The sequence below is a fragment of the Siniperca chuatsi genome, linkage group LG15, assembly GCF_020085105.1.
Source record: "Siniperca chuatsi isolate FFG_IHB_CAS linkage group LG15, ASM2008510v1, whole genome shotgun sequence".
NCBI lineage: Eukaryota > Metazoa > Chordata > Actinopteri > Centrarchiformes > Sinipercidae > Siniperca > Siniperca chuatsi.
This window is the reverse complement of record NC_058056.1, coordinates 15,678,528-15,750,392: the sequence shown is the minus strand read 5'-3', so window position 1 is coordinate 15,750,392 and position 71,865 is coordinate 15,678,528. Positions and strand designations below refer to the sequence as shown.

The 71,865-nt window shown below is 41.9% G+C and overlaps 3 protein-coding genes across 5 annotated transcripts; 2 read left to right on the top strand and 1 right to left on the bottom strand.

Annotated features, from left to right (window-relative positions):
• Positions 1–21,768: 21,768 nt before the first annotated feature.
• cmpk2 (cytidine monophosphate (UMP-CMP) kinase 2, mitochondrial) lies at positions 21,769–26,066 on the bottom strand. Of its 2 annotated transcripts, XM_044166975.1 has the most exons (6): positions 25,658–26,066; positions 25,375–25,558; positions 24,982–25,096; positions 24,391–24,592; positions 23,966–24,199; positions 21,769–22,472 (listed from the first exon to the last, which is right to left on the bottom strand). In XM_044166975.1, exons 1-6 carry the CDS (start codon positions 25,963–25,965, stop codon positions 22,352–22,354), a joined length of 1,164 nt encoding a protein of 387 aa, XP_044022910.1. In that variant the 5' UTR covers positions 25,966–26,066; the 3' UTR covers positions 21,769–22,351. The 2 variants fall into 2 exon arrangements, with proteins under 2 accessions (XP_044022910.1, XP_044022909.1); XM_044166974.1 differs by having other exon boundaries at positions 25,375–26,065.
• Positions 26,067–26,908: 842 nt separating this feature from the next.
• On the top strand, positions 26,909–32,254 carry rsad2 (radical S-adenosyl methionine domain containing 2). Its single transcript, XM_044166976.1, has 7 exons — positions 26,909–27,317; positions 27,404–27,565; positions 27,827–28,056; positions 28,151–28,300; positions 29,165–29,197; positions 29,560–31,998; positions 32,228–32,254. The coding sequence occupies exons 1-6, from the start codon at positions 26,993–26,995 to the stop codon at positions 29,722–29,724; spliced, it is 1,065 nt and encodes a 354-aa protein (XP_044022911.1). The 5' UTR covers positions 26,909–26,992; the 3' UTR covers positions 29,725–31,998; positions 32,228–32,254.
• rnf144aa (ring finger protein 144aa) lies at positions 31,860–65,353 on the top strand. Of its 2 annotated transcripts, none has more exons than XM_044166977.1 (8): positions 31,860–31,998; positions 48,935–49,085; positions 53,599–53,703; positions 54,762–54,822; positions 56,345–56,561; positions 58,265–58,412; positions 58,844–58,933; positions 61,339–65,353. In XM_044166977.1, the coding sequence occupies exons 1-8, from the start codon at positions 31,934–31,936 to the stop codon at positions 61,468–61,470; spliced, it is 969 nt and encodes a 322-aa protein (XP_044022912.1). In that variant the 5' UTR covers positions 31,860–31,933; the 3' UTR covers positions 61,471–65,353. The 2 variants fall into 2 exon arrangements, with proteins under 2 accessions (XP_044022912.1, XP_044022913.1); XM_044166978.1 differs by lacking the exon at positions 31,860–31,998 and adding an exon at positions 32,323–32,464.
• The last annotated feature ends 6,512 nt before the right edge of the window (positions 65,354–71,865 follow it).

The following is a 71,865-nucleotide window of genomic DNA, read 5'->3' as shown; positions in this document are numbered from 1 at the left end:
TCACCTGTATTTGTCACATGTATTTTGTCCACATCACAACCATGCAGAAATACTGTATCAGCTGAACTAATGAGGCTTCCTTTACCAGTTGGCAGGAAACACTGGAGATTATATGCCACACTTTAGAAGATGCACCTGCAGTTTTGGACACAAATTGGAATGTTTGGAACATGCTGTTGTGTTTAAAAACTCATAAAAGTGGTTAATATCAGACCTCTTTGAAGACTGAGACATGCTATGGTAAGTAGAAATTAAAATGAATACATTAGTCTTGTGTTGCTGCCTTTGTATCTGTATTTCCGTTACTACAGTGTGAAAGTACTTGAGTACAATGTCTGAAATTTGAAATCTAAAATCCCCAAAATATTTAAAGGAACCAAATGTAGCCCATGGTTATATGTTGCATATAAAATTTGCTTTATCTAACATTGAACATAATAGTTTACAGCTTTTTCTTTCTTTCTTTTCTTTCTTTTTCTAGGGCTACAAACATTCTGACCATTAGGTTTAGATTAAAATCCAAACATTTTGCTGTTTTGTGGTGTAACTATGTCTCACATACTATGAGAAATCCCATTCCTAAGAGCTTGATTTGTTTTCCAGATGATTTGTAAAAGCTGCAGCACATTAATTTCAAGCCACTTAAACATTAAAGGCTATAAAATGCTGCACACATTTGGAACATCATTTGAAGAATTTGGAGCGGCAGATAATTTTGTAATTGGCAAGATTAATAATATTTACAGCGTTGAGATGCAAATCTCCCTTCGCTGGGGTCCCATGAATAATTGAGTACGAACAATCACTCTGAATAATTCATTTCTAAATATTCTTCAGTGTGTTTTTTATGACCAGAGGGCAAGCTGAGTTTTGTGACAGCAGCAATGTGCGGCGGTAATTACGCTGAGTGTCTGCGGCCCGTCTTAATTGCTGGGAGAAGTTCCTTCGCACCAGCGGGCTTCTTCAGAGAGGATGGAGAAAAAAGACGGTAAGACAGAGACAGAGAATAGGGAGAGAGTAAACAATCCTTCTCTCCCTCTTTCTATCTATCTTCCCACTCATATCCCCTTACTATGCTTTCCATCACAGAGATTTCATGTACCAGCTCTCCCTGCCTGTGTTTGCTGCTCATGAGTAGAATATTGATGCTAATGGAATTAATTACTTGTGGTGCATTGTATTTATTCAATATGTACATCCTAACAGCAAGGTCTGCTGGGGGGGAGAAGAGGATGAAGGTGAGCGCTGGGAGAGCAGAGCAGACTTTGACAGAGGTGGGAAATTAGAAAGGGAGCTTTAAGAAAGAGATAAGTTGATGTGTGCAGTGAGGCCTCCAGACCTCTAGGACCTACTAGGAATATCATGCTCCTGATTAAAATCACAGCTATCATTAAAGCAGCACCCAACTTGCAGTTTTTAATTGAGGGGTTTTAAACAGATGCTTTGACTTGACAACAAAACACAGAAAGCAGAGGCTGAACCCAAAGGTGCTTTCTCTGTGCTTCCAGCTGCTCGGGCCACTGGTGTTAATGATGGATCCTCCTGTTGTTCCGGCCACTGATGTTAATGACAATACACCAATTAATTTTTCAAGAAGAAAATGCATGACAAATACTCTAATACTAGTTTTGTGCACAAACATCTCCTCAAAGTTATTTTATTTACTTCATGATGCTTTTTCTGCAGGTGTTGCTCCCAGTCTGCAAATCTTCTGATTTATCATTGTATTGTTGTTGTTTTTTCTCTTACATCACACGAATGCAATCACTGCAAGACCAAAATCCCCCATAATAACTCAAGCCTGTTTTTCTTCACTCAGATCCCGAGACATTGCCAGTGAGACATATGAGATGGTCTCTTTCATTGGTCGAGGCATAAACTGAAACATAATGTCAGGAGTATTGCAGACAAGAAAGCACTTTGTAAAATGTTATTATGCCTTGATAGATGATTTGCACCTGTTCTGATTACAACCATAAAACACAGTTCCAAGCTTCATCATCTATCTCTTGAAGCGGAATATGCTTGGCGCTTAACTCAAATCCCCCATTGTGAGATAATAACACAACAAAAGATTTTGTGCTTTGGAGCTTTGGCAGGATTTAAAGTTGTTGTTTTGGGGTTGTTGTTTTTTTTTGGCGAGGTAGATTACCTGTTTTCTGCTGTCTTCTCTTGGTAATTACCTTTAACAACAGTACGGTTGTACTTTGTCAGACACCCAAAGCCATTCTAACACCCTGTGGCCTCTCTCATCATCTTGCATTGTCTTTCTTCTCCTTTACTCTCCCATACTTTTGCAGTGTAGCCAGAAACTTAACCAGAGGCCTCGCTGCCCACTATCGATCTGTGTGTCGTAATGATGGCTGAGAGATTGCCTTCACCAGGGAGTGATCTGGGAGCTAGTGCAGGATTAAGGAAGGCATGGATTGCTATCGATTTCTATCTGATACAATCATTTCATTTGGGCTCAAATCTCCTTCCTGGTGCATTGGGAGCCAATCCACAGCAGAGATCTTTTAATTCTCCCCCTCCCCTGCTCCCTTCAGAGGAGCCTAATGCTATAACATGCCTCTCTACTAACAGGGTTAACACCTCCTGTTGTTCTCGCCATTACTACAAAACTTATTAATTAAGGCCAACCCGAGGACTAAGACCTTAGGCCCCACCCCCACGAGAGACCTGAGATGGAATGAGGTCTCAGGGAAGATCTCAACTTGACCAGCCAATAGGTCCAATGGTTAATACAGCAATGCTCTGCAGTGACAGATTTGTGAATAGCAGTGTCATTTACTTTGATTGATTGTTTTGTGTTGAGAATGCCCCATTTTCCCCCTGAAAATAAGGCCAATTTATTGAACAGCAGTGTCTCATGGGTGAGTGTTTTTAATTTGTTGTCTCTGCTGATGAGATGTATCACTGTCACTTGATTTATGTCCTCAGCTCAGCATGCAAGGGGCCCTTTTAACACTCACACACATTTTACAGTGTGAAAACATAGATCATTGATGCTGCTCTGTGAAGAGGAACATACTTGATACATAGTGCCATGAAACATATCCTTTCTACTACTTAGAAAATAAAATGTGAGCTATAATTCCACAACCCAAACCAAGTGGTATTGCTGTTGATGCTGCAGTACACCCACGCTTATCACCTAAATGAGTGTGGACAGATGTTATCAGCTCAAATACAACTAATATTGTGTTATCCCTTCTACTTTTATTTCCAATCTTATGGCAGCTTATTATCTCAGCCTCTGCACTTCTGGGTTGATATTCATATACAAGTATCATGCTGACACAGACATGCTTTATAAGGGGCTTGTTTCCTAGCATGCTCTTCAATTAGTCCAATTTATGTAGCAAGGCCCAGATTCACCTTCAAAGCAGGGGAGCAAACAGCCAGGCATCTATTGATTTGGTCCTGCTTTTCCTCTTGGCCACTGATTAAATCTCCGGCATTATTTGCTATACAGGCCAGGGGGGTGGCATTATTGCTCTGCTCTGCCGTTACCTGTCAGTTTCCAGCCCTACCAGACAGAGAAATAAGGCCACCGGAGGTGGAAGAGAGAGGCATGTGATGAAAAACAAGAGGATCCCCCACCTTTCTTTTCACCTCCTCTATTTTTTTAACTACGGGAACAGATTTGTGCCTTAATGAAGGTCTCACCATGGAAACGAGAGTGGTCGAGGGGGTCACAGGGGTTCTGGGAAACGCCCTCTTATCCCGGGCCGGCTTACCCCCACAGCCATTGGAGATGACAGTGCCCCAGTCCAAGTGTTTGACCCTTCAGATTGATTTATCGTAATCAACTGTGGACCAGGAAGAATCCGGAGGATGCCTGTGTGGTGGGGAAAGGCACCTTGGGACCATACAGACAATCACTAGACCCTCCATCAATTTAAACATGACAGGAAGCAAAGACAGAGAGACAGAGAGCTGCCGCTGGTGAGGGTGAGAGAGGAGGAGGCTCGGGTGGGTGAGCAAGGTGGGGATGGATAGATGAATGTGTATATATGTGTGTGGGTGTGTATGGATGGGTGGTGATAGTGGGATATAGGACAGAGGGTCCCTAAGGCCAAGACAGTTAATTAGCTTTGTGAGAAAACAATCACACTAACAAGCCAAACAAACTTATTAGACTAGTCCCATTATCCTTCCTGCTCTCCCAGGGCCACTGCCAAAGTGGCAGTTTGAGAGACAGCTTTTCTTCAGCCACAATTGTAGATTTACACCTTTGCATGCTGATTCTGGTCAGACAGAAACATGCACAAACTCTCATATATTTAACAAACAGATGACTGCCATCGTGTGGAATAATACTCACTCATTCGAGCATTCTTTCTCTTTCACAGAACATTTTTAATCACCACTGAAATGTAGCCTCCGTATTTGTTTTGGCAGGAAATGAGAGCAGCTCAATTATGTGTGAGATACAAAGGGAAATGATTCCAAAAGCACCCCTTCTCACTTTCTTCAGGCATGACTGCACCACTAGCTTTATGTCACTTGTGTATAGTACAAGCCAGTGATAAAAACAAGCTTGGCACATAAAGCAGCATCTGCCCACGCAATCTGCACCACTCTGAATGACCAGTCCTGAGCAGCCACTGGAAGCACAAACACACTCCCCCCTCCTACTAGCGCTTCAACAGATTAAATAATGCTTGACATAAATTCTAAAGGAAGGGAGGGGATCACCAAATTTGGACTCAGCTCTTAGCAGACAGTATGATTTAAGCATTTATATGCTGACCCATAAATTGCAAAAAGGTGGCCTCTGCATGCATAAACACACTATCTCCCATGTCCATCTATTGCAAAAACACAAACATACACAAAGTCACATAAAACCCTGATGCACATAATCAGAGGTGTATTTGTTTAAGTTTATTACCAGTGAGAAGCGCCATGGTCTTGTGTTAAAGCATGTGTAGTGTGGTACCACTGGCATATGGGCACATGGGACGATATGTCATGCTGAACATAAAGGGGCCAGGGTGTAGAGTGAGAGCAGATGCAGTCCTCCAGGGGTGTGGCTGGCACCAGGCTGCTTTCCTTGGCCACTGTCCACGCTCTCCCACTGGTGCAGGACTGTAGGAGATGTCTTTAATATGGCTTTAAGTCCCATTGAACAGTGGGGAACCTAGGGATCCAATTTAATACCGGCCAGCTGCCCAACTCTCCTGCTCACAGTCTGCCATATGTAGGTCTTGTGTGAGTGAATATGAGCAAGTTGTGCGACTGCGTGCATGTGCGTTTCCATGTTTTAATGATGTATGTATGAGTGTGTATGGAGTTGATGTAAATGTGCACACAAGTGTCTGGATTTCTTCTTAGCCCATGGGTTTACAATGCAAAATTTTTACAACTGAGAAAAACAGTGTAATCTAGAGAAATGTGATCAAATGTTTGAATATCAAGCAAAAACATCTGCCAACGTGATGAGATTTTTCAAACCTAAAACTCAGTCTAGTTCAAAACACTACGAACTAAAAAACTGATTTAAGCAATGAATGTTCAGAAATTCAAGATAAAGGTTCTTAAAAATATCTCATTTATTGTTCAGTTTAGCAGTTAATAAGAGACAAGAAGTCTTCTACCAAATCAACTATTTAGACTTGTCAGCTATAGCTGAAAAATAGATTGAATATCTCACTAAGAAAAAAGATCACTTACCTTGAAAAAACGTTTGATAATTTATCTTGTATAGGAAAAAATAAAGTGTAATAATAATAAATTAAGATATTATGACTTTTGCTGAATTGCCCTTTGTGCCGTGTAAAAGACAACAAGGAGGCCAGCAATGGGTACCCGCTATGGTAAAAAGGATGAAATCACACTTAAACTATGCTCATTTAATCTAACTCAGTTAGGTTTCTCTCTGTTCTGGTGGGTGCAGTGTACACAGCGGCTAAAATATGTGGCATTCCAAGAACAGAAGGGCCCCACAGTGCTCTCACTCCTTGGGCGAAATGCCAAACCCTGCTACCCAGCTCCTCCTCCGGGAGCAGTGAGAGACTGTGAGAGCTGAGGTTTGATACTGGGCCACTGGAGACCAGCTACCCTAACCTCAACCCTGACCCCCAAACCACTGCAGGACTCCTGAGGCCACCCTCGCTCGGAACACGTGGATGACATTTATTGCGCAGTGGAATTCACAGCCCCCTCAGTGATCTCATAAGCTGTATATGTGCGCGACCAAATGGGTGTGTGTGTGTGTGTGTAGTTTCAGGTCACCGTTTTTACAGAGGGGATCTAGCTTTTGCTACATGCTTCATTACTGACAGAGAAGTCTGGCTTACAAAGGCCCTTTAGAACAGAGCTGTGCGATAGTTAAAGTTTGCTGACTTGCTCACTAGTTCCACTGTGTGCGGCTGATCCTCCCTGACTGATACAAATAAAAGAAAGAAAATGAACAATTGCAGATAAAGGGGTTTTGTGTGTGTGTGTGTGTGTGTGTGTGTGTGTGTGTGTGTGTGTGTGTGTTTGTGCATGTGCCTATGGTGTGTGCAGAGTAATGATGCGCTGTGTCTGACCAGAAAGTCACATCTTAATGATGGATGGTCGATTATAGAGACATCTTCCCGAACATCCCAGGCCCAATGTGCTCTGTTATTAGCATGCATATAAATGGATCATACCCAGCAGCCCCTTCACTCTCACTCGCTAACGCCATTAGATATGCAGCCCTGTCTCTCTATCAATAAAGCATAGTCATACTGGGAATTACAGTGTGTGTGTGTGTGTGTGTGTGTGTGTGTGTGTGTGTGCATATCTGAATGTGACAGACAACAGCTCTCAGTTCACATTAACTCTTTAAGACCTGACCAAGTGTCACTAACATCTCTCTCCCCTCTCAGGTGTCATAAGGGCTTCTTTCCCAGGGCTATGTGCATGCACGTATGTGTGGGTGTGTGTGTGAGGAATGAGTGTTTTTCCAGACTGTGATTCTAAACCCCCTTTTTCTAGTGACTTCATGGGCCCTTAAAAAACAGTGAAACCTTGTATTGTTAAAAGACTGAAAAATCATTTCACAAGAGAAGCACATGTGGTTGAGGGTGGGGTGGAGATTCTGGTTTCTTTAACATTTGTTTGTACGTGTGTTTCAGTGTGTGTTCACACATGTGTCTTGTGTGTATCAATGTATATATACAGTATATCGTTACATATTGGCAATAGTGCTGCTCAACTCTGTGACTAAACATAATGGTGTATGTGTGTGTATGGGTAGAGGGTACACACTTTGCCAAAAGGCATTTCCTAATTTACTACCTGGCAATCCTCACTATGGAGGAAGCACACCATCCAGGGATGCATAAATCTTTCTAACATGCAAGTTATTGCTCTTTTTATGTTGAAATTCTGCTTGCCTTCGAATGTTACAAACAGTGTTTGCTTTAACAACACAATCTGTTCTACACAACTGCCATTTGTTTTATGGACTATATATGTTTTAGAGTTACACTCACAAGCAAGAGTCAGACAGCGAGAGATATAGCTGAAGATAATGAACTGCCTCCCTCCCCAATAATCTACAAAGTGACATCCACACCATATTTAAGAGGAAAAAAGTGAATTATGTAAAATGTCTGGCAGTATTTCCCACCTCATATTGCTGTGGTAAATCATTAGAGAGCATCATTGAGATTGCTCCTACAAATTCATAAATCTGTGTCTGTAATTGTATGTACATATGTGCATTATGCCAGTGTGTGTGTGTGTGTGTGTGTGTGTGTGTGTGTGTGCTTGTATCATTAGACTATACTGTAGTCTCAGAAATCTTCCTTAATGATGCTGATGTGTCCTTTTGGGCCACTATCTGTCAGTCTGGGACAAGTAACACATACTTCTATTTGCAAAAGTGTTATCATTAGCTCTTTGCTGTGACCTTTTGCATGTCTCACAAGAGCAACCAGCAATTTCGCAATAACTTTTTTTTCCTACTGTATGAAAGTGTTTCCCAGAATGCTCTCTAGAAACAACTGGAGAAGAATAACACAAGGCAACAAATGCAGCACAAAGGGAAAACAAAACAGAAGCACTTGATAGCATTTGAACTTTCCTTCACCCTCAGTATTTTTTATTACTATAATATCTGCAGGCCTTGTCCCGACACTTCCTAACGTGTGAGTGAGACTTCCACAACATGTAGCTGAAACTTTGATACCATTCTCAGCCGGATGAATATTTGAAATGGGAGATATCAAGGGGTAAGTCATTGTAAGCTTTTTTTTTTACCCTTTTGGAAATATTGTTGGGACATATAGTAAGCTTGAGGCCTCTGGTTTTACAGCCACCAGCAGCAGGGAAGGACCTCTGAGTGGCAAGCATGTCAAGTTAAATATGTGCTCTGCGTCCTGACACTTCAACCCAACAGTTCACATGTTGGCTTGGCAAGGCAACCGCTGTTAGGGCAGGCTTCTCAGTGTTTGTGTGTGTTGGGGTGGTAGGACAGAAGAGAGGAGGTTGTAGAACACAGGGATAAGGGGTGGTGAGGAGGTTAAAGGGAGGGTGAGGTTAAGGGCAGTAATGGGGTCATCCTCAAAGGTGACGGCTATAATCCATCAGTAACCTTTCCTCCCACATACGGGCCATAGAGCCATGTGCATCTGTACATGTAAGTACACATAAACACACTCACACTGACATACACATTCTCATGTAACCCCAGCATCAAACCCCAGGCCAGCGTCTGTTGTTTGATGAAAACCAGAATGCCCCACCAGATCACACAAATCCCCCTAAACTTTCCAACAACTTTAGCATTATAGGCCAAACTGTGTCTGTGTTGACAATATTTAATGCCCAGGGATTATCCTTAGAGTTCAACAAAGAATTTAGACCGCTGCTGTCTCACTGTGGGTTTACACAAGCTTTTGATGGATACCCCTGAATCTATTAACCAGCTGTGTACTGTAGGTGTAGCTGTACCCTCTGGAGTGCTGCATCACTCTTTAGTGCTCTGTAGTTTCATGTTAATTGTACCAGGCTCCGTCTAGGTGCCAGCTGGAAAGGATGAAATATCCCAAGCTGTCATCAGCAGCTTGTTCTTAAGCCCCCAAAAACCCAGAGTGTTCATATTCAGTCATCTGCTCTTTATTACTAAGCTGCAAATGCTAAAATGTTTGTTTCTCTTTTCTTCAGTCACCAAATGAGATGTTAAACAAGTACAACCTACTGAGATCTGTAAAGTAGCAATGAGGATGCCAGAAACGGTGGAAAACCTCAAAAACCACAAGCTTTAAGTTTAAATTTAATTTTTAACACAGAGACTAAAGTGATCCTCTCTTTCCTTTTAACAGCGAATTAAAGAGAATAACCCAAGATTGTGTGATGCTGTTGGAATAATTCATTTTTAGTGGTTGCCACATTGCTTAATGGGTGTATAGGCATTGAAACTTGGCTGGCCTTACAAGTGAGAGGAAGAGAGCTTTAAACCTCCGGCCAGGTTCTGTCTGGAACAAGGCAATCTCCTTCGCTCACAGAGCCTGCATCTTTAATGAGAACATCTGCTCCGGTGGCCCTCTGGTAGAACCGAGGCTTGCTTAATCACACAGTCGAGCCCCTCAAGTCCCTCGCAGTGGGATCTGCTCAGTCCAGTGATCAGACAAAGCTGGCCACTTCGCACTAGAGCAGAGTACTGGCTGGTGGAGAGAAAGGAAAGGGGGGTGGAGAGGGCATAGTGGATGTATTATATTGATGCAAAAAAATGGCCTATATCTAGTGGAAGTTAGAACAAGACAGTGAAAGAATCTGACTGAAAAGAGACAAAGAGGGTAGGGGAGACACAGACAGCGGTCTATTAATGCAATATGTGCAGTCTGTTTCCTACAGGTGGGAGTGTGGCTTGGAGGCCAGACTCACACTAATAGGGGGAATTTTAGTATGGAATCTATTTGGTCAATGGCTGCATTTATATAGTGCTTTACAATTTGCCTCTCATTCACCCATTCACACACACATTCGCACACCGATGGCATGCAAGGGGCTAGTCTGACCGTTGGGAGCAATTCGGGGTTCAGCATCTTGCCCAAGGACACTTTGATATGTGGGGATTGAACCACCAACACTGTGATTTGTGGGCGACTTGCTCTACCTCCTGAACCACAGCCACATTTCTCTCATTTGGGCCTCTGTCCACACTAAACTGCTGTTTTATGCCCACCTTTTCAAAAACACTCATAAGAGTGGATCCATTTGAAAAAGTTGGTGTATTCTTATTGTGAGGACTGGGAAAATTAAGCTTTTCTAAAATGCTGTCATATGACTGTTAGCTTATTGACATTGTTACGTGGTCTTTTTCCACATACTCTAACAGCAGCAGTAAGAACCTGTTTTTATTGCTTCCCGCTCTCCCCTCATATCTTTCTGTGTCTGTTGTTATATGATTGCACAAGCTTGAAATAGTGTAGTGATCACGTGCCTTATTCTAGCCATCCAGGAATGACTGTTAGACTTGGTGGGCAAGTAAAGTAGCTTTTATGGCCCACAATCAAACCACCATTTTGAACTTGAGACTCAAGATGTCAATGAGAACATTGATACTTTGTCTTCAGTTATATTTTAATACAAAATAAGCAATTGCTGACCAAAAGGAGTATCTGTGTCACAACAAGGTATGTAATATACAATTTTGGAGGAAGAAGAGAACAAAGAGACTTAATCACTTTTATATTGTTTTGGTGTTTAGTTGCAGACAGAGAGCTTTTGAATGCAATTGTGTGAACAGAGCCATGTTCACCGTTCATCTTCCCAACAGCGTTTGGGATGCAAACAGTGTTTTAAATGTATCTCCATGGTTGAGAACTTTGACTAGAAAAGAGCATCATCATGATCTCCCTGGATTTTCCACAACTGGAAGGGAGCTGTGACAACACAAGATCTGTTATGCAAAGAAGGGCAGTATCAATATATAATCCAATCAAATCAGTCAGTGTTGTTCAAATGCAACATAATAAACATGACATATTTATAATGAACAAACAGCTATAAAACTCCCATGAGGTGATAATAAAATATTGTATTTCTCTCTATTTTAGCTGCATAATATAATTGGAAAAAGTATAAAGCTAACCTAGTCTATTATCCAATATGTTACCAGCTAACAGCAAAGTGCAGTGGAGATTTTGAACAGGCAAACTCAGTAAGTAAGTGCATTTTTACCATATCATAAATATGGGGTTAAACATAACTAACAAGCTAAAATGTGAAACACTAACATTTGCAGTATCAACATTCTATTGTTTCAATTTGCTGTGTAGGTCCTGTCGTGTTTTTGCTGAGGGTGGGACTTTTAAACTCTACAGATAAGAACACTGATTAAAGTTTGTTAACTAAGAAAGTAACACAATTAAAAAAAGATTGCCTCACTCATCTTCTTGATGAAGAAAAGCACTTTACTGGCATTAGATCACTGAAGTGCTTACAATGGAAGGAATTTGGAAGTTTGTATGTGTGGTGTGTGTGTGTGTGTGTGTGTGTGTGTGTGTGTGTGTGTGTGTGTGTTGCGGTGTCCACATGTATATCTTGGCACATGCACAGTACATCAGTAAGAATGTGAATTTGTTTGTGATTATGTGTGACTGTGGTGTCGGTTGTGTATGCCCCTGTATATCCATTACATAGTAAACTTGGGAATCTGCATGTGTGCAGGTATATTCACTCATATGCATGTACATGTGCACACATTTCTGTGTGTGTGTATGTGTGTGTATGATAGCGACAGACAGACTGACCCTCATAGCACACTTAGTGCAGTGAAATACGAGCTGCTGAGATGCTGAGACTGCTAGCCTCTGGTTGAACTTCCAATGAGGCCCACCTCTGCCTCCACCACCACCAATTAGATAGCACCCATAATGCAACCTGAAAGATGCACTGAGCCTGGTGGCTTTATAAACATCCTCCCTGTCTACGACTAACGCTCACAGCCTCGTCTTTTCAGCTCAACTTTGTGTGTGTGCATCAGGCGTGACTGTGTATGTGAGTTTGAGTGTTGAGAGTGATAGATCCTCCCTTCCAGGGATGCACTCCCATCCTGACAGTGAGTGTTATAGTCATTGCTCTCTCTTTCTCTCTCTCTCTCTCTCTTTCTCTCTCCTGACTACATTATCTTATCTGATTACTCTCTCAGCCGGGATGCGCAGACATACTGGAGACTACAGTGTAATATAACATGCCTATATGACTTGTGGTTGCTACATGAGATATGCCACCACACACATCATACCACCAGTAACATCAGACCTGTCTGCTTGCCTCTGAGACCTGACAGCTTCATTGTTATTAACCATACACAAGAACCAAGGCACAGAAAGCCCAGCATATCAATGCTGCTGCAAAACTCTGTAATTACGCCGTAAATCAAAGCAATCTCCGGCCAAGCTTCGACCAATTTATCTGCAGACCCAGATTTAATGTGCACAGGGATGTTGTCTTGCCCCGTGACTTGTGTACACCTCAGAATGGAATAAGGAACTAGCGATGGCGTATAGAGCACACTGTACGGCAATGAATGATGCCTCCACCTCATGCATTCTCCATCTTTTCAGCTGAAAGATAGCTTTCCCAGCTTTGGATCATAAAGTGGCAGTGAAACTGTAGCCTACCATCAGTATACAGCACTATTAAATAATCCACAATGTTTTCAGTGGCCTGTGGGGACGACGCAGAGGATGGTATAAACATTAGAGTCAGGAACAGCCCTCCAGTAAGCCGTTTTATGCCATGTGAACAGGTGTGAACTCTGCCTCTCTGCTTTCAAACAATTGTTAGAAGTAATAAGAGACATCAAGCTTAGGATTGTGCTACAGGCTGCAGCAACACATTCTCCTTGAAGTATATCCAAATGATGGTCTTCTTAAAGCTGTATAATAACAGCTTGTGAATGTCATCCTATAAATACTGTCTGAATTTTAAATAAACTGAACAACTTTGAGTCTTGTTGTTTGCGTGTGTCTTGCTGACACACTTAGATTCTGCAAGGCATAGCGCTATATTGCATCAGACATACTGTAAAGTAGAGGACTTAACTTTAAATGGGCCACCATGTTGCACCGATCCATCATTCACAGAGCACTCTGACTAGTTTGAGGTCAGGGGAAAGGATCAGTCGTTTAGGGGGGGCAGAGAATTCAGGTCAGAGGGAAAGAGGAAAGGGAGTTTGGGAGGATGGGAGTGAAAGTGATAGAAAGACACGCACCTAGCATTCACATATACACACACAGCTATGGTGGTCTTCATTGTAGATGGTGAATACACCTTCTCCTGACATTGTAGATAAGTGTAGGTGCCTGCCATCAACTGTTTAAAACCTCAGTACTTTGGTAATCATAAGATGAATTAGTTTGAGGTTTTGAAGCATCAGAGTAAATTGAAGATCAGTTTCATGTGAGGTTTCTGACATCAGATTTTAATGAAGACAACTTCGGCTTGGATTTAGCCGTAAACACAAAATTGCAACATTTGTCTCCTAAGCTACTTTCCTGTCTTCACCTCTCATCGGCCATAAAATAGGGTCAGTCACAGAGAGGCAACTTCAGACTTTGTGTAATATAGATTATTTTCCATTTTACTTGCCACCATTTGATCTCACCTCTCTTCATTTCTGTTTCTCTCTGCTCCTCTCTCCCTCTCATCGCACCAAAGCATGCAGTAAATCTATTGCTTTTTGGCTGCTTCTCCCGTTGATACTTTTATGAGGTCTTGTACAACAAGTCAGGAAAGAAAGAAAGGTAAGATTGGGTAAGAGACAGAGAAATGGTTTAGAAACAGCTAGAGATTAAAGAAAAACACATGAAGAGTCAGAGGGACAGACAGAGAGTGTTTTTTGGCCAAATAACATGGTGTCAGATTCTCCTGGAGAGCTGCGTGGGTGTCTCTGGGCTGACATGGCTGCAACAGATAAATCCAACGGACCAGTGACTTTTCAAATTAAAATGTTGCACTGTGCATATTATCACACCAAGATAGAGGACTATTACAGGGTGTTACAGGGGTGTTTCAGTTACTTGCCTAACTACCTAAGTGTAGGAGTGTTGATCTAGAATTGGTTTTGCTTACACATTAAAAGCAGTTTGATGGTTATTGGTTTTACAGCAGATTATTAATCCTAGTGCTCATTTATTTTATACCGTTTTCCATCTTCACTAGTCTACTTCAGAATGGAATGGTTGTCAGAGGCATTCCCTCCCCTGTTATGAATGTGTGCATGTGTTCATGTAGGTATGTCCATGTGAGGGGTGCATGCATCTGTAAGATAGGCCAAACCTTGTAATAGTATATCTGCCTTTTGTTGCCAGACTTCCTTCAGGGTAACCCAGAGGTCAGTCTTTGTCAGGTGGTTTTGAGATTTACCAGTTACATTTGCTTTTAACTCTTTTGTGAAAGATGGCTCAGTTGCTTTTGAACTAATATCATTGGTTTAGTGCTTTTTTGGAACGTTGGGCCATTGTGATAGAATACAACACCTAGCTACAATAGCCTCATTTGCTCTGCAAGTTAACTTTAAAGCTGTATCGGAACTGTTGCCACACTGCGCATGTTAAATACAAATAAAGTTCTCGACCAAACAGAAGTAACTTTCTTGCTAAACAGCAAAACCATGAATGCAATAATTACAGTACAAATGCCTCTGAGACACTAGAATTTGGAAAAGAAATACCAGCTTTCTTACAGAAATATTTCACTCCTGTAAGTGCTTCTATATGTGCATATGGAGTAGAATATGCTGGGAAAAAATGCATAGTACATGCAAATACATAAGACTTCTGTCTTCAGGCAAGATCTACACTATTTTAAATTAGTTGACTCCTCCACAGAGCCCCTGAAAACATTTCATAAAATGATTTTTTAAAGACAACAACAAGTCATTAAAATGAAAGATCATTTTAAATTCACTGTTTATTCTTTGAGAGCGCTTTAAATTAGGTGGAGAACTGAATACCTTCAGGGACCTACTCTGTGTGTGTGTGTGTGTGTGTGTGTGTGTGTGTGTGTGTGTGTGTGTGTGTGTGTGTGTGTTTATATGACTATCTGTCCATCTCTCAAATTAGTGTTAATGATGCATCAGTCAAAACTCCTACACAACTTGACAGCATAGTGAATTTTGAATAAGTATATATATACTTTTTTCACTGTATATTACCATCAATACTAATGACTCTATACAGTATATAAGCAGGATAAGATTAATACTAAATTAAGTGCATGCACAAAACCTGCAAAAAATATTTATTACTTCCTGTGACATGAGTGGTAGAATGAAAACCATTGCATCTATCATTGAAAAAGGAACGTGACCCTGTAATTGTAATTGTTATAATGAATGTGTTTGAATATATTTCATAATACACTATTGTCAGGTTTTAATATGATGTTTTATACTGATATGCTCATGCTCTGAAAAAACAAATGTACTACAAATCCATTTTTGTAGTATTAAATGTTTAGTTTGGGGGTTGATATAAATGTTATCATAATGATGATTTTTTACAGCTAAATCACTAAATCAACTGATTTTGCTGCATATGTGCTTAAGCTTGAATGTTCTTTATAGGCAAGAAGTGACAGTTGTTTCCTCCATACAGTATTTCTAACAACACAACTTTTTGCAGTAGCACAATACCCACTTCAGTGTGATAAAAACAGTCTACCCTAACTCAAACATGATGTTGCATCCAATAGGCAGGATTAATCATCTCCCTGCTACGGAGCTATAGTGGGCTGCTCCATTTTGGCCCGGAGGAGACATCAAACGCACTCTCTCTGCCCGCCTGCCTACTGTTTCCCCTAGAGAGACAGAGATGGGTTAGAAAGTGGAGACTGGCCTCTGGTAGTGCAACTCTCTGTGGAGTCCATATTGATTACACCTGCCACTGGCGGCTAGCTGGAGCTGTGTACTCTGACAGCTGGCAGCACAGGGCGAGATGGATAACTGCTCCAGCTAGGCTCTGGCCAGCTACATCATCACTTGGCTTTGTAGAGGGTGTTTGGAAGGCAAGATGTTTTTTTTCTTTTCTTTTCTTTGTCACTGGTGCAGTTTTAGTTTACCTCTTTACAGTTTGGTTTACCTGTGTGGAACTGTTCCTATCTAAAGTCGTGTTTTCTGAAAGTGATGTTTCTTAGCTTTTCTGTCATGGCGCTCTACATCATCAGAGAATCAAAGAACTGACTTTATCTTGTATGTTTTAATGGCTGCAAATAAAGATATAGAAAACACTGAAAGGATCAGATAGTAGCCATTTTACAATAATATCATTCTCTACATGGTATTCTACACTTGGCTGACCACAGGCTTGACTATTAAAGTTTTCTTATCAGAGATGGACAGCATTGGAAGTGCTTCAAAGTGAGTAAGTCTGAGACTTGTGAATTTCTACTCTTATATCAGCCCCTGAGGACTGCTCGCTAAACTCTGTTTAGAAGGCAAGAGGAGTGACTTGTGGGAAGAGTTGGGAGGTAAAGCCAGTGTGAATCCTGCTCCCCTGTTAGTTCACAGTCCCTCATGTAGGCTGCTGGGTATATGGTGTTTATTATGGAGATGAGTGGCTATAAACTCAGAAATTTCCAAGGTGTAGTGAGAAGACTGTAAAGTAGGCAAATGCCTCGGCTCTCACACAGGAGAGCCATAGAGTGAGCAAGCTAAATGGGTGTAGAGGGATTCAGATGGCTTAGTCAGGATAAGGGACCAGGATCTAGTGGTATATTTCTCTCATTTGTGTCTCTCTGCCTCTCTCCCTCCTTCTCTCTCTCTCTCTCTCTCTCGCTCTATCACTATCTGTTTTCACACCCCAAAGGCCTTATTTACAATCCTTTACTTCTCACACTGCAGTCAGTGACAACGGCAGTGGGTAACAGAAATTGAAACGTAAGCCTCACAAAATCCCTGGTCATGTGGTTTTAGAAAATGCACTCAGGAATTTACAATACGTACTCAACCTAAGCAAGCATTCGGTACACTTTGTTAACAGCATTATAATTAAAAAGTAATTTGATATATGACAGTCTATGGTGCACTTTTACAGAGTTGTCCCACTGAAGTTGAGCAAACATTTGCTCTGCTTAATGATTCATATTCCTCAGTATTATTCTCACTTTCTTTGGCAGTCTGTGCATTGTAATTTCTTCTTTCCCTACAAGTGCAGCTTCCCCCAACCGCTATGCGTCTGTCTTTGGTAGTGTTCATCAAAGACCAGTGGCTCCCCTGACACCGTTACAAGAATCCAGGATCAAGTTGCTCTACTTTTATTTATGTGTAGTGCTGCGTGTTTAAATATCTTCTTGCGATCTGAGAGCTTAGTCTGTTTTGACCCAGCCATTATTTCTGCGGTAGGGACCACAAAAAACCAGACCTCTGTGTCTCATGAGAGATCAAATCAAAGAGTAAGACCAGAGATAGAGAGAGGGAGAGAGCGAGTCAGTCAGTTTAGATATTTTGAGAGTCAATCAGCCATTTGCCTGTCAAGAAAGTAGCTTCTCAGCTGTCTGCTGATGCCTGATGAAGTAGGAGACATGCCTAAGCATTAATGGAACTGAAACAAAAACAAAAATAAACCATTTTCAAGTATAAAAAGAGATGCACATACACAGCTGTGTAGAATGTGGCAGTGTTGCCTTTGATTTATTCCTCTGGGGGAAGAAGGACGGTATTTGTGTGTTTGGAAGGGGGAAAAAACATGGCACACAAGGAACATTCCATGTTCGCCACAGGAAATCAATTTATTTGAGAGGGCAGCCAGGCTAAAAATAGGGAAGCCCCAAACAATAGAGTTGGAATTAATTGCCCAGATTTTGTGAGAAGGCAAGAAGACTCCAGAGAGCCAAAGTTTGTTCCCTGCCTTGTTTTCATATGTGTGTTATGGAAATATTAGTCTGGTCTAGTTGTCATGTTATTTTGTTTTTTGCATATTTCTGCTTGTTTGTAGCTGTCAAAACAGAACTGAATCTCAATCATTCTCTTCCCTGATATGACGACTTACCACTTGTCAACACCACTGCCAGCTGCCTTATTTGACAGGATATGATGATTTATCACAAGTTCTCCACAGTAAATAGACAATAACTGTTTTGTCACACTCCACTGAGTTCTAACTGGGTTTTCGGGAGTGTGTGAGGGAGTGCTGTAGGGGCCTTATGGGGGCTGATGTGCCGTTTTTAATGAGATCTCACAGCAGTGTTTAAATATTTAACCGTTCCTGGTGAAGCCTCCCCAACAGCCGCCAGGCAAAACTGGTGAGGTTTTATGCAATCATCACAGACTATGCAGCACCTATCCCTGAAAACATCAGAAAATAAGCACAACCTGAATATATAATGGTTTCCTGAATACACAGCCTGCTGTGCCTAATACCCGCACCTATCACCAAAGATGCTGTCTTTGCCCCTGCAAATAAGTATTCAGACACCATGACAAAGGATGAGCATGATGATGAAAAGCTGTTGAATTATACATCTGTTTTTTGATGGGATATTTTCAAAACTTTTTTTTCTCCCGATAAAGTAATTCCCCCATCTCTGCCTCACTTTGCCTTTTACACCTCATTTTAGATTTGCTGTGTGTTTTTGACAAACATTTCACCACCGATGTTCAACTCACAGTTCAACTCCTGCACCCTTCATGTTTTTGCATCCCACCACCCGTCATTCACAGAGAATGGCGCTGGGGTGTCTGCCACCACCTGCTGTGTTCACAGGGAAGGAGTAGTGCTGTGTATGCCTGTGGTGTGTTTATGTGTGCAACTATGGAAGTGTGTGAGGGGGTGGGGGGCGCATGCTGGAGGAGTGGTTGTTGAGGAGATTGGGCTGGATGGACAAAATTTTGGTAAGAAGAGTGGGTCAAAAAGGCAAGAGAAGGCTGAGAAATCATAACTGTGATCAAGTACTTTAATTTAGTCAACTGGATATCTCAAACACAATTATAATAATCTGATTATTTTCCCTCAATCTTGTTTAAGTCTTTAAAATATGAGGTTACTTGAGTCTGCTATTTTAATCTTAGGTTTTAAATGCCCTCTTAAACATACTTTGGAATTTTGTTTTTGCAGTCACTCTGTTTTAATCATATTTTTCTAATCCAATTTGGTGTGATGCCTGTACACACCAATCCTGGCAGTTGTTAAGGATGTTTAGGAGGTTGAGGTTGGTGAATATTTAGGAAAGACCTCAGATGGTATGTGAAGCTGCTTGGGGTATGCTACATACTGTATTTGTGGGTGAGGATAGTATTTGGGAAATACGTTGTACCTGGCAGCTGGACTGATCTGGAGGGACTTGAGTCCACAGACGAACAGATGACAACATCCACAGCATGCATCTCCCTTCACTCTCACCTGCCCCCCCCCCCCCCACCCCCCACCCCCACCCCACCCCAACCCCACCTTTTCCAGTATTCCTTTCAGCTCCTCTTCCTCTTATTTCCCCCTCCCAATCGCAGACAGCCCATCCCCGCCTGTCTACCGAGCAAACTCAGCTCTCCCAAAATCCTCCATCATATCCAGTCACTGCTCTGAGGCTCCACTGATTGAAAGGAGCATTATTAGCCCCTGCTAACCTGCCCATTCACTGTGTGAAATATTGTTTATTTGACAAGGGATGTATATAGATATTGCTGTAGGGTCTTTAGAGTTTGGCAGACAGTTGGTGCCAAATGATATGCATGACTCCTCTTGCCATGCCGCTTCATGTGGCTGCCAAGTGAGGCCCACTGGGGTCTTTGCCAAGGGACCCAGACTACTATTCAACTCCCCCCCCAACAACACTCCTAACACACACACACACACACACACACACACACATACACACACACATAAAAACACCTTGTTCCTCCCCAATGCCCTCTCCCCTCCCCCAACCTGTACCAGCCCTATGCCCTCCCATTCCCTCCCACCCCTACCCCCTCAGTCTCCATACCACACTCATTATTAATGATCTGAGGGACAGCTTTCATTTGATCTATTACTTAGGATGGGACTGAGGCTGCTGTGCTGCTGCATCCCTGCTGGATCTTTAATTATTTCATGGAGGGCTTTCCTCCTCTCCACTGTTCCTTCTCTGTTGTGCAGATGAAATATTGAAGTTGAGCAGTATAGTGCAAAGTGGCCCCATACAGGGTGAGGTGTGTGTGTGTGTGTGTGTGTGTGTGTGTGTGTGTGTGTGTGTGTGTGTGTGTGTGTGTGTGTGTGTGTGTGTGTGTGTGTGTGTGTGTGTGTGTGTCTGTGTGTGTCTGTGTAGTGTAAGTGTGCTGTATATTTGTGTGTATAGTACAGACGTGTGTATATGGCTGAGCTCCTTCTGCAGTTCTCAGACGGATCTTAGTTTTTCCATAAATGTGGTTTGGACTTTTATCTTGCAACTTCAGTAGTGAGGTCACAGATTGGAAGCAGATTGCATTCGTTATTAACTTTTTCCCCAAACCACAGTTCAACTTCGAAACGCAGCCATTCAATGTGTGAATGTGTGAGTTGTTGTTATTGTTAAGACCTCTGAGTGTATCCTGGCTATCTGACAAAAACAACTATACAAATCCTTAATGTTTCAATGAGGAAAAACACTATTAACAAATGTAAAGAGAGTTATTTCAGTGCATGTGTAATGTACTGTGATTATGGGCCATTAATGTCATATTACAGTCGTGTTGAAGGGGCAGTAATGGCATGATATCACCACTCACTTTTTGTTGCCAAGAATAACAAAGCATAACAACATCTGACATGGAAATATGGCTCACACCACAGGCACACACAACTTTGCATTCAGGTATGATGTATGGCCTAATGCCTAATTGCTTTGCTCTCCTACTTCATAAATTTTGGGCTCTCTTGAGACAGAGGCTACTGTGTTAATGGCGATCAAAATTCCACACAGGTCTTGGCTACATTCATTTTGTGTCATACCGCACATCCACAGCGTCACCAGGCAGGATAAGGGCTTATGAATTCAAAGAAATGTTCTGAGATACTTACCTCATGTAGGGACCCATACTCCATAAACATAATGACACCTTATTTTAGTTTATTTGATTACATGTGATGGTATGATTTGCATCCACAGCACCTCTCCACTCAGTAAAACATTGGATTGCTGTAATTGGTAGTAGAAGTAATCCATGCGCTTATGTGGGGGAGCACTGGAATGACATTGATATACAGCGCTCCATTAATTGCCATATGAATAGGGTCTGCAGTGGTTGGCGCTCTGCTGATGCATCACAGTAAAAGAGATGGGTCACTCTGTCTTCTCCAGCCCGCAGCTTTGCCAAGCTCATAATTACTAAAACCTCCAATTAATCTTCCCATCACATAGGCCAAATATACACTTCCTCCATATATAAATTAGTTACAGTATATGCTCTTAGTAAATGTGCAGGCTTGTGTGTGTGTTTACAAAAGTAGGTTTTCGTGTGTACATTTATGTGTGCACATGTGTGAGTGCCTGTGTGCCCATGAGAACATCAAGTACAAACAGCACTATATGTTCTCAGTGTACTCTACAGCTCCACTGCAAGCCACACAGGTTATCAATACGAGTGGCATCAGTTGTGTAAATATCACACAGTTGAACTGAAGGGAATTGCCATATGCAGTGCACTACAAAAAGGACTCTTTTTATGTAGAAAAACAAGCAAAACAATGTGTTCACAGAAAGTTCATATGCACTTATAGATGCAAGCTAGAACGCAGACACAATGGTACATACAGGTTGTATAACAAACTTCTTTGGCAGGCTTGTGTAAGATATAATCACTCAAGGAGAGACCCCAAACAGATATTTAGTGTAATTGTCTTTTAATTTGAAACATATAAAGTATAAAGAATTTCATCTGAATGTAAACTTGATCCTATCTTTTTTTTCAGTGTTTTCATTCTTGCGGGTATTTTGTAAATCTTGAGATTTAGATTTTCCCTGTTTGTGTACTTAAATGAAATCTAGCTGACTGGTGCTTATATAAATGTTTCTATCCATTTCCTCAGTGTCAGTCCAAATACAAGTGGTTGTCAATAAGTTCAGCTACACTGTGTCTGATTTCTGAGAGGTCACAACAGCAGTTAAATGCACACTTCTTCTTGACAATACTTGTGTGTGTGTGTGTGTGTGTGTGTGTGTGTGTGTGTGTGTGTGTGTGTGTGTGTGTGTGTGTCTACATGAATATGTATTTCTGATTGTAGCATGCAGTTCTGGCCCCTGGCCATTCAACCTTTACTCCTTCTGAATAGAATCTCTTCTCCACACTCCAATCTGGCCACCATTCCTCCAACCATCGCTTTCACAACACCTTACTGGCACCCAGTGTTGCAAGGAGGTACTGCATCCACTTGATGCTTGGTCAACAGCAGGGGAGATGGAGAACTGTTTACAAGTGGCATTTGCCCCTAATTAAAAGCTGCACTTGTTGGAGCACTTGGTCTGCAGAAGGACTAGCATCCACAATGACACAAGCTGGGCCGATGATCCTCCGGTAAGCCTCCTCCACTCTGCAGAGACACACATACACACATTGGTGAACAGGTGAAGAAAATAAGCATATTACCATAGCAAACTTTACATTAGTGAGATTACTGAGTAATTTGTTTTTAGGACAAGTATTTTGACTGTTCACAGTTTTGGTGAAGAGTGATAACATGCACAACATCTGAGAAATTTTGTATGAGAAACAACACAGACGGCTCAGAGTGCAGCCATTTCCTTGTGATAGTAATTGACCAAGTCTGCAGAATCTCTCACTCTCTCAGCGGCAGACAGTCAACTCCTTCCATTTTCTAATTCTGCTGGCCCAACATCTGGCTGTCCCGTGTGGAAAGGCCATTATGTCAGGATCGAGGATGGATGAAAGTAGCCATTGACTTGTCTGCGTAGAGACTAACTGGGCCGGCAGTGCCTGCGAGTTTTGACCAGCTTAATGGAGCACAACAGCTCTGCAACTAATCACCTGTTCTTTCTCATCAGCTGCTTCCCCCATGGGACAGTAATTGATTGTTAAGTGTTTGATGGATCAGACTAAGACTGAGCTGACCTGACTCAGTGAAACATGCAGTACAGTTTGTACACCATCTGTGGTTTCATGTTTTCACACTCAGAGGGAACTTTTTTCATCACAGACTGTAGAACATTTGTCCACACATCACGTAGCTGAGTGTGTCTACTGTGTTTTTCTTTCTCTCTTTTTCTACAGTTTACAGTAGTACTGTCATTCTGGACCTCAGTCCGATTAATAGAATGTGCGTATAATGCAATCCCAAAGACACCTATATTATGAGAACTATATTTATGTTACAATGTACACCTACTAAAAAATGTCCATCTTATCAAATTATTTAGTTTATATGGTTTAGTGATTTTCAGTCTTACAACTTTATTTTTCTTAAAACTGGTGGAAATGTTTGATGAAATTGTTGTTTCCAGTGCAATTTCACTTGTTTCAGGAATTTTCTAAGGGGGCAGATAACTGTGGTATGAGCAATACAATTTAAGGAATTTCTTGAAACTAGTTTATTTGCATTAGAAAAAATAACTCAACCACTACCCAGTATTTGTGCTGAAACGAGAAGTCTATTAATCGATTAGTCAATCTCCAGAAAATTAAATGCCAAATATATTGATAATCGACTAATCGTTTAAGACATCACGCAAAAATGTGTTCTTCACTCCTAAATCTGAGCATTTGTTGCTTTTCTCTGTTTTGTATGACTGTAAATTAAATATATCTGGGTTTTAGACTGTTTGACGCACATAACTAGAAATTTGAACCCAACCTTGGGTTTCTGGGAAATGTGATGGGCATTTTTCACAATTTTCTGACATTTTGTAGGCTAAATGATAAATCGATTAATCAAAGAAGCAAGCAGCAGATTAATTGCTAATGAAAATAATTAGCCCTAACCTGTATTTTAAATGCCTAATTGTAACTTTGTGAACTCAGACTTATATATATTACATATTATATGTACATGTCATCCAAATATCTCACCTGAGTCTGAAAAGCTGGTTGTGGTCCAGCTTTTGCTCCTCTTCAGTCTTTCCTTGACCTCTGTCCCTCAGCCTCCTCTTCCTCTCCTCAGGGTCCAGTGTGAGTAAAACTACCAGGCTTGGCTGGAGCAGGTCACTGGGCCAACAGTAAACCTCCGAACCCTCTGCTGGAAGGTTGCACACTGGACCGCTTACTGCTGTGGCAATGGCATAAGCTGCTGTGCTGTGCCAGAATCTGGGGACAGATAATGGATGGTGGATTGAAAGGTGAATGATGGATGGACAGATGGATGGATGATCACAGGAGTAGGAGATGTTAAACATTGAATTTTAGGTCTAGATCCCTGTGGAGTATATCTATTGTCCCCTCTATCACAAACCAGGTCACAAAACAGACAAACTTCACAACATCTCAGCTGTCTTTACCTGTCAATGATGACAGGTGTCTTCATGCCCTCCTGGCCTATTTGTTCTGCTGTGATGTAGTTCCCCAGAGCATAGAAGGCCCTGCGGATGAGGGGCGGCTCCTGATCAAAGCGGGCCCTCAAGGGAGACAGGCACTGGGGAGGGGACCGCAGGAGAGCGGCCCCCAGAGTATCTCTCAGAGACTCAGTCAGAGTGGTCTTACCTGTGATGGGAAGAAGGAGGGAGGAAAGAGTCACCTCACAAACAAAGAAGAAACACAAAGACTGAGTAAGTGTTCAGAGAGCAAAAGGTAGAATTCGTCATATGTTTTAAATGTAATAAGGGAGTGAAGTGACTCTTGAAAAGTTGACTCCCATCCTACCTACATGGTTGAGTTTTCATGAGGTTTGCAAAGAGTATTAGATGAGTGCACTCTTCAATAAACCATTTTCACAGTGATGTAACTTTCCTGAGGTCATGATACATGATATTCCATTAGGCGAAGCTCACTGGCAGATAATGGCTTTAGCAGAGAACAACGGGCCATCACTTGAGCAAGACATCTATACATCAAACAGATCCCATATTTATTTATGAGGTAATGGCATTAACCTGTGGCATCCAGGCCCTCTATGACAATAACAGGGAAGTCTGGTTTACTTCTGGCCTCCGCTCGGCTGGGCAGCAGCTCCAGCACAGACGACGCCTCTGGGATGATGTCACCACACTGCAGAACAGACACAATCATTGTGCTGCTGTGAGAGGAGGCAGGAGGGAGTCATAGACTGTGACGCACATGAACAAACGCACTACTGTGGGCCACCTGGCACTGATAGATAAATGGAAGAATCAAGTGGGGCACTTGGTTTACACTGCTGTACCTTCCTCTGCCACATGAGTGTGCCATTTTGCCATTTTATCTTGCAAATAAATCAATATCTCTACACTATTCGCTTATGTGATTGTAAAACTGGTCTGTGCATATTATTATGAGACTATAAGCACCTTTTTTATAACTTCATAGGCCTCCTCAAAACTGTAGAAAACATCAGAGTTGATGATGTTGAGAGTAGATGGGTGATATTGTGGCGCTTCTGAGGGTACCACATAGTACTCCTTTGACGTTTCCATAGTTTGGCTGTCTGCATGAGACCACAGATGCTGAGTCCACAGTTGGCCTTCCTCACGTCTGAAGTATGAACACACAAACACTGGATCATGTTGTATTAAACGTCGTAAAAGCCGTTCTGACGAGGATGAACTCTCAGAATTATCTTTTAAAAAGTACCCCTTGATGAGAGAATCCTTGACATTTGGCAGAAAGGAGGACATAGGAGACAAATCACACTCTGGAGGCAAGCCTCTCAGCAATTTCCCTTTCAGCTCCCCGTAAAACTTGGCTCGTCTGATTCTGTCGTCGCTGCAGACGAGGAGAGAGTAACACCTGCCATTGTTTCGGACTTCTCTGAACACCCGCGGCACTTCTTCTCTCCGGTGCGTTTCTTGAATTGAGAAGTAGAAGGGTGCTCCATCCAGCTCCACTGAAAAAATACGAGAGGACCACTGAGAAAGAAGAGACATTGCGCGCCGTGCCATCTGTTACACGAGACGTTGTGATCAGTTTCCAATCTGGTGCACTGATACTAACTGCGAGGCATTATGTAAACTGACCGCTGCAGAGAAAACGAAACTTACCGGGCTGAAAGGCAAAATGAAACTCTGCGATTACTCTGAAATGGGTTGTGCAAGTTAAAGCCTTTGTTGCTGATTCTGAGAAACACTTTCCTTGACCCCGAGTTATGTTTATAGAAGAATCGTTAGGACAAATACTTGCTGGTTGTGTCACAGAAAGGTGGTGTCTCTTTGACATCATATACCAACAAATACTTGCTGGTTGTGTCACAGAAAGGTGGTGTCTCTTTGACATTATATTGAGAGGTGCTCACTTTCAAAACCGCAGAAGCTGGGCATTAAGGGAACTGGGGGTGAGAAATTGTGAATGTATACATAAAAGAAAAGAAACTTGGGATGAAATTACTTATTATTAAGGAAACAGAGATGAATAAGGGTGGAAGAAAGAGAAAACAAATTGCCTCTGCATAGCTCTGAAAACTAATAATCTTTTATTGACAGTAAGGTATTGAAGACGCGCTCAAAACAAGCCAAGGATGCAGACATAAGCACGAAAAAATAGAAAGAACGTCAGCAGGCAACCATTACCAAACATCTGACTGCTGTGCAGAGTTTTTTGCCATCAACAGCACTGTTACAACTATGCATTATTATGAATGGTATATCACCAATATCTATATAATCGCATATAGGCCTACCCTTTAAGCTTCCTATAAAGTTCCTCGTTCGTCATACTGTTGCATCTGTATAATGGCTGAAAGTGTATTTACTGTATGGACGCATTATAATTTCGCCCTCAGCATCATATTTTATCGCTGGGTCATCTGCCGGTGTTCCGGTCACGCACCCAGCTGGGTTTCGTTTTCGATGTTTGTAAACAGAAACTCAGCTGCTCTATTTTCCTTCTCTTTGTTAATGTACGCCCTGCAGCCCTCTATATAAGATCTGTCAACAGTGCGAACAGAGCAGGTGTGATTCGGTCGGTTTGAAGATGCAGTTCTCCCCTGTGGTCGCGTCTCCGAAGCTGCTGCTGCAGCTCTGCATCAGCACCCTGCACTGCATTATGGCGAGCATCATTTCAACAGTTTGTTACTGGACAGCAGGAGCCTGCAAGGGAACAACTTCACCCGTTCCACCTGTTGACAGCAATCTGGATCAAAGGAAAGTCCAAAATGCGATGACTCCAACAAGTGTCAACTATCACTTTACACGCAAGTGTAATTACAAATGTGGATTTTGTTTCCACACTGCAAAAACCTCCTTCGTCCTGCCTCTAGAGGAAGCCAAGAGGGGCCTCAAACTTCTGAAGGAATCAGGTAAGATTGACAGATCAGTATATTCTGCTCTGTTGTGTGGTGTCAAACCTCTTGCATGAGGTTAAATTCATCTCTCTGTTTATCAGGCATGGAAAAGATCAACTTCTCTGGAGGAGAGCCTTTTTTGCATGAGAAAGGAGAATTTCTGGGGAAATTAGTTCAGTTCTGTAAACTGGACCTCCAGCTCCCAAGTGTCAGCATTGTCAGCAATGGGAGCATGATCAAAGAAAAATGGTTCCAGAAATATGGTAAGATTCCAAATTAGTGTCAACTTTGTAGGACAAATTCATTCTTGTTTTGTATTGCTCTATTTTAACTTTTTTTTACCATATTGTACACTAGATGGGAGCATAGTTTTAGTCTAAGAAGAAGAAATAATGCCTTAATTTGGCACCAAAGCAAATGTTATGCTTGATCTTAAAAAAATATGCTCTCTCTCTCTCTCTCTCTCTCTCTCTCTCTCTCTCTCTCTCTCTCTCTCTCTCTCTTTCTCTCTCTCTCTCCACCAGGTGACTATCTGGACATCCTGGCCATCTCCTGTGACAGTTTTGATGAAGCAACCAACCAGCTAATTGGCAGAACTCAGGGCCGTAAGAGCCACGTTGACAACCTTCACAAGATTCGCAACTGGTGCCAGCAGTACAAAGTGGCATTCAAGATCAACTCGGTCATCAACACCTTCAACATGGACGAAGACATGACGGAGCCCATCACCCAGCTTAACCCAGTCCGCTGGAAGGTAACAATAGAAAGGCAGAGTGTATATGTTTGGTGTGTATGAGTTTCTTGACACACACATACTCACCCTCTCTGTCTGTGCTTCCTCTGTTCAGGTGTTCCAGTGTCTGCTGATTGACGGGGAAAATGCAGGAGAGGAAGCCCTGAGAGAGGCAGAGAGGTTCGTCATCAGTGACCAACTGTTTCAGGAGTTTCTGGATAGACACAGTAGCATCTCCTGCCTTGTTCCGGAGTCCAATGAGAAGGTATGAGATTGTTAACAGTGGCAACAAATATGACTGTAGATACGTTTAAATTCACAAACTTATGCCCATATACTCAGAAACATCTTATTTTGGGTAAGCATTTTATACAAACCTTTGACACCTCTACTGTCTATATGTGCTAACATGTTGAGATACTGTGACGTCTCTAAAAGAATGATAGCAAGTTCAATTTCACCAAAATCTGTCACAGTTTAATGAATGAGTGAAAATGAACGCCCATGTTATCTGTTCCTACATAATATTCCCATTCACTGCAATGTCCTGCCCAGATTTAGCACTCTGCCACCTGTCTCTCTGATTTTACAATAGTATAAATGATAATAAACAATGGTCACAATACTGTCATCCAAATGTACCCATCACACTGTGCACATCAGATTGCACAGACAGTGAATTGTTAAAAAGTGAATGGAAAAGAGATAGTAAACTGTTAAATATCAAAGTAAGCAAGAAATCTAATTAGGTGTCTCATAATTGGAGTACAGTCGTAACTAGGTTATTATGACCCAGTTTCAAAGCTGACTGATCAAATTCCAGGTTACTGGAGAAACTGAAACAAGAATGGAATTCTGTGCGTGCAAATGTAAAGTATTATATAACCATAAGGGTCATGTAGCATGTCAGCTATATTCATTGGATCAAGGCCCACCCACAATGTACCGTGGCAGAGACCAACTCATCCTGTCAGTAATAATACTGAAACATTTTTGTAGGACATTTTCTATTGGGTGGAACAACATCAGCAGTGTTGTTAGCAAAGTAAATAGTGTGACAATGTTGGGAATCAGATGCCAGGCCGTAGACTAACAAAACTGAAGTTTGTGGTCTTGGTTGTCTTCACAGATGAGGAATTCCTACCTGATCCTGGATGAATATGTAAGTACCTTATATTGTTTATGGACTAAACACACTCCTCTTGAGATTGCTACTTTCACAGCCCGTGGTCTTTCCTTAATTTAACTGTTAGTGTGAATGGGCCATTAAGTTTGCTTAAGTTTTGTTAGATGTTGAAGTAAAAGCACTTCCCTCCAAGTTTGGGGCAATTAGAAGTAATTAAATGGTGACTGCTTGATTGGAGTTGAAAGGCTTAAGTTTGGCTTAATTCTGAACATTTAAATTTGCAAGTTTTTAGGTATTTGAATGAGGAATAATCTAAAAACTGTTCAGTACACAGGTAACTTAACACATCTGAAGAGCATTTAAATGTGTAACTGATTTAGTCTTTCTTCATTTTTCAGATGCGTTTCCTGGACTGTCGAGCAGGCAGGAAGGACCCGTCCAAGTCCATCCTCGATGTTGGTGTGAAGGATGCCATTAGCTTCAGTGGCTTTGATGAAAAGATGTTTCTAAAGAGAGGAGGGAAATATGTGTGGAGCAAAGCCAACATGAAGCTGCAGTGGTGAAAATCTGCAACTCCATTTTGATTTACCTTTGTTGAGTGATTGCACTGATAATTTGTACAGTATGAATGTTTTTATCTTTATTTGTGTCTGTTATTTTTATAACTTAATTTACAGCTTGGTTGTTGAAAAACAGTGTTAAGACATGCTAAATTCAAAGTCAGATTTTTTGCACTTTGTTGTTTTGATAGATAGATAGATAGATAGATAGATAGATAGATAGATAGATAGATAGATAGATAGATAGATAGATAGATAGATAGATAGATAGATAGATAGATAGATAGATAGATAGATGATTGATTGATTGATTGATTGATTGATTGAGAGATATATTTTTGTTTCCTTGCACTGCAGAGCAAATATAATTTAATAAAAACATTTTTCATTAGAAAAATTGTTAAAGTGTTTTATTTTATTTTTGTCAGCATGTAGCACTCTAAATTATCATGAAAAGCCACATTGTTCCATTATGGCCAATTAAAGGCCAGCCTGAAGGTGCTGGCATAAGATAAACAGCTATAAGATTATGTAATAATTACATTATACATCACTTTCGGGTTTAACAACTTCAATATAACTACATTTTGTTCATGAACAATTTGTTTCCTTAAATTTCATCCCACTATATTAATAAATAATATATAATCATTTGCACTGATTTAATTAATAAACTTTATTTATACAGCACTTTTCAAAACAAAGTTACAAAGTGCTTTACATGGTTGAACAACGATTGGACTGCAATGAGGCTAATAAAATCAAACAATTAAAATAATACAAAAATAAAATGGAATATAATACCCAACAATAATATAATAATATAGTATCGTATACAATATAGATAAAAACAACAATAATAATAATAATAATACAAATAAGACATGTTGGAAATAAAACAGTGTGCTAACATTAATTAAAAGCTTTTTTTAAAAGACAAGTTTTGAGAAGTGATTTGCACTGATTTGATCTGCATAACAGAGCAGACACTGGTCACACTGGCTCCTGTAATAACATGAGAGTTCCATTAAAGTAAGTTGAATAGATGCCATGAATGACTTTGACAACTGAAAGGAATTCTAACCTTGTAATCCTCAAGTTGAGCAAGAACTAGTCCACCCACTCACTGTCATGAGTTCAGTGTGTGGCCACTGCATCAGGCACCCCAGCAGGTGCTGGGCCATGCCATTATGTAGACATTTTTATCCTTGCTAAACTGAGCAGACTGGTCTGTCCTGTTATCTATACTGTTGGGGACAAGTCTCTACTTGTTTTAGAAACCTGGTAGACAACAGCTGTTACAAAGTACATTCTATTGTTCTACTTTGCCCTTTGTTGGTAAATGGACATTTTATATGGAAGTTCAAATCATGAGAGCTGTAGCAATATTTTGATGACTGTCTCAGTCTTGATAAGGGTTGGTGCACTGTGTAAACACCAAGGACAACAATGGAAATAAGTCCAGGACTTATATCATTCTGTCCCTGAAAAAGTCTGTATTGTCTTCTATAAATATAACAAAAAACAAAAACAAAAACTTGCTCCAAACATTTTCACGTGAGGTTATACATTACATTTAGCAAAGGTTTCACTTCACTCTTGTGAGAGATTAGTTTAATGAAATAATAGTCAAACTAGACTGAACCTCATTTTGCTGGGGACTCTCTGCAGACTTAAGGACCCCTGGATTTCAGAAGGACCTACTCTAAGGGGTGGATTCACTCAAATTCACCCAAAAACTTTTTTTTTGTCTGTCTGTCTCTCTGTCTCCATCCCAAAACAGTGGAGGCAAATGAAATGTAACTATGTAAAAGTGACTATGTAAATTCCATTCACCTCCATTGTATTGGGGTTGTATTAGGCTATTTGTCTAGGGTCTCAAAACCTGGGAAATAACTATCTGCAAACTACAGTATCTGCATGGCTAGATACCACTACCCTAAATTATCATGACAAGTCACCTTCTTTCATTATGGCCAGTTAAAGGCCAGCCTGAAGGTACTGGCATAAGATAAACAAGATATCTGCATGGCTAGATACCACTAGGGGGAGGTGAGAAAACATGTTATTTGCAATTTGTACCGAATCTTATAAAAGCCGATTGCAGTATTTTGACAGCAGGGGGCGCTGTCGTTTGTGAAAAGGTGGTGGGCGCTGAGCTCTCCTTAAAGCGGCAGCGCAGGACGGCAGACTGGAAGCCTCTCACGCACAAATGGCGTCTCTCCAGTGCGAGGCAGCTGATTTCCCACTGAGCTCGGCAGCAGGAACGGCGGAGAGGTAAACACACCGCCCCCGGATTTCTTTGCAACAAGATAGCCTCTTGCTTTTCGCAGGATTTGTGTAGCGGGCTGACGGCTGGACGTTGCGCACTCTTCAGTAACCGAGGGAAGAGTACAACAATCCTACTGTCAAGCATAACAGTATCAGCTGCAGCTTATGCTTCCCTCTGGTTTGCTTATTTATCTACGCTGTTTTGTTTATTTTCGCCTATGGTTGTTGGTGTTAGTGTTTCACCAGGACCTGATCTCAGGCGCTGTAGGCGACACTAGCGGGTCAAATGTTTCCACCCCGACGTTGTAGGGACTCATAATGAACATGGGCATCACCCCTTCAGAGACATCACCCTCCGCCTCCTCCTCCTCTGCCTGACTGGTTGGCCACTTCGTTAATCCAATTCAGGAGATCATCTTGTCAACCTTTCCTGAGGTTACATCATCAAGACGGCATTATCCCAGAAAGCCAGGTAAGGTTTGTGCTTGTATTCGGTGTAACACAGTAGGAGCTGTAGCAGCTGATGATCTCTGTCTCAATTAGAAACTGCTGTCGCATTTTACTTTCGCCATTTCCTCGTTTTTACAGCAAGATGTGCTGTACTTGGCCGACTGTCAGGGACTTCTGTCTGATGTCCGACTTCTTAACTATAACTGTGAAACCTTTTTAACTCTTTGTTGGCCTATTTTGGAGCAAACAGCTGTAGTGAATATATGACGAAGCACTGGCTGCAGGTAGCTGCTTCAAAATGACATCAGTGAGGTTTTCAGTGTGTGTCCACACTGTCTGTGTGTGCTGACACTTGATCAGAGTTGCTGTGATTGTTGTTCACCACAGCCTTTAAATCATATTTGCTTCCCATGCAGCAGCTGCAGAGTGTTGCATTTGAACTCCAAGCATAACTCGCTCAAAGTGGATGGCTCCACTGAGCTCTAAAAGGTCACTCAGTGCCCTGCTATTTCCATATTAAGCAGCAGGTACATGAAATTCATTTCTAATGTATATCCTACCTGTACACAGTGTTCTCATCTCTCACGCTGTCTTATCTCCTCTCAGCTAGGTTAACATGTTTGTATCTTACAGAGACTGACAGATAATCTGAGGTATAATTTCTCTATCCTTTTAAAAATATTGTCAGCTTCCTGTGAAAACATTATGTTCATTAAATGTCAGATGACAATATGCAGGGGAAAAACTGGTTCATCATGAAATACATTCAACATACAGAGATGCATACATGAGGTCCGTCCTGTTGTAAACCTTGGCTTTTAAGATCCCTCTCATTGTATGCTATTGATTCTCTCTCCAGTGTCATGCTTCTAGCCATATTACAGGAGCCATATAGTGAAAACACACACTTACACTCTCTCTCTCTCTCTCTCTCTCTCTCTCTCTCTCTCTCTCTCTCTCTCTCTCTCTCTCTCTCTCTCTCTCACACACACACACATTTAGGGAATGTTGTATATTCCACATGGAGTTTCACTGCCAATGCACTTTTTGCATTGTCCTCAGAAAGAGCCCCCGTTCCCATCGGGGGAGTAAATGCCTCGAGCCACTACTAGCTGCTGCTGCAGATTTGTTTAAAACAAGAGAAAGATTTTTCACACAAAACAGCAACACATTCCTCAGAGTGACCAGCAGCAGTCAGCCCATTCCCAGAGGAGAGTGGAGATGCGTTTACTTAAGAGTGAGAAGGAATGAGGTTATGATGCCCAGAACTCTGCGTGCCATTCCAGTCGAGAGAGAGAGTACAGTCATGGTCAAAAATACACGCACATAAATGTATATGGAAAGACATACGTACACATACACGTTCACGCACATATGAAGGCCGCTTTATATAGACAAGTAGGGGCTGCGATTTCTTTGGTGTGCTGTGTTAGCCTCACACCTCTCTCAGTAAAGACTTAATGTTTATCTGAGCCTTTTGTGCATCTGCCTGACCTTGGCATTGCCGTGTGCTGAAAAATATTACTGCTGCATTTTGAAAAAGATCCCTGCTGAATATGTTATTGTGATGGTGATGATAAGGCACTTTGGTAAACCTAAGAGAGATTCTGATTGCAGGAAAGTCTGTCTCTGGATTTGTTTTACACTGACTCAGCTTTGGGTTTAAGCAATCTTTAAACAGTGTTCTACAAAGCACCTAACACACTTAAATAATACAGTAAGGATAGTAACTGCAATGTTGTTGCCTCGCCTGCTGTGTATACTGTACATACTTTCTGGTCCTTGATTTGTAGGATGTCATTTTACATTCTGTTGCAATCACACATGTGTTTGGGGAATAAACAAGGAAGTGCTTTGGTTTTCCAGGCCTGGATCAGTCTGAGGCAAAATGTCAGGTCCTGAATAGACTATCTGCCTAAGAGTTATAACTCTGATCAGCTCTACTGGAGCAGCACAGCAGCACCTAATGTTGAGGAGTTGATTTAGAAATGCGACATTTTGTTTAAATACACTTAACCAGTAATTACCTCAATTACTGTCAGTTCCTCATTACCTAAGTCTTGTTAGAGTGGTTTCAGTGAATTGAGGACGGTCTGTGAGGGCAGGACGACACCAAATGTAAAACTTCCGTGGTTAGGTAACTGACATTTCTAAAGAGACTTAGCTGTCTCAGATATACAGTACAGTACTGCAGTGTACATTTGTTGAATCACTCCTTTATTCTAGTAACATTTACACATCTAGAGAAGTCATTTTGGTCTAATGTGACTCCAGGGGTTGTAGTCTGCCTTTTTGCAGTCAGGTCGCCAAGGATTATGCAACAGCTAAAATGCCATTTCAGCAGGGTGTTGTGAGTGAGTGCTCAGGGTGGTGCCAGTTTCCAGGTGAACTGTGTGTGTTTGGGTGTGGGGCTGGGGGTTGAGTGGAGGGTGGTGTTCACGCCCGTCAACAATGCAACCACTTGAGTTCTAAATAGCTCCTGAAAATGATGTTCATCGCTCAGAGATCGCTTTAGCTGTGTGTGTGTTATGGCTTGTATCCAGCCAGTTAGGATTGCGCTGGGATGAGATAGGGATAGTTATGATGGCTCCTTGGCATTTTGAAATGTTCTCAAGGGCTCTATTATCTCTTACAGGTAGGGAACATAAAGTGAGACACTGTTATGTAATAAATGCACCACAGATTCTGCTGACCGTCTGACACTTTCCACGATTTAGCATTTCAGGATTGTGTAAATTGCAGTAAGTCCTTCGGGTTGAGTGAGTCCCACACAAACAAGCAGTGAGCACAAGTCATCTTAGACAAGAAAAAAATGGAACTTCATACTGACTGTCAAGTCGTTTTCAAGCTGAGATATTTTAGCTCCATCCATCCATACATATAAATACTGACTGCCTAATGAGGGCCGCAGCCAAAATGTTTTTAGAAGCAGATGTCACTGCAACTCGGGATACATTTTTACTTGGTGGTAGATTTTACTGACTCCTGCAGAAAATGCCCTGAATGTAGATGATGTAACATCATTATGTCGGAATATTTCCAGTGCAGCTACAATGGAGTTTTACAGGAGGGAAAAATTAGAAAATCTTTCTAAAACATTTGTAGTTCCAAATTTGGTGTCCATCCCACGCATTCACACTACATGGGCTTCTTTCTGAAGTTAATAATTTGGAAAAAAGTCAGGAAGAAATATTTTGTTTATGGAGACACTAGTTTTTCCACCCACAGTAGCCTCAATAGACTATAGTCCAACAACAAATCATGTTTCATGTTCATTAAAGGGGTACAACTCACACTTCAGCTTGACTGGGAATAAGCCAACCCTTTGCTCTTACTACGTCTGTCTCTACACTGATGCTCTCCACCTACACATAAAAACAGCAGAATAGAACATGTTCAGGCTCGTACTTTGCTGAAAGTCATTCTCGGATGTTGGAAATCACTAACTGAAGTAGAGGTGGATGAGTCAGGAGGTAGGCTGGGATCTGGGAGTGCCAGTGATTAGCCAAAAGTTGGTGCAACTTGGCGTGGTATAAAGCACGAGCTGATGCCACGGGGGAAGAGAACAAGTGAACACCACAGTGACTATGTAAAGTGTTCAGGACAGATCTGATTACATTACGACTTAACATGCTGTCATTCTTTGGTCATATGCTTCTAAAATCAAAACGTCTAATACTTTGTCTCCCTTTGAAAGGGCCTGACTAATACTTGGAACACAAAGCACAGACACTTTTCCGCTCCCCCAGTGAACCTGCAGCCTTATCGTTCTATCAAGACTTATTTACTTAAACTTAACAAAAGATTTAAAGTTGTAATCCTTAAGATTTTAGTCCTGGCTGATTTGGCAACACCAGTGGTTACTGGGGTAACAGCAAGTGCGCTTTAAGACTCCTAAAGCAGCTACTTTGTCAAAAATACAGTAGAAGAGCAACTAGTGTTTCTATTTATAGGGCAGGCAAACAAAGTCTGGTGTCTTAATAAAGAAGTCAGTCAAAAATAATTGCTACCGCAATCTGATTAATGCTGCACACGGCGCGAGTAGTTTTCCACACAACAGCAGGGCACAGTAAAGTTGTTTCCCTTGCTGTGGAGTTGGAGGTGTGCAGCCTTTGGCCTGTAACTCTCTATAAGTTCACTGTGGCTGCTCCTTCTTGTTCCATTACTCCCTTGGAAAAATTCTAAGCGCTGATCCGCTGTCCAAAAAATGCTGAAAACACACACTGACACATTTTTGATAACATTAGTGCTAACCATGGTGACAAATGCATTGTGTTTCCTCTGGCTGCTCCACAATAAAAGCCATCACATGTTTGGTCAGTTGAAGGCTTTTAATGTGAAGCAGCAGCAGTAGGAAATGTTCAGTTTGCATTAGCAGTTACTCAATACAGCTCTGCTACGGTGTAAAGGGAGGGAACAGTGAACAGTGAGGCTGTTACCAATGATCAATGAGATAAAATTGTGCTATAATTTTTCTGTGAATCCCTCCTGCTTTGGTAGGCAATCTGAATCCAGTGGGGGAATGGCGGACTCCACCACTACCAATAAAAACTATTATATAGAAAGATAATTTCTGAATGTAAATACATTGAAAGGCTATTGCAGAAAAAATGCCGACCATGAATAGTATCAATAAAGGGGTTTGATTTCATGATAATCTTAAGGATTATATTTTAACTGGTGTGGAAATGTTTGGCTAGGTTTTGTTTGTCCTTTTGTGATGTTACATGCACGTTGCTGAGCCGCAGTAGTAGCCGCAAGTGTTTTCAAGTACAGCTTTTAACAGAAGACATGAGGCAGTGCTGAGTGCAAAGTATTTGCCTTTATCGCTGCTAGCTCTTTGAGTTTGGCCTGTAGTGTCAGGGCCCTAGGAAGGATAACACTGCAGCTCTGTCAGGTTATCTGAAAATAATAGTTATCAGAAATTCTGCTAACAGTTTCCTTCCATGCTTATTAGTATCTGATGTACCTGTAGTATAATCCATTATGTCCCAACCCTGACAGTGAGTGCCTCACTTGTGGCAGCTTTAACTACACTCTAGCTGACTGGAGATCTTAAACCTCAGAAAACATGAAGCCCCTGAAAAGAATATATAGCATGTCTGCTTGTTGCTTGGCCTTATTAAAGATTTTATAGGCCATATTCAAATTTAATCAGTGAAAAAGATGAATAGATGAAGGCAAGCGCTGCTCATAGCACTCCCTTTAAATGTGTCACCATGGTGTTGTAATTTTTCTTTTTTTCACTCTTTTGATATGTAAAGTCACACGGAGACATCTGCCTTTGGAGTGTTTCCTCTCCTCACTTTTAGTGGGTTTACATCCTTTGTGTATCTGCCACAAACCCAACAACAGGACGTCGGCGCATTTCCTAAGGTTGTTATCGGCTTCCTCCTTCTCGTTCTCCTGCAGTGGGACTGGGTTCGCTTTACAAGGCAGCAGCTCAACAACTGTAAGGATGAGAGCTGGAGGGCAGAATGAGAGACAGAATATATGTATAAGATGAGGCAAAAGCGGGTGCATGAGATCCTGGGATGGCACACAAAACTTGAAAATTCTTAAGTCTATACCCTTTTTGTTTCGTCTGTATTGCCCTAACTCAGCGATTAGTGAAATTGCTTGTGAATTGTTAAGCCCACTGCTGGTGAGTGTGTGACCGTACCCTGCAGATTAGGCTCTGAGTGCCTCTCTGTTGGAGTGGCTCTCTCCTCCTGTGACCATGAAAACTATTGTCCAGCAGAGTGATAGCAGTCCTCACGGGTGCAGCAGTCACACTCGTTAGTTTAGTACTAGCTATGTAGTGCTCTCATTAAAGTAATTTCAGTGAAAGGATGAAACTGTTGATATGGTAGAACTCCATTTAAGTGTCTTGGTCAGTACTATCCAATCACTTTTAAAGTGAGCTGAAATGGCACATATTGTTTTTTACGTCTTTCCTTGTTATGTGTAATCTTATTGCAGATCTTGTCACCCCCTGCTCAGTTCCTTTAGCCTCCACATGTGTAACAACAGTTGTATTGCACAGTGGCGTAGTGGATTTGTCCCTGTGTGTGTGTGTGTGTGTGTGTGTGTGTGTGTGTGTGTGTGTGTGTGTGTGTGTGTGTGTGTCATAAAGCTGATGTAGTCTCAAAGGATTAAAAGTGGAGATATGCCAGTCACACACTGAATGTTCAACCTCCTCATGGCTTGTACCCTGTGTATGTGTGCTTTTCACATCAGTCACAGTAAGACCCAACTGTCTGATGATTAAAGAATAATCCTGACATTTTTTATTATTATCAACACTTGAATTTATCAAGGATTAATCCTACCAACAACTATCTGTCTGTGTAGCCAGACTCCATTGTCTTTTTTTTTTATTAACAACACAGGAAAGAGTCATAATGTTGTTTGGTGATACTTCATTATTCGAACACAGACCATGTTGTTAGTGTATTCGTCTCAGCTCGTCAAACTTACAAAACAATGTAAACATAGAACAGCGTCACCTGCAAAGGCAATATTTAAATCAGGTTAACAACCTGGCAGAAAAAAGACCACATTAACCAACAAAAGTGAGTGAGTTTTGAAACAGTAAGTTTTGCCAGTTTATTTTTTTGATTCTGTTTTGGATGGAAGTACAAAGGGAATTCTGGACGGATGGAATAGATATAACTGTCTTTAATGACAAACTGAAAATAACTTCCCATGATGACACAAATAAGAGAGCGGTTGAGTCCAAACATGTTTACAGCCAGCTGAGCTGAGAGGTTTCAGGACGTTACAAAAATGTTTGTTCTCAGTTGGGATTGGGTGTTTGTAAGATTTTGCTTCTACATGTAACATCAAGATTGTCAGAACATCCACAATGATGACCTGAGAGCTTAATCGCTGTAATCTGGTTATAGTGTACATGTAAACATAATGACTGAAGTTGTAGAGCAGTGAGTGACAACAGATTGCCAGCAAAGTCGACCCTTTGCTCGGGCTCTCTGCATCTGTCAATAGAAATAGGCTCAATGTGGCATGCCTGTCATCTTCACTTAGCTTCTGAGACACTAATGTGAGCCTAGATGGCTTTTTGGAGGGGAGAGCAAGCCTATTGTCACTGCTTAAAGTCTTGTTTTAAGCACTTGTGGCGATGGCAAGGTATGATGTCATATGTCTCAAATAAGGACGTTCTAGCCGTCTTATCTTTGTTTTTATGTTATTTGTTATTTGTTGTCTTGTAGAGAACTGTATGTTGTCACCCTTGTTCAGTGCAGTCTGGCTATGTCGCCCTAGACAATAAGACTTTGTGGGCAAGAATTGCCACCTCCTTCAGCCACCAGTCTGAATGTTTTGCTTTGTGCGTGTAGCTCACCAATATGTCATCAAGTCTGAGGGTGTTTTTCTTTCTTGTGAAGTCAGAACGGGAGGGTGTGTAATTCGCTGTCTCTTTTCCTCCAGGTTCTGAGAAGTTGTCTGGGGTGTGGAAATTAACTAATTCAACTGAGAAAAATAAATCTTTCGTACATTCCAAATCTTACTACCAATTGGAGGAAGCGCTTTAGGAACTTAAGTCAATGAGTGGCCCAACTCAACCCCCACTTAGGCAAGAATTGAATTTTTCTTCAATGTGTATACTCTTTAAAACTTCAAGGAACGAACACAGAACATTTAAAATGCCACTGTATCTCATGAATATTTACAGTCAGTCATTAAGTACTGCCAAAGCCTCGGCTCGTTTGCCTGACGGTCTACTTAGGAGGCTTACAGGGGTCTAGAAAAGAGTGCTTTTTTTTATTACAATTTCACATGTCATGTTCTTACTGTCTGATTTTCCTTTTTCTGTTTTGCTCCTTTTCACTCCTTTTGCATGATCACTGATGTTTCCTTCCCCATCTTACTTCCTTCCTCTTTTTTTGTCCCAACTCACTTGTCTGCTTTGTTCTGCTTTGTCTGTTTTTTGTCTCAGGGGAACTTTATGGTTTCTATGACTGGGTGGCATTAACACTGTGAGATTCTTCTTATCTTTACTGACAGACAGTGCTTTCTGGTAAATGTGATTTTAGCATTGCACAGTTTCCTCTACCTGTTGACATTGTTGCAAATGCAAACATAATGACAAATATGCCATTGTAATATCTGAATTGACTGCAGATGTCAAGTGCCATTTTTGGTCATTTTCATCCCTCCATAGGAGAGTGCTGCACTTGTCATTCAGACCCGCAGCACTGCAAGGATGAGACTGTTTGCTACATCAGAAGAAACAAATTTAGCATTACTGAGAAAAAAAGATTACTTAGCTGTTCTTCAGCCTGCTCACTGTTGTCGTCACTATCAACAAACCCAACTGAACTGGCAAGTAAAGTAAATACAAACCAGCTCAAGCAGACCAATCACAGTTCTTGCATTAATTGCTTAGAGAGAGAATATTTAGCTTTCATGGCAGCAGAAAATTGGCAAGAGACCAAGTAGACATGAGACTACAGTTTTTTTTTGCCCTACATACCCAGGCATGATCACTGTCAGTGTCTGTCTGGCCCAAACTGCAAAACAGATTTTGACTTGCTTGGCACTGCACACACGCACACGCACGCACACACACACACACACACACACACACACACAGCTTCTCCACACCACTCACAATGCCAAAATACATCTGGGTGATTGTGTAACTCCTCAGGGCATGGAATAACTAGGCCTATCACCACTCTTGGCTACCCTCTTAGCGCTCTCCCTCCATGTCAAGGGCAGTTGGCAACTGTCCCCAACCGCTGTTCCTCCATGAAGGCATGTCACCTTTCACATTCAGCGATTGAGCTGTCCAAAAATAAAGTCCCCGTGCGTGTGCTTTGGGTTATAAATGTAGGTTAGTTGATAGTCGATCAAGAGAGTAACACGCTCAGGCATCCTAAGTGTATGGGTTATGGCTGGGCACAGTATGTCCTTTAGTGTTGTTTCAGTACTGTATGATCTACGTCAACCTATGGCCCACATACACCCATGACCTACAATAAACATGCTCGAAATAGATGCTGGCATTTATCAATGTTTATGTTTAATGTCCTGATGTTTTTTCATCAGGTGATGTTAGTAGTAACATGTCCCACATTGATTTTATTTTAATTTTGCACATGCACCAATGAGATATACTATGTAAATATAATGAGGGTTGTACATTTACTGACTGGTTATTAATTTTGTTATTTATTGTGACTCAATTGTTGCCTTAAATGTACTGCTTGTTTGTGCATTTGCACAACTGTTTGAGAGGAATCATTTATGAATGTATGAATAATGCAAGGGCAGAATTTGTGCTTCAATTACTGTTGTATATTTGCCAATAGGCGACGTACTGTACACCTTGTTAAGGCTATAACATGGAACATCTTTTGACTGTATATGAGAGAGGACATCAGTTTCCACGCATATGTTTATGTCTCTGGTTACGGTAAAGGTTGTAAACATCATACCCAGTTATTCTCCAGGTGGCCATCAGAAGGTAAACTTTTGCTTATTATTTGTCTTATGGAAGACTGAGCATTTGCAGGGCCTACTCTAGGTTCACTGCAGTGTTCATGGGAGGATTTAATAATGATAGTGTTGGAATAGGAGTTGGTGTCTAATGTTGGTGTAATTAGTGCCCTACTTTGGTCACATTGTGAATTTACCAACCATGCTCTCACCAAGACATGAACGCAACAGCTTGTAGAATATAATGCAACAGAAACACTTTGCAATAATACACATGTATACACTGGCTGTACAAAATAACAGCAGCTGACAAAATAATAGGAACACCTTTTTAAATACAATGCAGTACAGCGCTATAATGTATTTGTAGGCTAGAATCTTTTTTGTCAACATAAGAATAGGTTAGGCTTTGTTTTAAGGGACCTTTAAAGTTGTGCAAATTATGTTGAATCTTTTAAATTTTGGACAGTCATTTGTTTAAGGACAGAATGGGACAGGAGTAGAAATTAATAAAGAAATTAAAGCTTTTATAGAGGAAATATCAGAATTCTGTATTTTTTTAAGCTTTTGGGGATCAGTTGATCACATGGCAGATGATCAATTAAGGGGGGGTGCATTCCTAATAATGACTATATATGCTCCCCCTATAATCAAAAGCCTACATTCTGATGTTGACATCCCCCATGGGATTATTTGCTTCAGCCTACAGTGTGTTTCTGTCCGTCTTCAGTATGATTTTTAAGATCCATGTTTGTCTGCATGCATGTGTGCTTGACAGTGTGTGTATGTTTTCTCTGTGATCTGCTCTGCCTGTTTGTTTCGTTGCCCAGTGGGAGCTTTCACAAGGTGACAAGAGGTAATAGTAGGCAGTAAAGGTGAGCCAAGGGAGTCTGGAAAATGGACGAAATTGGCACATTGCCACTGTCCTCTCTCTTTCTTTTTACTCAGTTTCTCTCCTTTTCTCTGCAGCAATGAACACATAGAGGATATGACAGAAATGAAACTTAAAGGGCCTACTAATTGGCCATGAAGAGCAGGGCTGGCCTGTTTGAGGGAGGAAAGGCAGGAAGGAACAGGGGTGGGGTCACTAAGTGCTTATTACAGACCCTGAGCTCAGTCAGATCACTGTGCAGACAGGCTAATCAGGAATTTTTTTTTTTTTACTTAACTCCAAATTGCTGTTCATTGTGCCATGATTTCAGGTGATTCAATATATGATTTTGAGGTGAATGAAATCACATGCTTTGTGAACACACGTGTTTGTGGAATGCAACTACAGCTGCAAGTCGAGTGAGACAAAAGGAAATTATCGTAACAGTATGCCAGAGAGAAATGTTGACGAGTAAACTTGAGGTTATATTAGCTTTCGCTGATAAGGCCAGTCGGGACAAAGTTTGTTCGAATCAGCTAGTATGATGTCGTGCTTCTCACTACATTAATTCTGCTGTAGAAAATAATGACACAATTGAACATCTGCTGTATTGGCTCGTCCCCAGACTTCAGGTAGAATATCATCCGCATGGTATCAGTCTGTATTCCAGCCCTGCCTTCGTCTCCAACTGGACACAGTGTGGCCTTCGGTTCTTGTCCTTAATCACACTCTCTCCTACTTGTCTAATTGGTCAACAGTACATTCTTGTATATCAGCTGAAGGACAGCTTTGTCCGTCTGTCCGTGTGTGTGTGATGAGTGAGAAAAATGCATGGGCTGCTCTTACTCAAAGATCAACAGTAGTTAGCAGCTTTCTTTCACATCAGCCATAGGTGAGGCATATAAATAGAGGCTTATGCAATGCTTTAATGTGACATTATATAATTACACCCGGTGAAAGATTGTTTGCCCCTTTTTTTTCCCCCTCTCTCATATTTTTTTCAGTGTTCTCTCTCCTATAGGAGCAAATGACGAGGTAGATTGTACATTGTACTTAGTTGAGTTTAGTTCCTCATGAATGTAAAGCCTGCATCATTATGCAGTGTGAGGCTTCATTTTGTAGCATATGAAAATGTGCTCTCACTTGCCATCTCTGTCTGGGTCTATTCAGGTGAGAATTAGCATTTTATTGTTTTCTTTATATGCTAGAAAGCAGCATTTATTTGAATGCAGAGTGCAGCTGGTCTCTCTTATGTGGACACTGTCAGAGGAACAGCAAAAACACTAAGGGTGCTGTATTAAAGGTCCAGTGCGTAACATTTAGGAGGAGCTATTGGCAGAAATGGAATATGATATTTATACGTATGTTTTCATTAGTGTATAATCACCTGAAAATAAGAATCGATGTGTTTCCGTTACCTTAGAATAAGCCGTTTTTATCTACAGAGGAAGCAGGTCCCCTTCCACGGAGGCCGCCGTGTTGCACCGCCATGTTTCTACAGTAGCCCAGAACGGACAAACCAATCACTGGCTCTAGATTGTGCATTTCGCGGCCACCATAGTTTCTCCTACATGCTTGGAACGGCAGGGTAAGGGGAGCGGTATTCAAATGGTTGCAATTTCATCGCTAGATGCCACTAAATCCTACACACTGGACTTTTTAAATATCAGTCTAGTATCAGTCTCATTTTAATTTAAGTATAATTTTAGGCTGTGACCTATTTTCAATCAATCAATTCATTTTAATTGTTTGGTCTTTAAAATGTGGAAAATGGTCATTAGTTTCCCAGAGTCTGACATCTTCAAGTTGAGTACCAACAGTTCAAAATAAAAACGTCTTTAATTTACAATAATCTAAAAAAGCAAGACAAAGCCAGTTATCACATTTGAAAAGCCATAACCAGTGAAGGTTTAACATTTTTGCTTGATAAATGACAATTAAGCAAAATTGTTGACCAAAAATTTTCTGTTCATCAGCTGATCTATTAGTTGACTAATCATTCAGTACTAAAAAGATCACAAACAGTTGTTAGAATTTCAATTTGTTGTGATAATGAAATGAAATCTCACCTCTAGCGAATCAAGACTTGACTGTCGCTGGCTTATACAAACAATACCAAGCAATGAACTTATACAATATTATATACATACAATATCTGCACTATATCCACCAAAGGCATGTGTTGACAAGTAGTGTTTTAGCACTGCTCAGTGCAATTTGAGATATCTTTTGGAAGCAGCATATTATCCATAAATGTAATCAGACCTACTATAAAAATGAGGACATATGGAAGCCACAATATACAGTCATTCTCGCAACATAATGAGGCAAGAAATGCTTATATACTGTAAGTCTGGTCTTGTATTATGGTCCTTGTAGGTAACAGTTAAAGGTTGACATCACTGGAGTGAGGACATTTATTGAATTTATGGCCAGTTTGTTTTTAAGATTAGGCCTAAAGCTGGGTTTGCTGCCTTGCTACTGTTGTGTGTGTTGCTACTGTGTGTGTGTGTGTGTGTGTGTGTGTGTGTATGCGTGTTTGTTTCTTGGATATGGAGTCATCATCGCCTGAGTGCTGCTGTAGTCTGTTAACTTATGAGTGGAGCCCCCTCAGACTGATGACTGTCATGTGGTGACCACTTCTCAGGATGGATGGCTGACTTCTGACTCCCGCTTCATTGATTTTTAGCCCTCTGACCCGACCTTTTCAGACGTATAGTAGCACTCATATGGCACCAGAGGCCTGCATGCACAGTCCCATTGCTTGGAATATTCTGTGTGTGTGTGTTTCTTAGTGATAATGGACCATCTAGTTAATAATGCAGCAGGGGGATGGTGCTGCACCGCCTTTTCTCATGAAAACTCATTTTCCCTTTGTTGCTCTTTCTCTCTCCCTCCCTCTCCTCTCCTCAGGCCATCCTTACCAAACAATTTCATTTGTCCCCATCGACCCAGTCTGTCAGCATTTGCACAGCCAATATAAAGTCTGGAAGGAGAGAAACTGATTCAAATGTATTAGAAAGTCCTGCTCTATGTAGTGTGAATTACTTTTTACCATCAGGTTTGTTTGTTTTTTTGCCACAGGGCTAATGGAGTTCAGTAGCTCAGTCAAGGAGACAGATAAAGAAACAGACTAATTTCAGTCCTTGTGGAACTGCTGTCATTAAAGTTGTCAGCTGTACAGTTTTGAGACTCTACCACAGAGGTGCTGATATAGTTTTTAGTGTTTAGCACCTGTCCTGTGAAGTGTCTGCCACAGTTCTATAATTGAACTTTAACTTGCAATGTATTCCTCTTTGCCTGTGAAGTTTGCCCATGTTGGCAGAATAATATTGTTCAAATTTGCGAGATCATTTCTACTGCTACATTAAATCATTTTATTTAGTTTATTTTATGCTCCTGTAACCTGAACTTCTGGCTCACCTGTGTGGCTGTATTTCCAATTGTAATTTAATAAATTCAGTGGTAAAGTCTTTCATGTATTATTTTGGGGTTCATGTTTGTAAGTCCTTGGCTCCATTCTGATAACAAATTGCCCTTTAAGCTTTTGTATACAAGTTCAGCACCTAAATAATAGATTCCGCACAGCTCAGTGCTTTCTAGTCAATGTGATGGATGGTGGATAGATGGATGAATGCCAGGTGATCTGAGTGAGTCAGACATGAGGTGCATCTCATTTTTTCTTATTTGTCCTCTTCACTTTTTCTCACTTTCCAATTTCCTCCTACTCGGCTGGATCTCCTACACGATGAAGAGATGCGAAGGAGGAAGAATTGAGGCAATCAGATTTTATCAAATGACACATTATTCCTTGTCGAGCATCACCGGAATGGACATCACTTACTGATAACAGGTGCACAGCTGCATCACCTGAGAATGAGCTTGTAGCTGCTCTGTGCCGTCTTGTTGTCTTAGATTCATTGTTTACACAAATAATGGAATGAAGTATTTTGCATATTGTCACTTAAAGGGACAGTTCACCCCAAGTTCAAAAATACATATTTTTCCTCTTACCTGTAATGCTATTTAGTTAGCTCAAAGTTCAGTTCACACAAATTAAAATTAACTAGTTTACATTCATTTCTTCCGTTTTTTTCCAAAATGCTGTGAGTTTGACTTGGGTGGAGGAACTTTGTGGTTGTTGGCTCGTCTTGTGATCATCATTCCCTCGCAGATATTTCCCAAGACTGGTCAGACTCGGATGCTTCCGCTCACTGTGATCCATCAGATTCTGTGACGCCGGCAGGCCAGGTTCCGTAAAACGCATCACATTCATTACTTGCAAACAGATAGGTTCAGTTTACCATTCGTCAAAAACATGAGCGTGTTCAATGAACAACGCTCTTTTAGCGCAGTCATGCACAACAATGAGACTATATGGCACTCTGCTTCTGGTGCTCAAAGCGGCAAAAAAAAAAAATACATTTGAAAAACTCACCAGCAATGTCTGTTTCCAGAAATCATGACCTGGTTACTCAAGATAATCCACAGATTTGTTGTGAGCAGTTTCATGTAGGAACTATCAAACGTTCCTACATGAAACTGCTCACAACAAATGAGACCAGCTAAAGATATTCTAAATAAAATAATTTGCCTATGGGGGAAAAATAAATCAGTGGACTCTATTAATCTCCTTGACTGTGTTAACATTCATGTTAAAGCTGTGAAAAGAAGATGCCCACATATCCAATACATTTGTCTGAATGATGAATAAGAAAAAAAATCTTATGACTCCTACATTTGACAAAACTGCAGTGAAGTGTAGAGATGCACTTAGTCTCATCAGCTGCAGTATCCAATCACTCACAGATTTCCAATGAAGTGTCTGTCTAATAATAGACTTCCACATAGGATGCTCTCATGTATCCTCACTGAAGTCTAATTTGGGAACCTTCCTCTTTCCTCTCTCGTTGCACCACGTAGCAGCAATATTTTTTTCCGTGTTACGTGGGGGCAAAGGAATAACAGAATATGAAATAAAAGAAATGAGATGTCCTTCCTGACACACCACCTTGCACCAAAGACTACAGCCCATCACATAACTCCCTGGCTTCATTACCACAACAGATCAGTCTCTGTCTCATTTTTATTGTATTTATCTAGCATGTATCTTGTGGATTGCCTTTACCTAGCACCCTAATGAAGTTGGTCCATGTTGAATGCAACAGCCTGCATTTTACCTACTCCTTTTAAAATATTAAATGTGTTAAGAGGGGTGGTGTTAAGTGATATCATATCTCTGCTAAACCAGAACACACTGTCTCTTTTTCTCTCCACTCCCCTCTCTGGGTAGCACAAGTAGACAGCACAAGAGTCCATGGAGCGTTCATGTGAACTCTTCAACCCCTCTCCTCCCACTCGCTGTCCTCTTCTTGTACGTCTGTGAACAGGCAGCTGCACATTGAGGCAGACTGTACCATGACCAGTGAAAGCAAACCGCGATCTCTCCCCATCTCTTCTCCTCTGCCGTGCTTCTCTCTCCCTCCTACCCATTGCCCCCTCCACCTCCAAAATCCACCTTCAGCTGGTTGCTAAGCAGCACGGGGTGAGCTTGACAGTGTTGACGTTGCGTGTGCGCGAGACCACTTCCTGTAAACAGCCGAGTGGGTGCTCTTTGCTCTCAGCTACAGAGGCAAGGAGAGAGTGAGACGAGACGGCCTAAAATAACCCTCTCTGACTCTCACAAAAGAGACTCAGTGACGCGCAGTGAAGGGGGGAAAAAAAGTGCTATTTCATCCCAAGTGAAAATTTCACAAGGAGCTGATTGCTACAGGAGCTGCAGTAGCTTTTGAACTGTATTTTCTCTTTTGCTTTTTTACTGCTCGAAAGCATGAGGCCTGGTATAAAAATGAACGCAGCTGACAAGGTCCATTTATGCAGAGAGCTGGTGCCATTCTGCATACAGCAGGCCTGTTTGTGTGTGTGCACCCTGGAAATGCATTTTCAGTCTGTGCTCATATTGTTATGCTTATTTGTATCACAACAAATAAAGCACATCTTGGAGCCACATATATTCCCACTTTAAGGATTCCCTTTGTCATCAGCACGATTATGAGCACTTTCCAGTCTACTTTTGTTCACTTTATTTAAGGATGCATTTGGCTTCATTAACCGTAGCTCTCTGCCCTTTTCCCCTCTCTTCTCTCTCCTCTCTCTCTCTGTCTTTCTTTTGTGTTTCAGCTCGGTGGCGGTGAAGATGACCACGGCACGGTACCGTCCCACCTGGGAGCTGGCCGTGGACCCACTGGTCTCATGTAAACTGTGCCTTGGAGAGTTCCCTCTGGAGCAGATGACCACCATCACACAGTGCCAATGTGTCTTCTGTACACTGGTGAGCAGGACACTCTCTAAACAGCAACACGTTTCCTGAAGCTGTCAACAAAATGGTAACTTAAATAAAAAATAAATTATCCACAAATCAAGTTTCTACTATATATTAAAAAAAATGCTAAAAAATATTTTTTATTGAGCAATATTCAAAGAGCAAAAGTCACCAAAATTACTGTTATGTGCTGGAAGCACAATCTGTCTCCACATCAAAGTAAATGTGATAATCAGATGGCTTTTAACTTAATAAGAGCCACACAGGCTTTTCCCTGTATTAAAATCAGTAGTGGCCTCAGGATCTATAACAAATCTCTCATCCTCCTGGGTAACACCGGACCCGTGTGAAAAGGCTGAGACAGAGGAATAGTAACACCCATTGGATGTCAGATCTTAACCAATCTAGTCCAGAGATGAGGAAACAATACCCAAGAATGACCAGTAAACATAAAAGCTACTTCCTAGAACACAGTCTGGGTGGCGGCATTAAGGACCAAAGTTCAGCCACAATGTAAACCCACAGATTGCCTGATGTCTCACTACTTTTTTTATCAACCATTTGATATTTCATACTGATATTTTCTCTCTTTTGAACCGCCACCTTAACGTGGTGGAGGGGTTTGAGTACCCGAATGACCCTGGGAGCTATGTTGTCTGGGGCTTTATGCCCCTGGTAGGGTCACCCATGGCAAACAGGTCCAGGGTGACGGGTCAGACTAAGAGCGGTTCAGAAGCCCCCTATGAATTTTCAACCAAGGCCAGTTACGTCGCCGGATTGGCGCTACGGGGCCCCACCCTGGAGCCAGGCTCCAGGGTGGGGCCCCGTAGCGCGCCTGGTGGCCGCGCCTGGTGGCCGGGCCTTTCCCCACGGGGCCCGGCCGGGCACAGCCCGAAGGAGCGGCGTGGGGCCGTCCTCCCGTGGACCCACCACCCGCAGGAGGATCCGTAAGGGGCCGGTGCAGAGAGATCTGGGCGGCAGCCGAAGGCAGGGGCCGGCGACCAGATCTCCGGACACAGAAACTGGCTCTAGGGACATGGAATGTCACTTCGCTGGGGGAAGGAGCCTGAGCTTGTGCGGGAGGTTGAGCGTTACCGGCTAGATATAGTCGGCCTCGCCTCCACGCACAGCCTGGGCTCTGGAACCCGTCTCCTCGAGAGGGGCTGGACGCTCCATTTCTCTGGCGTTGCCTGCGGGGAGAGGCGGCGGGCTGGTGTGGGCCTGCTCATAGCCCCACAGCTCAGCCGCCACGTGTTGGAGTTTACCCGGTGAACGAGAGGGTCGCGTCCCTCCGCTCGGGTGGGGACAGGTCTCTCACTGTTGTGGCGGCCTATGGGCCGAACGGCAGTGCAGAGTACCAGGCCTTCTTGGGGTCCCTGGGAGGGGTACTAGACAGTGCACCGCCCGGGGACTCCGTTGTTCTACTGGGGGACTTCAACGCCCACGTGGGCAACGACAGTGCCACCTGGAGAGGGGTAATCGGAAGGAACGGCCCCTGATCTGAACCCAAGTGGTGTTCAGTTGTTGGACTTCTGTGCTAGTTGCAGTTTGTCCATAACTAACACCATGTTCAAGCACAAGGGTGTCCATCAGTGCACGTGGCACCAGGACACCTAGGCGGAGGTCGATGATCGACTTTGTTGTCGTATCATCTGACCTCCGCCGCGTGTCTTGGACACTCGGGTGAAGAGAGGGGCGGAGCTGTCAACCGATCACCACCTGGTGGTGAGTTGGATCCGCTGGCAGGGGAGGAAGCCGGACAGACTTGGCAGGCCCAAGCGTATCGTGAGGGTCTGCTGGGAACGTCTGGCGGAGCCCGCTGTCAGCAGGGTCTACAACTCACACCTCCGGGAGAGCTTCTCCCAGATCCCGGGAGGCTGGGGACATTGAGTCCGAGTGGACCATGTTTTCCACCTCCATTGTCGATGCGGCGGCTCGTAGCTGTGGTCGCAAGGTTTCTGGTGCCTGTCGCGCGGCAATCCCCGAACCCGGTGGTGGACGCCGGAAGTAAGGGATGCCGTCAGGCTGAAGAAGGAGTCCTATCGGGCCTTGTTGGCTCGTGGGACTCCCGAGGCAGCTGACAGGTACCGGCAGGCTAAGCGTGCTGCAGCCCGTGGCGGTCACAGAGGCAAAAACTCAGGATTGGGAGAGGTTCGAGAGGCCATGGAGGAGGACTATCGGTCAGCCTCAAAGAAATTCTGGCAAACCGTCCGACGGCTCAGGGGGAAGCAGTGCTTCACCAACACCGTGTACGGTGCGGGTGGAGAGCTGTTGACCTCGACTGGGGATGTTGTCGGACGGTGGAAGGAATACTTTGAGGATCTCCTCAATCCCGCTGTCACGTCTTCCGAAGAGGAAGCGGAGGCTGGGGACCCGGAGGCGGACTCATCCATCACCCTGGCCGAAGTCACTGAGGTTGTTGGCAAGCTCCTTGGTGGCAAGGCTTCAGGGGTGGATGAGATCCGTCCTGAGTATCTTAAGTCTCTGGATGTTGTGGGACTGTCTTGGCTGACACGTCTCTGCAACATCGCGTGGCGGTCTGGGACAGCGCCTCTGGACTGGCAGACCGGGGTGGTGGTCCCTCTGTATAAGAAGGGGGACCGGAGGGTGTGTTCCAATCACAGAGGATCACACTTCTCAGCCTCCCGGTAAGGTCTACTCCAGGGTACTGGAGAGGAGAATTCGTCCGATAGTCGAACCTCGGATTCAGGAGGAGCAGAGTGGTTTTCGTCCCGGTCGTGGAACACTGGACCAGCTCTATACTCTCCATCGGGTGCTCGAGGGTTCATGGGAGTTTGCCCAACCAGTCCACATGTGCTTTGTGGATCTGGAGAAGGCATTCGACCGTGTGCCCCGGGCGCTTTGTGGGGAGTGCTCTGGGAGTATGGGGTCCGGGGCCCTTTGCTAAGGGCTGTCCGGTCCCTGTATAACCGGAGCAGGAGCTGTGTTCGCATTGCCGGCAGTAAGTCAGACCTGTTCCCGGTGCATGTTGGACTCCGCCAGGGCTGCCCTTTGTCACCGGTTCTGTTCATAATTTATATGGACAGAATTTCTAGGCGCAGTCAGGGGCCGGAGGGTGTCCGGTTTGGGAACCACAGGATCTCATCTCTGCTGTTTGCAGATGATGTCGTTCTGATGGCTTCTTCAAACCAGGACCTGCAGCATGCACTGGGACGGTTTGCAGCCGAGTGTGAAGCAGCTGGGATGAGAATCAGCTCTTCCAAATCTGAGGCCATGGTTCTTGACCGGAAAAAGGTGGTTTGCTCTCTTCGGGTAGGTGGGGAGTCCTTGCCTCAAGTGGAGGAGTTCAAGTATCTCGGGGTCTTGTTCACGAGTGAGGGACGGATGGAGCGTGAGATTCACAGGCGGATCGGTACAGCGTCTGCAGTGATGCGGGCGCTGTATCGGACCGTTGTGGTGAAGAAGGAGCTGAGTCGAAAGACAAAGCTCTCGATTTACCGGTCAATCTACGCTCCTGCCCTCACCTATGGTCATGAGCTCTGGGTAGTGACCGAAAGGACAAGATCGCGGATACAAGCGGCCGAAATGGGCTTCCTCCGCCCGAGTGGCTGGGCGCTCCCTTAGAGATAGGGTGAGGAGCTCAGTCACACGGGGAGCTCGGAGTAGAGCCGCTGCTCCTCCACGTCGAGAGGAGCCAGCTGAGGTGGCTAGGGCATCTGATCCGGATGCCTCCTGGACGCCCCTCGGGAGGTGTTCTGGGCATGTCCCACCGGAGGCGGCCCGGGAAGACCCAGGACACGCTGGAGGGACTATGTCTCTCGGCTGGCCTGGGAACGCCTCGGGATCCCCCCGGAGGAGCTGGAGGAAGTGTCTGGAGCGAAGGAAGTCTGGGAGTCCCTGCTTAGACTGCTGCCCCCGCGGCCCGGCCCCGGATAAGCGGAAGAAAATGGATGGATGGATGGATGGATGGATTTTCTCTCTTTTATATTTTGCTAGAAAAATAGAAAACAAAATACACAGTGTAGCAAAATAAATGAACAAAGAATAGAAGCTAATTAAATGCTAATTCATGTCTGTCTTTTAAATGGAAATTGTATTAAATCTTTTGGATTTTTCAGCATCTTAAAGGATCAGTCATTGGTTATTTCATAAATGTAAATTTGCAACCAAAGATGTCTCACTGGCTCCCCTAAAAGAGCTAATAGAAGAAGTTATATGTTTCAAATATGACTTTTAAGTTTGATGTAAAGCAGCATTAATTGATTTTTTTTTTTTGGGGGGGGCGAACCCTTTCTGTTAGTGTAAAAATATGAATTAGTGGCGCTTTTATTTTTAAGCTTTTCAACAAATAACTGTCACATATTCATCATATACTCCTGCCTTTTTTCCTGAGGTGACAGACAGAGATAACGATCAAGAGAGACTCATAGGCCAGTGTTTGTTTACCAACTTTTCTGGTGCGTGGTCTGTTTGTTTTGTTTTCCTTTTTTCATCTAACTGACTGACCTAGTTCAATATCCAGTCAATGTTGTATTTGTCTGTCTGTCTGTTTTTCCCTCAGTGCCTGAAGCAGTATGTGGAACTCCTGATTAAAGAAGGCCTTGAAACTGCAATTAGCTGCCCAGACTCTGCCTGTCCCAAAAGAGGACACTTACAGGAAAATGAGGTATTGATTAAAGGACATGTCAGATTTTTACTTTAATTGTCATTAGATTAATTTGTCCTTTAGGTGGTGACTGGTTGCCAATATCAGAACATCCCCTGCAGCTCCTCAGGCTCATGAACATGTCTAATAATGTCCAATATGTCTTAGCTTAGGTCTTAGGCCACTTTTTATTTTTACATAGTGGTGTACAGAATTGTGCTTGGAACTTGCACAACAAGTTACTTGTATGCACATGAAAATGTAGCATGTGCAGAACTGGTAATGCATGTGCTTGAAATGAGCAAAAAATAACAGTGACCTGTTATCTCTATAAATCTTTTTTTCCCATGTCATGAACCTCCTATCATGCTGCTCTTTTTCCTCCCACATAAAAAAGTATGAGTTGGTAAAACCAACATGTAAGTTAGTTGCACCCCCCCCCCCCCAAAAGCTCTAGCTTTACTCAAGTAGACCACTGTGCTCCACCTACCAGTGTGTTTATTCCATTATAATAAGCATGTCATCCTAACAGAGGTCAGTCTGAGGGCAAAGCACTCCTCGTCCTCCGGGCAGTTTGGTTGATGGACTCACTCACTCTTGGTCTCGGAGGCCCGTGGGCACACCACGGTTCAGCACACCACGGCCTTATGTTTCTTATCAATCAGTGTCACCGGCCCTTAATGGAACCCCAGCTACTCCTGCCAGTCAGGCAGAGCATGTCTCATCCCTGTCTGCTCTGACAGCATTGCCTTCATCTTGTAATTGACTGCTCTTTTACAAAGCCTGAATTCTCATTTCATTGCCCAATAAATGAGAACATTTAACTTTGAGCGGACCTGTGTATGCACCTTGAATACATTCTGGCAACTGGATTCTCTTTTTCTATCTGAGAATGGCACAAAAGGCCTTATTGGTAAGCAAGTGGCAAGTTCTGATCTTGTAGAAATTTGAATTTGACATTGTTCTGGAAATGATATCCACATACTGAATGTGCAATTGCTCTATGCAGCTTCTATCTATAAATATGCACAATGACCTGCTTATTTCCCTCCCACTTCTCTTCTCCTCTCTCCCTCCAGATTGAGTGCATGGTGGCCACAGAGATGATGCAGAGATACAAGAAGCTTCAGTTTGAAAGGGGTGAGTCAATGCAAAAGCAGCCGAAGTACGTCAGTGTTATCTCCAGAGTTTCTCAGTGGGTGATGTGTGGGCAATGACTGCATGTCACAGACACACGTGGATGCTCATGTTGTCCAGGGATATTGTATTTTACTGTGACACACAAAAGGATGACGACAATCCTGTCTTGCAAGTGTAGCCAAACTGCTGCTCACTCTGTCTGGAATCAGTCATTCACCCCCTGTGGGCATTTTTGCTATTTAATTACACCATGGGGTATCTGCGGAAAGCTAATAGAAAAGATTTGAACAATGCTTGTTTGCTCAGTAAATTTCAATCTTGAAAACTGACACGTCTTGTCAAGTTGTCTATTTTCTCTACACGCAGTTCACCATGTTGGCAGCAGTCAGCTGATTCAGAATTAAGTGTTTAAATTTTGACTTCTGACACCAAACATTATGGATTCAATACCATTCATGAACTGCAAATAATAATGCAGGCAAGGAATATTCCTGTGACAGGTAACATTTGTCTGATTTGTACTGTAGTATTCTGACTCAACTCTGTCATCCTCATCAAAGTGTAACACCAGCTCCCATCAAATATGCATGAAAGGGAAAGCCTCCCAGACTTTGTTTAAAGAGATTCTAATTGGATTGGTTCGGCTCTAGACTCGTAAACTGTCTGACTGACTCTGTTGGAGGCACGTCTCTTAGCATAGCAAGATATTTTAGTCAAATCCTTTTTATCTCTGCCTCAGTGTGCAGCTATGTATTCAATGTCTGCGGTTTACACTGTTTGTAGAATAAATCTTAACCTACTGCTAAAAGGCTTGGATATCAGTGCTGGAAAGATAATGGCAGGTCTGAGTCGCCTCGCTCCATGCTGTCAATGTAGACATGCTAATCAGTAATATTAGAGTTCCCTCACTACCAGAGAAAGCAGTAACCAAGCCGTGCTATCACTCTTTGATGGTACTCGCCCTGCAGGTTCTCCACCTACACAGACACACAAGCTGTACACAGAACATCCAGATCTCACTTGCACAAATAAATACATGAACACAAAGACAAACATGTATAGGAACACAGAGGGGGGTCCTGAAAATGAATAAAAATGCTCAGAATGCCTCAGAATAGCTGTTGATGCTGCCTGGATAAGGGCAGTCAGCCGTCTCATCAATGTCCCAGTCCAGTCAGGCAGAACAGTTGCTGTAACTGTTCCATATTTCTCAGGCTGAGACAAGAGTGGATGTGGAATGTGTGTTCTGAGTTCTTGGCAGAGAGGAAGGGGGTGGAAGGAGAGGATACAAGGACAAGTGCATCACTCTATGAACTTAGAATAGAACTGGTAAAAAACACACAAAAACTGGTCTCTTTACCACCTTTTAAAATAGAAAATCACACATATTCATAAGAGTTTGGTGAAGTCATGGAAATGAGTTTGACGATCATAGATATAGCAAGACAAAAATGAACGATTGTTAACTAACCCTTCAAGAGAGCTACTGTCCATGACGCTGGCATTTATTTTGTGCCTTTAGAGGTGCTGCTGGACCCATGCCGGACGTGGTGCCCTTCCTCGACCTGCCAGGCTGTGTGCCAGTTAAAGGAAGCAGATTCTCCAGCGCTGCCCCAGATGGTCCAGTGCGCCGTCTGTGCCCTCGAGTTCTGCTCAGCCTGCAAGGCCAACTGGCACCCCGGGCAGGCCTGCCAGGAGAACAACCTGCCCATTACCTCCTTCCTACCAGGAGAAAACAGGTACTGCCTTTCATGTGCTTATCCCTTTTAAGAGCTAATGTACCGTTGCATTGTTTTCAATTTCTCTTTACTTTATAATCTGATCAACACATTCATACATGCTTCTCTTCTGGTGACCCATTAAGGCTTTCAGCAACTATAATAACGATCAATCGATTAGTCAGTCAACAGAAAATGAATCTGCAAGTATTAATTTGTATTAATTGACTAGTAAGACATTTAAGACATTGTTTAAGCAAAAATGCCAAAATTCTTCTGTTTTTGAGCTTCTGAAATGTGAATATTTGCTGGTTTTCTTGGTCTTTTATGATATTTAACTAAATATCTTTGGGTTTTGGACTCTTGCTTGCAAACAATTTGAATATGTCAACTTTAGATTTTAGAAATCATGATTTTTAATACAAAATGTAATAAAAAAGAACCCTTTAAATTGGTCAAGAATGTAATTGTAGATATAAATTAATTTGAATTAAAATTAATTTAATTTAATTAATGACTGATTATTAGCTTACTTAAAATAGGTGTATTTTTAACTGTTACAAAAGTATTAACTAAAATATTAAAGACATTTTTAACAACTAAGTAAATAAATTGATGACTTAAGTATACATTTTTGCTAAGTTTAATTACATCATCAGTTAAAGGTGTTACACACCAGCAATATCCAGTCCAGTAATCATTTATCTCCATTGTGTTTTTACTACCTCTTCAGCCTTTTAAAAAGATGTTTTATTCCCTCCTAAAATGTTCTGACAGTATCAGCTGCTGTAAAGCCTCTGCAGATGCAATACCTGGAAATGATATTCATTTTCTCAGAACTGGAGTAGCAATCCACACATCATGTTCAGCTCCCCTGACTAGAGTTCAGAGCCACTTGTCAATATACAGCAGGATTCATTCAGTATGTCCTTAAATATAGACTGACAGCCGGTCTGGCTGGCTGTTTTGCAGCCACTGCTCAGTTGAGCATCAGCCAGAGCTCAAGCACAAAGTAATAGGCAGATATAAAACAATCTGCTGAAACTAAACTGCAGTAAAGCAGTCTGGGATGAGCCTATTATTAATTTTAAGGATACAGGATCTGTCTGTGAGGGCAGAAGAGGGCTGCCCGTAGATGTGCAGCTGACCCGTTTCTTTGTGATATCCTCTTACTCTGGAAACATCATTAGCTCTGCAGAGCTTTTCTCTATCTGCACAGGTTCAGGACCAAGCTCAAAGGCCATAGTGGAGGGAGAGAGGATTAACCGGTCTACTCTTAGTTGGAAAGCCTCTGGTGTTTGAACTACACTTGTTCACTGTAAGGATGTCTCTAAAAGCTGGATTCTGATTCTTCTTTACACCCCAAGCATTTTATTATTGCTTTGAGGAAGAGGACAGTAGAAACCTCCTCATTTGAATGCACCCTCCACTAAAAATGAATGGGCTTGTTTGCTGTCCTAGGACAATGCTCAGAATGACAGCTACCTGCTTGCCTCCAGATTTCAGGAGTCAGCACTTTACTTCTTGGTTTTTAGAAGAGTTGTCAGCTCTGAACTACTGCTATCCACCGTTTCACACAATCATGTTAACACCAAATATTGATTACTGCATTAAAGTAATCACATCCCAAGCACTTCTCGTAAAGTGAATGTTGAATGATTTTGGATTTTATCTCATGTTTGGAATAAAAAAACACATCAGGCTTGTGTCTCTCTTCTTCCCAGCTCTTTCTATAAGAACGAAGAGGATGATGCACCAATCAAGCGCTGTCCTAAATGTAAAGTTTACATCGAGAGGGACGAGGGCTGTGCACAGATGATGTGCAAGAACTGCAAACATGCCTTCTGCTGGTACTGTCTGGAGTCCCTGGATGTGAGTTTGGTCTTCATAATTTCTTTATTCTTTGATATTCACTGCAATAGAGAGCAAGATTATGCATTTTTTCCAGCTCTAAAAATCTCTACAGTTTAATATTGTATATAATATTATATATAATAATGTAACTGTGTTTTGCACATTGTGATAATCCTGGATGTTGACATAAGTTGTCTCCCTGCGTCAGCAATAGCTTTCATTATCATGAAATTGTAGCTTAACCTTGGTCTTGATAAGAAAGGAATAAGATTTATTTGGGTTGGGTTTTTTTGTGAGCTGTGGTGCCTTATGTAATCTTAATTGTGCGAGCACAGACGACCACACCACACAGGTCAGTTAAAAAGCAATTTTCTCAGAACATCTGCCTGTCTTTCAGACTGATAATGGTCAATCTTTATCTGTATTGTGCGTGTGTGTTTGTGTGACAGGATGACTTTCTCCTCATCCACTATGACAAAGGCCCCTGTCGAAACAAATTGGGCCATTCTAGGGCTTCTGTTATCTGGCACAGAACACAGGTGAGAACACCCCCCCCCCCACCACCACCACCACCACCACCACCCCCCCACCCCCCCCCACACACACCCCCCCCACACCCCACACCCCACCTGTGTCTCACACTAACCACTAACTCAGGGCCCCCCCCCCCTTTGACCACACTGCAAAATGTGGCCATACACGTGCTCCCTGGTTCTGCCTCTTTCTCTCTTCCTGGCTCACACACTGGCATTCAGTGAGTCCAGAGTATTACCTTGACAGCACAACAGGAAAAGGACAGCTTGATCCGCGTGCATCGACAAGTGCCTGATGGTCATTGTCCTGCTGTTTCCAACTAAACCTATTATGCACCTATTGAACCTATTTCATTTAAAAAACAAAAAAGGTTTACATAACCAAGGTCCTTTACAGACAGAAGCAAAATGAAATGATGGATTACATATAAAGGATTGGATATGACATGTAATTTCCCACATGTGAAAGAGGCAAATTACACATGAAGGATTAGATAGGGCATATCATTTCCCACATGTGATTTGTCTTTTAAGTCTATGACAGACACTCTGTCCCTTTGTCCAACATACTTGTTATTTTGTCAACATTAGCATACACACTGGCATCTGTTGCCCAGTGGGGCAGGCTTAGTCATATGATTACAGTTCAGCTGGTGGAAGCCAGCTATAGCTTCACTGCTCTGTGTATCTTTGTCTCTCTCTTGCTCTCCTCATTTCACCCCCCTCGTTCCTTCACATCTAAAAAGCTTCCCTCTCACTCCCTCATTAATACAAGATGCACCAGGGCAAATCTATCCTGCAAAAAACATCTTCTCTCCCTGTCTGTATCTGACGACATGGGGTCTATGTTCCCACGAGAGTCGTACCATCAGTTACAAGGAAGGTCATGTCCTAAACATGTCAGCATCATCAGGGTCTGTTACTCAGAGCAGATTGTGCTCAATATAGTGTGCTTTCCTCTACAGCATAGCCTGTATACTAGCTGGAAGAAGGATAGTTAGTAATGTGTTCTTAAAAAACAGGCAGAAACCTGTTTGCAAGCGATACCCCAAAACAGGAGGAAAAGCATTGTGCTATTATAAGTCAGTGTTGCATGTGACTGCATGTTATGTAGTCCATTTTGTGGCTCTGAACTTGCTGGTGTCTGGCTCCCCCATGTGGTGAATTTTCTAACTAACTTGCCATGCTCATAAAGAGAAAATCAAATGAAAACATCAACTTTTAAACATCTCTGTTTTACCTTGCTAATGTTAGCATTGCACAGAATATTTTTTTAATCCATGATAAGTTAGGATATGTTAGTAGTTGTTCTGACCATCCCACCATCTCAAGTTCAGGGCATCATATGTTGACTACCCAAATTACAAATGCCCATCAATGGCTTTCCCGGTGTTGATGCTGAGACAGAGTCCGTATGTCAGTTGATTTGGCAATTTAATGATTATATCACAAGATGATCCGGGAGATCCTTAGCAACACTCTCACAACATAACAGCAACCAAACAAACAATAGACATTTGTGAAAACTTGCCAAGATCATCTGTGGTAGTTGCCAGTATCTTGCACATCATCTCAAACATGGCTGTCACTGAGTTTAATGCCCCAGTCAATTTATATGCCAGTCTTCGTCCTAGCCCTGAATCCAGAAAGTAAAAATGTATTCCTTTCTTTGTATTGCACCATGCAGCGCAACATTTATTTCAGTCATTATAGTTTGCAGTAGTAAGAGAGAATCTAATATATATGCTGTTCATTTAAAAAATAAAATAAAATATGCCTTTTTAAATTGCCACACTATGGGGAAAGCAAAGCTTTCTGAAGCATTTTGAAGCAATTGTGCTGACAGTTTTGTTGTTTTGAGGCATTGTGTGCCATCTGCAGGCCATCATGTAGTATTGCAGTTGATTGGAAGGATTCAAGGCAAGCTCTTGTGAAACAGTGAGATTAAAAAAACAAACATCATCACTGTCATCTTTGATATTTTGTGCAGTACAAGTTGCAGAATGAAGTTATTTTAAAAAATGTTGAAAAGGTGTAAGTAACCTACCTACTCATCGCTTACATGTGTAATGTATCAAAGCTTGCAAAAGTAAGGCACTGATACATTTTGGTGGACTTGTATTCTATAGGATGATGCTGTCAAGTAGCTTTTAAAGGGACAGTTCACCACAAAATCAAAAATACATATTTTTCCTCTTACCTGTAGTGCTATTTCTTTCCAGAAATCATGACCTGGTTGCTGATAAATAGCACTACAGGTAAAAGGAAAAATATGTATTTTTGATTTTGGGGTGAACTGTCCCTTTTAAGTGTAACATCACTGCACCCATCCCTTACATGCACCTGCTACTGTATGTATGAGTGTTGTATTTAAAACAATGTATTTCATTTTTGCTGATGTCTCCCTGCAGGTTGTGGGGATCTTTGCTGGCTTCGGCCTGCTCCTGCTGGTTGCCTCCCCCTTCCTCCTCCTGGCCACTCCAATCGTCCTCTGCTGCAAGTGCAAGTGCAGCAAAGGCGATGACGACCCATTGCCAACTTAAACACGCCATCAGAGCTGGAGCGGAGAGCCGCTTCAAGGATGGGGCATCTTTTTTTCCTTTTCACCCCTTTCCGTTCTTTTCCTCCCACCAGCTTTGAGCACTTCATTTTTTTGGGGCTGAGCCTGCACCAGCCCTGGCTGATTCGGGATCCATCGCTCTGCATGAGAGAGGCATGGTAGAAAAGCGACCCTACACCTTGGCCTGAAGAGAGGTGCAGGGTCAAAGGTCGGAGGAGGTCAGACTTGTCTAAGGACCAATGAGTCCATGTGTGTGAGACGTTGGTGGTTTGGGGACGTGGAAGAAGTCTGGGCCACTTCAAGTGGTCCTCAGTCGTGGGTTACTGTGGTGTGGTATTTCCTCTAAGCAAATGCTTTTCTCTTGCATGGACAATATCATGCAGGAGCCACCTTAGAAAGAACTTTTACTTTATTGCTCTGTTTTGTCAGTTTGTCGTACGCAACAAAAGCTTTTTCCCCGCCACCACACTCGATGTAGCTCTGCAGATTCAGTCAGTAGCATTAGAGTTACGCCACGCATGTCTGGTGTTCACTCGATTTGCACACAGAACGTGATTTCTATGTCATGTTCACGACTGAGGTAGAGACGGGAGGCTGTTGTCACTCTCAACTCAATGTACAGCACGTCCTCTTGATGATGTCAATGTTTTATAACCTCTTGCTTTTAATAGAACTGTGCTCAGAGTAGTGTCTATGTGTTGTACTTTTGAGTGTTTTCCAACCTGTTAGGTACATTTATTAAAGGGGATTTCCACTCAAATCTAATAAATACACTTAATTTCTGTGGTCAAGTGAAAATGAAGACTAGCTATATTCAACTTTCAGCTTATGTTTTATACCCTAATGTCCTTTTTTTCATTATTGTTACCATTTCTCTAATACATTCTCTTTGGCAGACCTTTGGAGTCATCTTTGAGTGAGAGAGAGAGAGAGAGAGAGAGAGAGAGAGAGAGAGAGAGATTCGGAAGATGTTACAGATGTTTATGATCCAGAAATTTCCCAAATTGAGTGGTGCTCCCCTTTAAGTTCAACATTAACGTGAAGTCTGTCAGAGGACTTTGTATCCACATGTTGTGGAACTATTTTAATACTTAACTAAAAGAGATGTCACTCCTGTAATTCTTAGTCCCCAGGTGGTGGCTTAGCCAAATAGAAATTAATAGCCTTAAATTGAGAATAGCCAAAATCAGGCATTTCCCCCTGTGCATTAAAGAGAGTTAAGTCAAATTCATTAATCCCATGGAAAGCATGTTTAGCAGCATTTTCAAGTATTACAGACAGTCAGTGAAGCCCTTTATATTCAGATGATTCTATGATGTCATCCATATGCCACACTGTTAATAGCCATACTGTAAAAAAAAAAACAAAAAAAACAAACAACTGTCCTAAACTGATGTTTTGTGTGACCTAGGGCCTGTATTTCCTAAGCCTTTTTGAGCAGGAGAGCTAATCAACATCCACCCAACCATCATCACAAACGATCTGAAGCTTAACTCAGATCAGATCTCCCACTCTTTGAGACTTAATACCTGCCGGCCCAAATTGCAAACTTGCATATGTTAGTGGTCCAAGTGTCAATGTTTTGTTTTGTTGGTAGTTAGACCTCCAACAACAAGCAGCTATTCCTTGCAGGGATGTCAGAAAAGCCTATAGAGTAAATATAAAAGAATGTTCCATTTTCGGGCACATAATTATGAAGCTGCTCTATACTATATCACTTTATCTATGCAAGTTTGTACATTATCGTTCTTAAAAGGCTATCGATTGGTCATAATCAAGTGTATGTCATGGGTAGGTTCATATAGTGAAAGCTGCAGAATGTCACCATATATGTGCATACATATCATGGCTTTTATTTAATCAGGGAATTATTCAAAAACCATCCATTTTATTTTCAGCATCTATGTTGCTGTTATCTATCTGTGTTTTAACTATATTTCAAGTTTGTGAGCTTGAAAATCAGGACAAAATTTGGCCATTTTTCATTTGATAATGTCTTGATTTTTTTTGGGGGGGGGCATCTCAAATGTCTTTTAATAGTTGAACGAAGTCGAATCTTTTTTTCTTATTTTCTGTTACCATGCATAGCCATTCTAATGTTTTGAATAAGCTATTTAGTACTGCTTACTTTCCCCTCCCTTCTGGTGTAAGTTACCAGTGTTGATGTAGCATTTCATGAGAGGTGTGGCTACAGTTACCAAAACAGGCGATTAATAGTTAACAACAGTAGCTAATCTGCAACTCACTCATGTCCTCATAAATTTAGCTCCAATATCCAGTATGATAATCCTTATTAGTAGCCTTAAATTTAGAGTAACTTACCTGTAGCTTGTGTTGCTTTCACTGACCTCATCTACTGTATGAGCATGATAATTTGATATCAAAGCCAGTCCAATTTCTACCTATCGAAGTTTGGTGCTTGCCCCAAAAATAGTTAAATTCCACAAGCTTTTGTTGTTTTTATGACAATCGTGCCAAGCAGATTTCCTGGAAGGGATAAGGAAACAGAGCTGTCTATTGTATGTGCATTTTGACTATATATTTGTAATGTATCAACAGTTTTTACAGGGTGGAAAATATTTTAATGCTTCTTTATGTAAACGCTGCACTGTATATGGGTTTCATTGTTTTACTACTTGATATGATCTGTGATGTGTGTGTGGTATGGTGCCTGCTGTGTTTAATGGAGGACTTTAGCACCTGAAATCAATGTCAATTTATTAGAAAAGTCAATACATACGAGAGATTGCAACCGTACTTCTTAAGAGGTTTCACAACTTAATGTATCAGGACTGATATCACCAGGATAAAGATTAATATCAAATAGTTCAAAATCTTCATTTAAACACAAAATTATCACCATCATCAAAGTCTTACTAAAGTAACTAAAGTCGAACAAAATCATGGCCACTTCCATTTTTTACACAACATTTTTCTTTATCTATGTTTGCTGGCACCACTGAACAGGTAGATACTGTATTATGCAACAGATATAAAAGGGCCAAACAGCAAATATTACAATCACTGCAGTGTCACATTGCATAATCATTTTCTACACTGGAGCCAGAAGAGGCTTTTCAGGGCTCGACATAAAGGCCTATATAACCACTTAAGCAGATGAAACATCAGCACAGGTGTTGGTTAGGACAGTTTGACTGAGGGCTTGTCTCTAAGATTTGGGAAGCAAGGTGAAGGTTATTTTTACAAAGGCTCAATATCTACTTTGCAAGTATCCGAAGATCAAGTTTAGTTACAAGCAACAATTTATATTTTATAATCTGTTGTGTCAAGAGATGAAGCTGCATGATTTTTCTCTGACTTCTACATGTTAAATATTACAATATTGTAGCCTCTAAAGATCTTTGGAATGGTAGCGTTGTCACTATCACCCAGCTGACTTGTTTGGTTTTTTTTGAGTTTATTTCTTTCCCTCCTTTTTTAAAGAAATATGTTTTGACGTTCAGCCATATGATATACAATGTTGGTTGGCCTTCCTCAATTCAGCAGGTTGGCTTTAAGTGTCTGTTACTTTTTTGGGTTTTTTTATACGCCTGTGTTACGTCATAGTTTGTTGTATTTGCATTTGTTTTAAGAGCAGACTTCTTCAGGCCTGATTGGTCACCTCAGTAAGTGGATTATTGTCAGAGGAAATGCTGTCTGTACACAAGATGTCTGTATTTGGAGATGGTTAACAATGTCTTTAGTCAGTAATTGAAAGTACATCGACCTGGGTGATACAAAGATATCAACATTGTAAAATGGCATATTTGGATCAATTCTGCACAACGTAGACTCGGCATCTCAGTATATCTACAGTTCCACTAACACTGTGACACCAGGTATTAAAGGTTGTTGTTTTTTTGTGATTCTGCTCTCATTCATTCACACCAGGGTATTGAAATATTACAGTTTATGCATCTCAAACATACCATGAGGAAGTCTTGTGGCCCATTTGGTTGTGAAATGGCTCCCTCTGGTGTTTAAAGTGTATAGTTCTCCTTTCCATTAACAGGAAGATCTATAGTACAAGAGGAGCACTACTTCATGGAGATAATCAGCAATAAACAGTAGCAAGCAAAATAATGTACCATCACAAAAATTGATATCACAAGAGTGTGGGATTTTTAGTCATTTTTAAATTGTTCTCACCTTCCTACATGGGTGGATTAATAGTTGTCATACACTAACTTCTTTTTAATGTTTTTTTTTTTAATCCTCTGGAGGCGTATTTATTGTTTCATTCTCTTAACAATAACCTTTTTGTAGAAAATGTCCACATCCTCTTAGCCTTTGTTTTACTTGCATCAAGCATCTTTCCTTCATATTCACGGCAGCTCTGTCTGTTCATCAGACATGTGTCAGCCTTTTGTTAAGGTCTGCCAAAGAACAGGTTGTTCTCTCCCCCTCTCTGCCTTTGTGTCTATTTCCTGCCAGATGCTGGATTGGGAGCATTAACAAGACAACCCTGCAAATGAAAGTGCAAACGCCCGGTGATATATCATCCCTCACCAGCTGTTCTCTGTTTGGAAGTCTCTCCACCAATCACTGGGCAGGACCACAGGAAGTTACCATCTGTGGGCATCATGGTGACAGAGTTTGTGGATGGGCGCTGAAGCTGATGTCTTATCTGGAGCAAATGAAGTATGATACAGGGGGAGAGAGGGGGGTGTGAGGAAGGAAATGGAGAGATGGACAGAGAGACAGGGAGGAGTGTATCACCTGGAAGACAAAGAGCTGAACATCAGAGAAACAGGAGACAGAGAGCCAAGCTCCATCGCTGAGAAAGGGATGGATGAAAAGAGAAGACACAAGGCCTTTGCACCTGCTCTGTATAGAACACAAGGTTCTGATATCACACGTGTGCTGGCTGCAGGCCGATCAGGCTGCTCTGCTCTGGCTTTACCTTCCAACACCTTGCTGCCAAGTCCTCCTTCTGCTCCCCATCAGCATCCTCTCCTCTGCTGCTCTGCACTTAGAAACCAACTAACCAACAAACTCTTAACCTTTTTATACTATAGCATCAATGCGTGTGTGTCTTGTTTGTCTTGTCCATAAAATATCTTGAAACTATAGAATATTTACAGGAAAAGTGGCTAAGCAAACATTTTCTCCATATAGTCTAGTCCAGTGGTTCCCTAAACCTATTTTGCTTCTGACCTCTTAATATGAAGCAGCATCTACTTGTGACACCCCATCACAGGGTACATGACTGTGAGCAGTTAAATCACAACAGATTTTTCCTTATTTTTTGTACTTTTTGGATGCCTGAAGACAAACTATCCAGTATTTTACACAAAAAAAGATTAAAGAAAGGTCTGAAAAATAAACATAATATTGTGTATTTAGAATTTTGATTTTTTTCTTTTTTCTTTTTCATTTCTTACCAGAGTAATCATCAGCCCCTTAGGTCTAGTCCTTGCAATGCAAATGTAAATTCAGTGACAGTTGATAGAGACAGGAAAACCTTGCCTCTGTACAGGAAAGACACCTTTTAAAAAGAACACATGGAATTAAATGTACCATTGTTATCTTCATCAAAAGTGTTGATTAATGGCTCTGAGTCTACACTAGTATCAACACTACTAGTAATGCTACGTGTAGTCTAACAATGTCATTGGATAAATGCCTCTGCTTCATCTTACTCAACATAGCTTGTTAGTATGGTCAGCTAAATACCTTGATGATCGTTACATGACCAGAACTCAGTAAGAGACATCATACTACCCGCAGGAATTCTGAAGGTAAATTTTCATGAACACTATGGTATAGCAGAAGGTCATTAAGTAGTTGTGTTGTAATATAATGATTTACTTGATGTTAATGGTAAATCTGCTTGCCAGAAGAGGGAACTAGAGTCCTGTAAAAACAGCACAGGCTGTTTGTCAATAATGATACACACACTGACTTTTGATACATCAAATACTAAGCGATGAAATGTTGTCACTGTCCAAAGATTAAAATGCTGCTCTGTTCCTAGCATTTATAGTTTATAGAGTCCACTTCTTCTGCACATTTTTGCCACAAAATTTCAAAGCAGCTAGGGTCAAATAGATCAGGGATTCATTCTGTATGGTTCAGCACCCTTATTTAATCACTCATTCATCATTTAGGGCAGGAAGTAGTCTTCAGTGCAATATACAACCATATACCATATATATTCTGTTCCACTGAGCATTGATGCTTATTCTAGAGGCTCCTTCCTCAGTCCTGACATGTCAAGCTGACGGGCAGCATTTGCCCCCGCCAAGGAAAGAATAGAGTAAACACACGTTGACATTAAAAACTAAGAGTTCCATGCTAGCTCTCGATGGGGGTTAAGGCTTAGTAATAGGCATGTGCATTCACTCATACTTCCACACATAGCACACTCTAATTATAACCAGGGGCCATTGTACATCTGCCAGTGACTGACATGAAATGACATGGCCCCGCCTCTGATCTATTTTATCCCAGCATGTAGTTGTACTGCTCATTGTCCCTAAAGCCTATGACACCTATTAGCTCTCATTAGCTTCCTGTGGTTCGGCAAGACAAGGCTCTGGCCTGTCAAATCAACAACAAAGGGGATGTACAGTATTTGTTGATGTTGTTCTACAACAATCAATTGCTTAGACTGTGACTTGAAAAAGTTCATTTCTAGCAAAGACACAGAGAACATGGGGGATTTATCAAAATATTAGAGTAAGATTTTATCTAATTAAAGGAATAGTTTGACATTTTGAAAAACACATTTGTTTTGTTGCTGAGAGTTAGATGAAAACATCGATACCATTCTCAAGCATTTTTCCCAAAATGTCAAACAATTCCTTTAATTTTTTTTAAATAAATAAAAAATTATGTTCATATTATACTAAAACGTAAAATGTGAACTAGTTTTTAGTTTGTTTGTTTTTTACTAGTTTTTTAGTCTCTGTTGATTTACAGATACATAAGAACCTGTCAATGTTTGACTTGCATACCCTTCATCTTCCCTCCTCTCTCTTTCTACCCCTCTTCATGTGTCATCCCATACCTTCTCTCCCTTTATCTTCAGTTTTGCTTGACTTACCTTCTTGCCACACTGTGCACCTTAATAAAACTCATCTACCTCATCCCACTTCTTCTACAACCCCCTGTGTTTGCTTTCCTGCTCCACTTCCCTCCTGTCTCATTCACCACTCTCCCTCCCTCCTTTCTCTTGATTTTATCTGGGAGAAGTTTGCCTGGGGTCATTCACCTGAGCCTCCTCACCTGGCCTCTGACAGGCCTGTTGGGACGGCATGCCTGCCTGGTGAGGATAACGGTTGTCAAGGGCCACAGGGAAAGTAACAAACTCTGTTTTCTGTCATGATGACATACCTGAGAACAGCGAAGACCTGAGGGATTTGGTTTGTAATAGAGCACATAGTCAAATACAAAGGCTTGAGTTAATTATGATATTGCCAGGTGCAAAGAAATGTTTTCAAGTTCTATTTACATTTGGTTTAGCAAGAAATTGTTCTTTTTATACAGCCAACAAATTGATTTTTTAAAATACCTGAGGCTACAGTAGAAAAAATGGATTTTCGTCTGTTGATTTAACATGAAGTTTGTAAAATGGAGCTGGATCAATTTCCAGCCCACTGCTCTTTATGTAATATCAGTCGTGTGTTTTTTAGTCACCGGCAGTTGATGTGTGTTTGATTAGTTGGACTGGAACCCTCAGCTATCAGAGATGACGTACTGTACTGAGCCCTTACTGTTCCTACCACCACCACAGCTTCCAGCCATGCACCTGTTCCCTCAGCCTGCTGTATCTCTAACTCTCACTCACTCACACACACACACACACACACACACACACACACACACACACACACACACACACAGACGTCTGTGCCTGTGGTTTCAACTTGGCTTTTTCTCATTAAAGACTCAGTGAAATTTGACAGGTTTTGACAGAGAAGGTTTCCACATAGATCCTGCCATAGTGACAGATATCTGACAGCTAGATGATAACTGCTGCCTTATGGCAGAAACACAGGTGTCCCTCATGGCTGATGACAATTGGCGGCTCGGAGTGATGGACACGATGAAAAGTTACAGAGCTCAAGCAAGTGGAAAGCATGCAAGCTGGGACAAAATCAAGATAGGGATTGTGAACTTGTATGAGATCACTGGGAAAGTGACTCAATAATGAGAATACTCACTTCAATCTGGTTTAAATGTTTTGATGTTCACTAGTTGCATTTAAATGCAAATTTTCAGGATTACTCCAATTACTTGATTTAAGTTTATTAATGAGTGTACTCAATCTCAACAATTCTTCCCCCTCCATATTTTTGCACCTAATCTTTGCCCCTCTTCTTCTCGTCTTCCTCCTTTGCCTCCTCTTCCACCTTCTGCCTGTAAATCAGCTCCTTAGCACTGCTTTTAATATTGCTTGAGTGTGCAGTCTTTTTACGCGCTCTGGCGTTCACTTCTCTCACGTGCCCTCTGTCAACAGTAAACTTTCTGAAAAGCAAGCTTAACAGGCCGTGAAAGGGCGGCACAGATGGCTACATCCTAGGTGGTAATTATCAACACTTCCTCCCAACACACAAAAAAAGAAACAAGCGAAGGTGTTGCCGTCAGGTCAACTGATGCCGCTGACACGTTCGTAGGCTCTCTGGCAGTGAGCTCAAACCGACATACAGGAAAGGGCCTTCTGGAGCCCAGACAGCACGTTGACAGTGTCACAGGTCAAGTACAGCCATAAGAGGATGATTTTTGGCTTCAGTGCACATCAGCCAGACGGAGATCTATATTAAAACACAATACTAGTTGGCAAGAAAATCACAGTTTTTGTAATATACTATACTGCAGGCGCTGGTTTAGCTTGATGTCGCATCTTGTTTAATTGAAGTTCTTGGTAAGTATTTTAATTGCATTCTAATGGGTTAGTTCTGATGTTGTGTAATGTACAGTAGACAGGCAATAAAAGCCAATTAGTCTGAAAGTGTTTCAGTCGGCACTAGGTGTTGGTAATGGCTGAGTTTATGCACACTCAACAAGCAAGAGGCTGTGTTTTGAAGAGCTTAACCATTTATTTTGCTGTAGATCTATTAAAATTGAAGGTGACAGCTAATTTGAATCCTCTTTAATTTGGGGGAAATTTAATACACTACAAGGTGATAGGCGAGGCTCCCCCTACCTCCATACAAGCCGCCCGCCGCATGCAAAAATATGTAAATGCTCCCCGTATTAGAATCTTTGTCTGGTTGTCATTCTCACATGGGGCACATCAAAGCCATATGACCTGATTTTGCACCTGCTGTTTAATTAAATTTACAAGACAGACACAGTCTCCACTCCCGGTGATATACAAATCTGGCTTTATTACCCCGGCACTATAATTTACAAGGCAATTTACTGCTGGGCGGTAATGGTGCCTGCCAAAGTGCTCCCTCTGAAAAGATACACATACATGCACAACAACAAGTTATCCCATTTCCCTTCCTGAAGATGGGACCAAGAATGCCAAGATCACGCTACAAAATGTAACCACAGGACTAGTGACTGTGTTGTTGGGGCCCACAAGGCATCTACTGTATGTTAGGTACTTGCCTCAATCTTCCACTTACTGGAAAGTCCAATACCAAATAAAATGATTTCTGACTGACATGTCTGGTTTGGTGGGGAATTTGTTTGTATTCTACAGAAATCTCAGCGAGACCAAAGGGTGAGTGCATCACATGTGCAGATTAGCTGCAGTGAATTAGTTGTAAACCAAAATTGACCATTTCTTACAGTGAAGACCCTCTAGAAGCGAAAGTGATTCATAATTGGTGTCAAGACTCTGGCCTTGTCACTCCCCACAAGCATACACCAAGCCCAGGGTTTGGAGAGTGACAGTAATAAACTCCACCCTTGTGAGAACTGACTCAGGGCCAGTTTATGCTAGAGAAAAACTAGTTGTACGACATGTTTTCCGACCCCGTATGAAGGAAAACGTGTTTATGGTTGTTCCGAACTGAATGAAATGCTATGTACAGTAAGTAGCTATAATGAGCTCAGCACAGCACAAAACCAGCTGCAGCAGCCACTGCAAGAGCAAGTGTTTGCAAATGAGCACCGCAGCAGCAGCATACAGCTAAGTAAAACAGTGAGTAGAGCATGGACAGTTTAAATATCACAAAAGGTCCATTAGATATGTATCTTTGAAATGTCTGCTTTAACTAGCTTGCAGGCTTTATTCTTACTCTTTACTTTACAGCCTTTACATTTCAGTTAGTCAACTCATGTAGAACAGATTTATTATGTAAATACAGAATACGTACAAAGTTGATATTTGGCATTTAGGCTCTGACTTCATCACTCACCGCTAGAATACACCATGCTCAGCACAGCACAAACCCATATTAGTTACTGAGCCTGACAA

Coding starts and splice junctions, on each gene's coding strand:
- cmpk2 (XM_044166974.1), bottom strand. CDS start 25,965: ATGGCACGGCGCGCAATGTCTCTTCTTTCTCAGTGGTCCTCTCGTATT. Junction 25,097..25,374: donor CCTATGAAGTTATAAAAAAG/GTGCTTATAGTC, acceptor TCTGTTCTGCAG/TGTGGTGACATCATCCCAGA. Junction 24,593..24,981: donor AGAGGGCCTGGATGCCACAG/GTTAATGCCATT, acceptor TTCCCATCACAG/GTAAGACCACTCTGACTGAG.
- rsad2 (XM_044166976.1), top strand. CDS start 26,993: ATGCAGTTCTCCCCTGTGGTCGCGTCTCCGAAGCTGCTGCTGCAGCTC. Junction 28,301..29,164: donor TTCCGGAGTCCAATGAGAAG/GTATGAGATTGT, acceptor TTGTCTTCACAG/ATGAGGAATTCCTACCTGAT. Junction 29,198..29,559: donor ACCTGATCCTGGATGAATAT/GTAAGTACCTTA, acceptor TTCATTTTTCAG/ATGCGTTTCCTGGACTGTCG.
- rnf144aa (XM_044166977.1), top strand. CDS start 31,934: ATGGCGTCTCTCCAGTGCGAGGCAGCTGATTTCCCACTGAGCTCGGCA. Junction 49,086..53,598: donor AATGTGTCTTCTGTACACTG/GTGAGCAGGACA, acceptor TTTTTCCCTCAG/TGCCTGAAGCAGTATGTGGA. Junction 58,413..58,843: donor ACTGTCTGGAGTCCCTGGAT/GTGAGTTTGGTC, acceptor TTTGTGTGACAG/GATGACTTTCTCCTCATCCA.